This window comes from Panthera uncia, chromosome B1, assembly GCF_023721935.1.
Source record: "Panthera uncia isolate 11264 chromosome B1, Puncia_PCG_1.0, whole genome shotgun sequence".
NCBI classification, from domain to species: domain Eukaryota; kingdom Metazoa; phylum Chordata; class Mammalia; order Carnivora; family Felidae; genus Panthera; species Panthera uncia.
Genome location: NC_064811.1, coordinates 182,478,161 through 182,550,249, shown reverse-complemented (window position 1 = coordinate 182,550,249; position 72,089 = coordinate 182,478,161). Strand labels below are relative to the sequence as shown.

At 40.1% G+C, this 72,089-nt stretch overlaps 3 protein-coding genes across 4 annotated transcripts in view; 1 reads left to right on the top strand and 2 right to left on the bottom strand.

Annotated features, from left to right (window-relative positions):
* TRIML2 (tripartite motif family like 2) overlaps positions 1–12,802 on the bottom strand; it is a 15,116-nt gene extending 2,314 nt beyond the window's left edge. The window contains exons 1-6 of the mRNA XM_049631767.1: positions 12,305–12,802; positions 11,934–12,029; positions 9,148–9,336; positions 7,667–7,807; positions 5,249–5,271; positions 4,979–5,079 (exon numbers count right to left, since the gene is read on the bottom strand). Coding sequence (XP_049487724.1) covers positions 4,979–5,079; positions 5,249–5,271; positions 7,667–7,807; positions 9,148–9,336; positions 11,934–12,029; positions 12,305–12,493 — 739 coding nt within the window. The 5' untranslated portion in view covers positions 12,494–12,802. The remainder of the gene's footprint in view (positions 1–4,978; positions 5,080–5,248; positions 5,272–7,666; positions 7,808–9,147; positions 9,337–11,933; positions 12,030–12,304) is intronic.
* Positions 12,803–30,447: 17,645 nt separating this feature from the next.
* LOC125924023 (U6 snRNA-associated Sm-like protein LSm3) lies at positions 30,448–30,802 on the bottom strand. Its single transcript, XM_049632665.1, has one exon. It carries the CDS (start codon positions 30,772–30,774, stop codon positions 30,466–30,468), a length of 309 nt encoding a protein of 102 aa, XP_049488622.1. The 5' UTR covers positions 30,775–30,802; the 3' UTR covers positions 30,448–30,465.
* Positions 30,803–37,947: 7,145 nt separating this feature from the next.
* On the top strand, positions 37,948–45,050 carry TRIML1 (tripartite motif family like 1). Of its 2 annotated transcripts, none has more exons than XM_049631765.1 (6): positions 37,948–38,503; positions 38,744–38,839; positions 40,066–40,239; positions 41,500–41,522; positions 41,701–41,798; positions 43,568–45,050. In XM_049631765.1, exons 1-6 carry the CDS (start codon positions 38,078–38,080, stop codon positions 44,116–44,118), a joined length of 1,368 nt encoding a protein of 455 aa, XP_049487722.1. In that variant the 5' UTR covers positions 37,948–38,077; the 3' UTR covers positions 44,119–45,050. The 2 variants fall into 2 exon arrangements, with proteins under 2 accessions (XP_049487722.1, XP_049487721.1); XM_049631764.1 differs by having other exon boundaries at positions 40,009–40,239.
* The last annotated feature ends 27,039 nt before the right edge of the window (positions 45,051–72,089 follow it).

Below are 72,089 nucleotides of genomic sequence, written 5' to 3'. Positions count from 1 at the left end.
ACAAACCGTGAGATCATGATCTGAGCCAAAGTCGGACGCTTAACCAACTGAGCCACTCAGGCGCCCCAAGAAAGCACTATTGAGATTAGCAGAAATAAACCTGAATAACTTTAGATATTGGAATCACCAGGCACTGAACTAAAATAATTTTTGCTTACAAGTTTGAAGACAAAAGAAAAGCTTAAAAATATCTACAGGATATAGAAAAGCTAAAAAGCAAGACCAAATGGATTTGACAAAGAACAAAATAGATTATCTAGAAATGAAAATTAAAGTGTCTATGACTCCACCAAAAGTCTGCTAGAACTGATATATGAATTTAGCAAAGTCGCAGGGTACAAAATTAATGTACAGAAATTGGTTGCATTTTTATACACGAATAATGAAGCAACAGAAAGAGAAATAAAGAAACTGATCCCATTCACAATTGCACCAAGAACCATAAAATACCTGAGAATAAACCTAACCAAGGATGTAAAAGATCTGTATGCTGAAAACTATAGAAAGCTTATGAAGGAAATTGAAGAAGATACAAAGAAATGGAAAAACATTCCATGCTCATGGATTGGAAGAATAAATTTTGCTAAAATGTCAATACTACCCAAAGCAATCTACACATTCAATGCAATCCCAATCCAAACTGCACTAGCATTCTTCTCAAAGCTAGAACAAACAATCCTAAAATTTGTATGGAACCACAAAAGACCCCGAATAGCCAAAGTAATGTTGAAAAAGAAAACCAAAGTGGGAGGCATCACAGACTTTAGCCTCTACCACAAAGTTGTAATCATCAAGACAGTATGGTACTAGCACAAAAACAAACACATAGACCAATGGAATTGAATAGAGAACCCAGAATTGAACCCATAAATGTATGGCCAACTAATCTTTAACAAAGCAGGTAACAGTATCTGATGGAAAAAAGTCTCTTTAACAAATGGTGCTTGGAGAACTGGACAGCAACATGCAGAAGAATGAAACTAGACCACTTTCTTACACCATCCACAAAAATAAACTCAAAATGGATGAAGGGCCTAAATATGAGACAGGAAACCATCAAAACCCTAGAGGAGAAAGCAGGAAAAAAACCTCTCTGACCTCAGCCGCAATTTCTCACTTGACACGTCTCCAAAGGCAAGAGAATTAAAAGCAAATATGAACTATTGGGACGTCATCAAGATAAAAAACTTCTGCACTGCCAAGGAAACAATCAACAAAACTAAAAGCCAACCAACGGAATGGGAAAAGATATTTGCAAATGACATATTGGATAAAGGGCTAGTATCTAAAATCTATAAAGAACTCACCAAACTCCACATCCAAAAAACAAATAATCCAGTGAAGAAATGGGCAGAAGACATGAATAGACACTTCCCTAAAAAAGACATCCAGATGGCCAACAGGCACATGAAAAGATGCTCAATGTCACTCCTCATCAGGGAAATACAAATCAAAACCACACTGAAATACCACCTCACACCAGTCAGAGTGGCTAAAATGAACAAATCAGGAGACTATAGATGCTGGAGAGGATGTGGAGAAATGGGAACCCTCTTGCACTGTTGGTGGGAATGCAAACTGGTGCAGCCACTCTGGAAAACAGTGTGGAGGTTCCTCAAAACATTAAAAATAGATCTACCTTATGAGCCAGCAATAGCACTGCTAGGTATTTACCCAAGGGATACAGGAGTGCTGATACGTAGGGGCACTTGTACCCCAATGTTTATAGCAGCACTTTCAACAATAGCCAAATTATGGAAAGGGCCTAAATGTCCATCAACTGATGAATGGATAAAGAAGATGGGGTTTATATATCCAATGGAATACTACTTGGCAATGAGAAAGAATGAAATCTGGCCATTTGCAGCAACGTGGATGGAATTGGAGGGTATTATGCTAAGTGAAATAAATCAGTCAGAGAAAGCCAGATACCATACGTTTTCACTCATATGTGTATCTTGAGCAACTTAACAGAAGACCATGGGAGGGGAAGGAAGGGGAAAAAAAAGTTACAGAGAGGGAGGGAGGCAAACCATAAGAGACTCTTAAATACTGAGAAAAAACTGAGGGTTGATGGGGGGGTGGGGGAAAGGGGAAAGTGGGTGATGGGCACTGAGGAAGGCACTTGTTGGGATGAGCACTGGGTGTTGTATAAATAAACTGAAGCGTCTATGGACGATTATAAGAAAGCTATATATCAATATGCCTCATTAACCTATATACCAAAATTCTTTAAAGTATTAGTACATTGAATCCAGCAATATATAAAATGGATAAAACATCATAACCAGGTTTACTCCTGGAATGCAAGGCTGGGCCAACATATGAAAAAATATATTTACCATATTAATATATGAAGAAAAAATATGCATCTAATAAATTCAACATTTGTTCACGATACAAAGTTTTAGCAAACCAGGAATAGAGGGAGAACTTCCTTAACTTGATGAAAGGCAACTACAAAAACCTACAGCTAATGAAAAGTTCAAGGTGAAAGACTTAATGCTTTCTTTCACCCTAAGATCAAGAACAAGGCAAATGTTTCTCAGTGCTCCTATGTGATATTATATTTGAGGTCATAGCACCAGTACAACAAGGTGAGAAGAATACAGAAAGGATTACATATTGTAAAGAAATAAAACTGCCTGTATTAATAGAGCACCTGACTCTCTTTGCAGAAAATCCCAAAGAATCTATAAAAAAGCCACCAGCTCTGAATGAGTTTAGCATAGTCATAGATGCAATGTCAATATACACAAATTATTTTTATATATAAGCAATAAACTAGAAATGAATAAAATTTCAATTACAAGTGTGTACAAGAACTAAAAACTATAAAATACTTAGAGACCCATCTAATATGCATGATATTTGTTTGCTGAAAACTTCAAAACATTGATAGTGAAGCAAACCTAAAAAGAAATATGTCATCTTATCCCTAAATTAATCTATACGTTCAATATAACACCATTTAAAATCTCAGGGTTTTTTTTTGTAGAACCCAACAAGCTGATTTTAAAATTTATGTGAAAAAGCAAAGGATCTAGAGTAGGCAAAATTATTTTTATAAGAACAAATTTGGAAAACTCACATGCCAATTTTAAGACTTCCTATAAAGTACACATTCAAGACAGTGTTGTATTAGCAAAAGGAAAAACACAGTGATCAATGGACCTATTAGAGTCAATATAGACCTGCTTAAACGTGCCAGCTGATTTTCAACAAAGGTGCTAAGTAAATTTAATGAATAATATCTTCACCAAATAATGCTGGAACAACATGAACAAAAAAGGATACATACATGAACAAAAAAGGAGCGGGTGGGGAGTTATACCAGATCCTGAGTCATACACACATATGACTCCAAAAGAATAACAGACATAAATGTAAGAGCTAAAGCTTCAAGAAAAAAAAAATCTCTATTTGGATACTAAAATACTTCTTAGCACACAAATAGCACAAACCATAACAGAAAAAAAAGTTGGTAAGCTGAATTTCAAAATTATTTGCAATAATCAAGATATACAAGCCACCCAAGTGTGCACCAACAGATGAATGGGTAAAGAAGAAGTGGTAGATATACACAATGGAATATCAGTCAGCCACACAAAAGGATGAAATCTTGCTATTTGCAACAACATGGATGTAAATAAAGACTATAATGCTAAGTGAAATAAGCGAGTCAAAGAAATACAAATACCATGATTTCATTCATGTGGAATTTAAGAAACAGAACAAATGAACAAAAAGAAGACAAACTGAAAAACAGACTCTTAACTATGAGAACCAAACTGATGGTTACCAGAGGGACGCAGGTTGGGGAAGGGGTATAACAGGCAATGGGGAATAAGAATACACTTCTCATGATGAGCACTGAGTAATGTACAGGCTTGTTGGATCACTACTTGTGCACCTGAAACTAATAAAACACTGTGCACTAACATTGGAATTAAAATTAAAAATTTAATAAAAAAAGAAAATATAAATCACAGAGTGGAATAAATATTTGCAAAACGTGTCTGATAAAGAACTGGTAAATATTAATGAGAAAATATAAAGAAATCACAAAACTCAATAATATACAACAAAATTTTAAAAATAGGCAAAATGTTTATAGATACACTTCAAATAGATATAATAAAGTACAAATAAACATGAAAATATGCTCGACATCCCTAGTCATTTCAGAAATGCAAATCAAAATTTAAAGTGATATATAACTACGTATCTATTAGGTCAGCTTTAATTAAAGAAAAAAAAAGTGACACTACCAAATGCTTATGACGATGTAGAGCAACTGAATCTCATACATTAACAGCGGGAATGCAAAATGGCAGAGCCAATTTGGAAAACAAATGTTACAGTCCCTCTCCTAGATATGCAACCAAGAGAAATGAAGTCATGTCCACTTAAAACTCCCTAAGCAAATATTTATAGCATATATTTAGAAATAACTCAAGTGGCCATGGAACTGCAAGAGAATAAATTGTGGTCTATTCATACAACGGAGTACAACACAACAACAAAAAAGAATAAACTACTGATACACACAAACTTGGATATGCCTCTCATGCTTTACGCTAAGTGAAAAAAGCCAGACTCAAAAGACTACCTACCGTATGAATCCACCTGCAGGACATTCCAGAAAAGGCAGTGGGGCAGGAGATAGAAATCTTTCATTATACATGTTGACATTTTTTCCCCTAGAAGTTTAATTTTTTTTTTTTTTATTGAAATCTGCTTGCAATCATGTTTCAGGGTTGAAAACTGGGAAAGGATTTGCACAGGAGAGCCTTTCAACATAAGAGCATACAATTATTTTCTTGATAACTATCCAATGTGCATAGCATTATTAAACTCTCCAGTCTTTTTAAATCCTTAAGCTCTTTGGAATCTACTTGTATTTACGGTAGGATGTTCGCTGGATTTTCCAATACAAAGTCAAGTGCCCTGTAATCATGGAGGTGTGTCGACTTACTTTGCAGAACTTTGAGCATTCTGCTCATTCCTGTTACTTGGCATAAACTCAGGTCCGTGATTTGGGCTTGCTCCAGACACTGAAGCAGTAGTGACTCACTCCTATTAAAAAAAGGACAGCCTGTTACCTGTGCAGACGCCAGGCCCCCCACTATTCAGAGGATGGATCTTGTTACATGACCTCCCGATCCTTACCCCAACATCCCTACTCCTGGGTGCTCGTGTATCAGACCTTGACTCCCACCCCAATGTTTCCAAAATGAAAACTTACCTTTTCAAAGAAGATCCTGCATTCTGCAGGGTGAAAAAGAGATAAGGTTAGTATCTGAGCCACGCCTCTTGTGAGTTGTACCCCTGAAAATATCTTCTCATAATGAAACTCGATTTCTACATAATTTCCTCAGCTTCATGGTACTAATTATCAGATACCCAATTTTAACATTGAATGGTAGAAGTCAGAAAAAATACTTAAAATCACGGTTATATTCCCAAGGTAACTATTTGGGTTTTTTGTTTTAATATTCTTAGTTTTATTATTCAGGGACTATATAGTCATTTTACATGGAATTTAGAACCTGCTGAGTCAGATGATGTCTTGACAAGATTTATATTTAATCTGGATGTCTTTCTTTCCTTCTTTTAAAACTTTTTTTTAAGGTTTATTTATTTTGAAAGAGAGAGAGAGACAGAGACAGAGACAGAGGGAGAGAGAGAATTCCAAGCAGGCTCTGCACTGTCAGCGCAGAACCTGATGTGGGTCTTGAACCCACAAACCATGAGATCATGACCCGAGCCGAGATGGAGAGTCCAGATGCTTGGGGTGCCTGTCTGGTTAAGTGTCCGACTTTGGCTCAGGTCATGATGTAATGACTGCAAAATTTATCACATCATACAATTATAATACAATATTGTTTTATATATTCATTATACCACGCATTAGATCTCTATTGTTTATTACTATTCATTACAAGTTTGTGCCCTTAAACACCATCACTCTTATCAACGATCTGCCACCCTATTCCATTCTCCAGTAAGTACCCTTTTACTTTTGTTTTTTTAAATAGGTTTAACTTTTTTAGATTCCACATATAAGCAATATTGTACAATAGTTGTATTTCTGACTTATCTTGTTTAAGCACAATGTGTTCACAGTCTATCCATGTTATCACAGATGGGAGGATATTTTCCTTTCTCGTGGCTCAGTAATATTCCATCATTTATATGTACCACACCTTTTTCATTCATTTATCTGTTAATGGACATTTGGGTTATTTCCAAACATGAGTATGTGCATCCCTTTGAAATTCTGTTTTCATTTCCTTTGGGTATAGGCACACAAAGGGAATTGCTGGATCATATGGAAGATCTATTTCTCATTTTTTGAAATACTTCCACATTGTTTTCTACAGCGGTTGGACCAATTTACATTCCCACCAACAATGTTTAAGTACTCCCTTTTCACCACATCCTCACCAGCACCCATTGTCTTTTATTGATGATAGTCATTCTAACAGTTGAGAGGGTCTATCTCATTGTAGTTTTTTATTTAAATGTTTATTTTTGAGAGAGGAGAAAGGGAGGGAGGGAGAGGGAGACAGGGAGAGAGGGGGAGAGGGAGTGGGGGGAGAGAGAGAGAGAGAGAGAGGGAGAGAGGGAGAGAGAATCCCAAGCAGGCTCTGCACTGACAGCATGGCTCGATCCCATGAACCATGAGACCATGACCTGAGCTGAAATCAAGAGATGGACACTTAAATGACTGAGCCATCCAGGTGTCCCTCACCGTGGTTTTGATTTACCTTTCCCAAGGGACATATTTTCCATTCCTCACCTCAGTCATCTTATCCAGAATAGTCATCATTTCAAACTCTGCCCATCTACTTGCTTTCTATACTGTCAATGGCAAGAGTTGAGCAGGCGCAAGGGCTTGCTAAACTGGGGACGGTGGGGGAAGCTGGGTCAGAAGCTGAGCATAACTGAGCCACACCTACTTTAACTGTCTGGGACTGGGCTCTAGAATAGAACCCAAGAGTTTATCAGCAAGTGTTTTTCAAATAAGAGCACTCCCATTGCAAATATGAGTTCAGCAGCAGCAGGATATGGATAAAGTCTTCAAAAGATAATAATTTACTAGTTGAAAGGTGATGCATTTAAAATATACAATACTATGCAAATAAATCTCACCCTTGTTTCTCCAAGGTTACTGCTCAATGTTCAATCTCTGCATTTATTTTGCCAAAGTCAGTCCGTGAATGTTAATGAACATATGTCTATACATATATACGTATCCACAAAACCAAACAAAAAAGCAGTTCTGTATGTTTCCACTCCAATCAAATACCCTGAAAATACCTTTTACCACTATAGAGTTGCTTCATTCTTTTTTTCTGGTTGCAGAATATTCTACTGTATTGATGTGTCATTATTCGACTAACCAATTATTCACCCTAATAAGGGATATCTCAATTCAAACTAATTACTGATAGTCTTAAGGTGAGAATTCATACCATGAAGTAACTCTCCCCTGTACCAGGGTTTTAGATAATTCATAATGCTTTTGGTGACTGCCAAAAGCTACACAGCCTTCATGTATGTTTGCAAATCATAGAATATTCTAGAATTGACACTTAATGAGCACGGTCCACTTCTCATTTCTCAAATACTGCAATGAAGATAATTTCTGGAATCTTACCTGGAGCACCATTAGGGTGTATTTCCCACACTTCTTCTCCAGCTCTACAGTCATCTTTTGGAGGCTGCAGATGTGTCCCGAAAGCCGGCCTTCACTCTCCTTCAGTTTATTCATGTTCTCTTTCCCCAAATCGTTCAGTCTCTGCAGAATCATCTCCTTATTACTATTTTACAAGTGATAATCTCATTTATTCACTAATTCAACTACCTCTTCAATGTACTTTTCTTCCTGCCATCTCAGAAATACATATAAGTAGATATGGTCCGACAACTCCTCTGTGTCAAGGACACCTCAACAGAAGCTAGATTCTTTGACACAATATATTTGTGTTGATGTGGAAGGTATGCACATAGTCCACTTATACAGAAGACAACCTGACTCTAAAACAGATCATGTTATTTTGCTGTACAGTTTTGTCCAGAAAGTCTCCTGTTACCTTCATTAAATTAAATTTGAAATTAAAAATATAATCAATTAATAAGAAAGAATGAATCAAGCTACTGACATTTTTTATCCTTGCAAAGATGCTCTATCTAGGCATAAGAGCACATGCTCATGTTATTTTTTTTCTTAACACAAATGATGCATATTATACCCTACTTTAAAAAAAAAATTTTAATGTTTATTTTTGAGAGAGACAGAGAGTGAGCACGGGAGGGAAAAAGAGAGAGGGAGACAGAATCTGAAGCAGGCTCCAGACTCTGAGCTGTCAGCACAGAGCCCGAAGTGGGGCTCGAACCCACAAACTGTGAGATCATGACTTGAGCTGAAGTTGGTCGCTTAACCTACTGAGCCACCCAGGCGCCCCTACTTGTTTTTTATTAATAAATAATATGCTCTTGGAGAGCATTTCTTATCCATACACATACGGCTGTGTTATCTTTTCTAACTGCCCAAGAGCATTCCATTTTAAGTACATAATACAATCTATTTTGAGAGTCCTGGTTTGATGGATATAGGTTGTACTTAATCTCTTGCTATCATAAACATTACAGTTAATAATAATGCCTAATAGTCTCCACTGCATAATACGTACAAACACTATTTAAAGAGCTTTATGTAGATTATAACATTCAATCCTCACAATAGCATAAAAACTACAGGTATTTTCTCCACTTTATAGCTAAGGAAACTGAGTCTCAGGTTAAACAACATGTATAGGTTAGACTAGCCACTTAGAGACTAGTAAATAGCAGAAGCCAGGTAGGAATTTCACCAGTCTGGCTTCAAACATGACCTCTAAACCATGGCTCTATACTGGAATAATTTTACAGCATTCCCTTATCCTTGTATCTTTTTATATGCATGTAAGTATATCTGTAAGATAAGTGACCGGAAATAGAACGGCTGGCTGAATACATACATTCTTTCAATGTACATGTGGCTGTCACTGGATGTCTCATTCTAGAATTGGCATAATGTTCAGCTCCCCTTTCCCTCATTTCCCAAATACTGTGAGAGCGCCGTTTTCCACCTCTCACCTGTAGCGTTTCCTGGGACTGCCCCTTCAGCTCTGTGGCAAAAGCCAGCACTTGATTCAGATGGTCTTCCCTCAACTTTGGGTTGAATACGCAGTCTTGTAGGCTCCGGAAGTTCATCTCTTCAACCATCAACCGGAACCTTATTCTATATTCAGACTCAATCATCTCTTTAAAATACTGCTCTTCTCCCTTCATCACAGATATAGATAAGAGACTTCAAGTTAAACAGCAGAGATAAATATTCATGGTCACTTTCCATCTCTAACTCCAATACAAAGACAAGGGAATATCAAGTACAGGGGAAGAAACAAAATGCATACATACAGAGGGCAAAGAAAGTTTCAAGATCAACCAACATCAACATAATCTTAGAACATGCAATGCAGATGAACACATGTTAACTGACTTAGAAAACTGAGGAATCTACAATCACAGTGACAAAGAGGGGGAGGTGAGGAAAATTGGAAGGTGGGGCAAATGGATTTGGCTGATGCTTTGGATAGTGAGTATCAGGAAAGGGAAATGGTAGGGTGACACCAAAGTTGTTAGATAAAGCAACTGGAAGAAGGAAGTTGCCAAAACAGGAAAACAAGGGAGGGACAGATTGTAGAGGCAGGGAGTATATGAGCAGCTCAGTTTTTGGATATGCTGGTTTTGATTAGTCAATCAGTCAACCAAAAGAGATGTTGAATAGAAGTTGGATGTGAAAGCCTGTATCACTTGGAAGTCGGAGCTACCGACTGGCACTGGGAGTGGCCAGCTTAATGATATTTCATCTCATGAGACTCCGCAGTCAATACTTATCAAGAACCGAATCACTGCTCACCACCTCTACCACTAACCCCTGGTTCACCATCACCTGTCCCTGATAACTACAACAGTCCCCTGTCAAGTATCCCACCTCTGTTCTCACCCTCCTACAGTCTTGTCTGATCTCAGCAGTCAGTGTTTCTGTGAGAATGAAAGTTCAATCAAGCCACCCCTCTGTTCAAAACTTTCCTTGTTTCCCTATTTCATTTAAAATTTTTTTTTAAAGTTTATTTATTTATTTTGAGAGATTAAGACAGAGAGCAGGGGAAGGGCAGAGAGAGAGAGTGAGAGAGAGAATCCCAAGCAGGCTCTGCACTGCCAGCACAGATCCTGATGTGGGGCTGGAAACCAAGAACTTTGACATCATGACCTGAGCTGAAATGAAGTCAGATGCTTAACAGACTCAGCCACCAAGGCACCCTTCCCTATTTCATTTAAAGTCATCTACCCTAGGGGTGCCTGGGTGGCTCATTCGGTTAAGTGGACTTTAGCTCAGGTCATGATCTCTCAAGGTTAGGTTTGTGAGTTTGAGCCCCACTTCCTGCTCTGTGCCGACAACCCAGTCTGGAGCCTGCTTCAGATTTTGTGTCTTCCTCTCTCTCTGCCCCTCCCCTGTTGGCACTGTCTCTCTCCCCCTCAAAAATAAATAAACATAAAAAAAAAAAAGTCAGCTGCCCTATAGATTTGGCCCCTTTATCTTCTAATATCACCTATCGGCTTCCACTGCCTTTCCAGCCCCAACTAAGAACCTACCAGATTCTTCCCAAAACAGTATAACTCAATCCCTCAACAGCTTGAGTTTTCTCAAATGCCACTTTCTGAACAAGGTCCTGATCACTTTATTTCAAAGTATATCCCATCATGCTTCCCTCCGCCCACCCCTCCCTGAATGTATAGCATTTACCATGTAACATTCATTTTACTTATTTGGTTTACTTCCATGAGAATGTCAGTTGCACAAGGGCAATTTTTTTTCCCTCTCCTACTACTGAATCTCCAACACCTAGTATAGTCCCTGGCAAAGAGTGGGACCCCAATATTTTATTTTTGAATATATGGTGGTTAAGGCTGAAAAAAATGGGGATCAGTTGAAAAGTTCTTGCAGAGTCAGTCAATTCTTCTATCATCTTCAACTAGCCATTTATTGTCTTTAAAATTGAAAGAGAGAAGAGTCAGAATCTGGATATCTGGCACAGAATAGAGTTAAAGGCTTGAGTTAGAAGGTTTGAAATCAGAAGTGAAACATGGGCATAACAGACAGCAAGCCCTCATTCTGGACAGTAATTCTCAAACTGCCTTTTAAATGGTTTTAGGATTAAAATTAAAAAAAAGGGGGGGGGGCACCTGGGTAGCTCAGTCGGTTAAGCATCCGACTTTGGCTCAGGTCATGATCTCATGGTTTGTCAGTTTGAGCCCCACATCAGGCTCTGTGCTGACAGCTCAGAGCCTGGAGCCTACTTCAGATTCTGTCTCCCTCTCTCTCTGCCCCTCCCCCACTCACACTCTGTGTCTCTCTCCTTCAAAAATAAATAAACTTAAAAAAAAAATAATAAATGGTTTCAGGATTTACATGGCCACCAACACTACATGAGATGCTCACTCGCCCACGGCGCTGTTATAAACTGTTATCAATCATTAGTATCTTCCAATAAGGGTTACAAATGTCATTTCACAAATTTAAGAGTTAATTTGTATTCTTCTTACCATAAAAAAAGTTCAGGATCTTCTTATATATTCAAAAGGTAGTTGCATTTCCTTTTCTGCAAAATCTCATTTCTTTGATCATTTTTCTATTGAATTTCTAGTCTTCTGCTTATTGATGTTAGACAGTTCTTTATTCATAAAGAAATTAACACTTTTCCTACCAATGGATTTCAAATATTTTTCCTGGTTTGTCATTCATCTTTTGACTTTGTTTATGTTATTTGCTGTCCAACGTTATAGGTAATTCCCTAAGACTCGAGATAAGCACTGACCTGAATCATCACCATTCTTTCTTGCTCATCAGCCAATATGCTTTTAGCTACTTCAAGTTTCTCCTTCAATGTGTTCAATATCTCCTGGAATAACTTCTGCAGAGAAATAGATCACAAAACTCTAGGTAAAGTAATCGCTTTAGAATAGTTAGATTTTTCACCTTGGACAACTGAAAAAGGGCCAATACACCTATGTTTTCTTAGCCTTTAAGTTTAAGATCTAAATATAGTACCTGTCTAGAATTCTCTGATAAACACTGCCTAAGGGAAGTGACCTTGCGGGATCAGAATATCGCCTCCCCTCCCCCAAATAAGTGAGTAAGAGGAGGCGGCCAGTGTTAAGAGTGCTCTGGGATCTGCAGGAGGCTCACCCTATAAACGCCAGCAGCCTCTTGTACTCCACACACCAAGTGATTCTCGTGCTCCTGAGAGTGGAAGCACTGGCCACACAGCAGGATTTGGTCATCAACACAGAACAACTGCACTAGTTCCAGGTGTTTCTCACAGTAGACATCTTCCGGGAATTTTCGCTGTAACTGGGAGCTGAGCCTCCTGGACATCCTGGCAGGTGTCCCTAGGTGAACTTTCTGCCGTGGAATACCTCCCTGCACACTGAACCATAAAAGAGTGGCGGTGATTTGGGGGAGTCACACTTGCCAACCGCGGTGTCCACCCTCAGCCAAGCATCAGATCCCCTCAGCGCATCCGCGGCTCCTGGAACCCGCAGGCCTTCCGCAGCCAGCAGCCACGTGCTCGGGGGAGGACACACGGGACTCACACCCGTATCCTGAGATTGAGGGGGCTTCCAAGTTTTCTCAAAATTTAGCACTGGGCTGAAAATTAGTTACAAGCGAGGACACAGGACACCACTTCCCTGTAAGGCACTAGGAAAAAAAAAAAAAAAAAAAAGCAGCTGAAGAAGAAAGAAAAAAAGAAGAAAAGGCACTTACTAGAAGGCAGAGAGTATTAAAACGCTGGAGGAACATCCGGGACTAGAGTGCGGCAAAGACGGGCTTCAGGCATTTAAGGACGCTCTCCCTTTCCCAGGGCTTGCACAAGCCGGAAAATGCAGCCAGCTTCCCGGGCCTCCTTAAAGGGGAGTGGCACTTGGGTGCCAAATTTAAGGGAGAACCCGCTTTCTAAGTACGCATGCGCCTAAGTGTGAGGCACCTCAAGTTTTGTGGGCAAAGCCGAAGACACCTGTCGTCTAAGAGCTGGCCAATAAAGATATCGATTAAAAAAATAAAAAGGCACCCCCAAAAGAAAAAACAAAAATGCTAACGGGAAACTGCTTTTAAGGAAAGAGAGAAAGGGATCTATAATCTCCTCCATCCCCATTTCCAGACGATTCTGATTACCTTTGAGCAACAATTCTACTGATACTCGAGGAACATTTTAATTCTATTCCTAAAAGGGATTACCCACTGAATTTGGGTAGCTTTTCACCAACGAAGAATTGCCTTGCCTTACTTCTTTTCTAACTCCATCTCCAGCCATTCATACGGTGGTGACACTGTAACACCAAGTATTAATTTCTCAAAAAAAAAAAAAAAAAATCCTCTATCCTGTTTACATTTGTCCCCATTCCATCTTATTAACTAGCTCTTTCGACAAACTCTTGGAACAAATCTGACAGACCTCAGAAGTCCCAGACTTCCATTTGTGGACTTACTAGCTTCCCCGCCCGCCCGCCATGATGCTCTCACTGTCACCAAAACTCTGCCATCAACTAGACCTCCTGTCTTTTCATTCCTTCTTATTTTTTTTTAATTTTTTTAAATGTTTATTTATTTTTGAGACAGAGAGAGACAGAGCATGAACGGGGGAGGGTCAGAGAGAGAGGGAGACACAGAATCGGAAGCAGGCTCCAGGCTCTGAGCCATCAGCCCAGAGCCCGACGCGGGGCTCGAACTCACGGACGCGAGATCGTGACCTGAGCTGAAGTTGGACGCTCAACCGACTGAGCCACCCAGGCGCCCCCCTTCTTATTTTTAATTTAAGGCATGCAAAACACTTTTATAGTTCTGCAGTTGATTAATTGTGTATATATGATAACTTTGTATTTTGTGAGGATGAATATTAAAGCAGTTTTCAAAGTGTGGTTCCCAAGACTTGATTTGCCTTTTTTACTGTGCTAACATTTGTGCTGATAGTAGATAAAACTTCTGGCATCTTACCATTCATCAAGTAAGTAGCACCAAGTATGGTCATTTATTGTGTTTTTCAATCTCTTGCATACTCCCAGTTAATTTTTTTTTTTTTTTTTTTTACTTAAGAATAACCTTACTTTCTTGAAACATAATAAGTGAGCTATTAAGTACAGGATTTAATTAATATTTTGGGTGACAAAATGAAAACTTTGCATAGAGCATTTATGCTGCATTTGGGAATACAGGCGTTGTCTCAAGAAAAAAACACTTTCTATAACTGAGTTACAAGCCATACTAGCCATGTTTTTTCCAGCACATTTTTGTTGAAAGAACAAATGAGACAAATGTGGTCATTCAGATGTAGCACTTTGGAAAATATTTTCTCAAACACTAACAGAGTGACCCTGTCATTTCAAGAAAACCAAGTGGGTGTATTAGTTGTCAATGATAAAATTCTGGCTTTGGAGAACTTGTATCCACTGTTGTAAGCTTGACAGCTTCCCAAGACTTTGACAGCTTCTTTTCTGATAAAAATTGGTGGTGATATTAACAAATGTGACTTGGGTATTGTATAGTGAAATATGTCAACATTTGGAAAGTCTGAAAACTCAGTGAACTAATGTGTTCCAAAAGACCAATGCCTGATGTTAAGATTATGCAAGGATAGGGGCGCCTGGGTGGCGCAGTCGGTTAAGCGTCCGACTTCAGCCAGGTCACGATCTCGCGGTCCGTGAGTTCGAGCCCCGCGTCGGGCTCTGGGCTGATGGCTCAGAGCCTGGAGCCTGTTTCCGATTCTGTGTCTCCCTCTCTCTGCCCCTCCCCCGTTCATGCTCTGTCTGTCTCTCTCTGTCCCAAAAATAAAAATAAAAAACGTTGAAAAAAAAAATTAAAAAAAAAAGATTATGCAAGGATAAATGTAGATGCAAAGTATCAGACAGAACAATGGATTTTAATACAATAGAAAACATTCATTGGTAAATTCAGGAAGAAAAGTCCTAATTATCTGAAAAAAGCTATTAGAATGTGCTCTCCTTTCCCAACAATGTATTTGTATGAGGACAGATTTTCTTCATATATTTCAACTAAAATAGCACTGCAGTGGGTGGAACGTTGGAGCAGATATACTAGCTGTCTGATAAACCAGAAATTAAAGAGATTTGCAAAACTGTAAAACCATGCCACTTTTTTCAATTAATTGTTCAGAAGAGGATCCTCATAAAAATGTTATGTTTACTTTTAATAGTTTAATATATATATATATATATATATATTTAAACTCAGTTTTAATTTCTAAATCAGTGACTACAGATAGATATGACACACAAAAAGCGTTTTAAGGTCTTCACCAATAATTTGGGTACAAAGGAGTCCTGAGACGAAAGTTCTGAACCATGGTCTTAGAGGGCATATTCCTGAGAAATGGGATTCCTGATAAATACACCTACAATTTTGGTACATTTTGCTGGGATCCCAACCACAAAAGTTGCACAGTTTTGTGTTCCAAGCAACATATGAGAAAGGTGTCAAACTTTTTGCTTGCTTGATAGGTGAGAAATGGTATCTTTATATATTGTCAGTTTACATTTTATTTTCACATGCTAAAAAGCCATTTTCATTTCTTTTTCTATGAACCATTTGTTTAAGCCTTTACTCAAAAACATTTTTTTAAGTGTTTATTTATTTTTGAGAGAGAGAGAGACAGAGCATGAGTGGGGGCAGAGACAGAGGGAGACACAGAATCCAAAGCAGGCTCCAGGCTCTGAGCTGTCAGCATAGAGCCTTAAGCGGGGATCAAACCCACAAACATGAGATCACCTGAGCTGAAGTCTGAGGCTTACCCGACTGAGTTAAACAGGTGCCCCACCCTTTACTTTTTTTAAACCAGGCTTTTGGGGGCTTTTTCCTTAATTTTAAGAGATATTTATACATTGAAAAGATTGATCCCTTGTTACTACACAAACTGCAAATACTTCTCTCTACTTTGAGATTCTTCAACCTTCTTGTGGTTTCCCTTGTTTTGCTTCCCTGACGTCCTAGACCACTCAACTGAAAAGACTTATCAGTCACAAAATGAACACAAGTTTACAATTCAGCAGCCACTCCTGGCTTTATCTTACCTGACTTCTCAGCAGCAGTTACAGATGACCATGACCCTCCTCTCAGAACGTTTCCTTTTGCAATCAAGATATCTTAGATCTGACATCCCTCTACTTTCCTGGTCTGCTTCTCAGCATCCTTTTTTTGACCTTACATCCTCTTGAGATTCTAAGTTTTGGGGTGCTTCGAGGGTCAATTCTAGTCCCTTATTCTAGTTCCAGTGACTCCCTAGATAATCACATTTCCAAAACTTTAAGTACCTCTCTCCAATTTAATCTTCTACCTACACAGAACACTTCCAACTCATTGGCAATTAAATGCCTAATAAGCACCCCACATTAGCATATCTAAAGCACTATCCAGGATTTCAAACAATACCTTCCTTTCCCCAGCTCACTTTAAAACTGATTCATTTAGAAGCATAATTTAAACCGCCATCATCTCAACTACTTTGTGTTCAGCCCTGCCCCCACCCCCCATCCCCAACTCCTCAGCTCAACCAGAATACTTTTTTAAACCTAAATCAAGGTTTCTGACAACTTCCCTTTGCACTTAGGCTAAAATCCAAATGGCTAAGCAAGTTCTAGATGGTTTCCCTGCCTACATATAATCTCACCTTTATCTTCCCCCAGCCATTGTCCATTCCAGTTATGATAAATTCATCTGTGCCCTTTCTGCTTCCTCACTCGGCAATGCTTTTCTGTCATGTTTTTATACTTCTAGTTCCTTCTTTCTTCCCTTCAGTTCTCAGCTCAAATATCACTTCAGAGAGGCCCTTTTAGAACTATGCAATTGGAAATACCCTCCCACTATTTATATCCTTTCGTTTTCTTTGTTATCTAATTTTATGCATGAACAAATATATTTGTTGTTCACTCTCCATCCACAAGAAATTACAATTCTTTAGAGGCCCTATATCTGCACCTGACATACTAGATGCTCAATAAATATTTTGAAGAAATGTTTAAAATCAAACCAGCACAAAGTTAAAGGGAAACCGGAGAAAGACGGAGAGAATAGAGATTAAATATTTTTACAGGAAAAAGAGAAAGGAAAGTTGGAGAATACTTTGTTTTCCTAGAATGTTGACTATGTGCTAAACTGTTACCAACATTTATCTCATTTTTCCTAATTTCATCTTTCCCCCTCTGCCTTCGCTTTCTTATTTATTCTTTTATAAGGTTACATTTCGTATATACACTAAAACTTTCACAATATTAAGATCAAGTCTAGATATTTAAAGAAAAACATAAGGAAGGAAATGGTCTCCAGAAGAAAAATCTCACCTTTCTTTGTAATCCTGAGTATTTCCCTTCAGGGAAAAAGCCAGAATAGTGGTGACTGAAGGGCTTTTATCTGTTCAGCTGCTCCCAGGACCTCACCTCTCACCATCATGCAGGAAACCTGTGAAGTTTCAAATTCTATCCACATAATAAATCTAGGATAGTGGTTATCAAACTTCAGTGAGCATTAGAATCATAGGAGTTTATTAAACCAGATTTCTGGGCTCCACCCCCAGTCTGATTTGATAGATCTGGGTGGAGTCGTAATTCATATTTTAATGTGCCAGTGACCTTGGTCAGGAGGTTTAATCTCTTTGGGTGGGTCAGTATTTTGTTCTGTCTCCAAGGTCTGAAATGGTGATACTACATTAGTAGCCTCTTATTATTATTATTTTTTAAATTAGTGATATAGGTATATAGATACAGATACTTTCCACAGGAAGAAATCCTCCTAGAAGCCATTACCCTAGAATCTCATTGTGTTTATGCCTTAGCCATGCCATTTCATCTTAAATCATTAAGTATTTTCACTAAAGAATAATACCAGAGTTCGTTGTTAGTTTTCAGGATATTTACTAAAGAAGGTGATCATGGCATTAGTTGTGGATAGAAAAGTCAAGAGTAGAAATGACAGCTTGAGGAACGTGTCACAGGTGGGAAGTCAGGGGACAATCCAATAGTTCATAGTTGGTCTCAGGGGAGAGGAAGTCTGCACGACTTCGCAAGTTTTACAGTTCTACCTCTGGAAGATGTTCACTGCACCAGTCAATTCCTTGCTAACCATACTAGAGTGATTTATTTATTTTTTAAAATGCTGACAGGACAATGAGAAATTCTACTACTTGCTATCTGATTTTCCAAAACCTGGCTCCACCCTTTGGAATTTTAAGTACATCTTTTTCCTTATCTCAACACTCCCATCCACTCCCTCTTCTAAATCCACATTCCCCAGGTAGACCCCACTCGTTTTTGTGTGCCCCTCCCCTTCTCAACCAGAACAATCTCCTTCTCTATTCAATGTTTTTCTTGCCCCCTCCTCCTTTCTAAGCTTTGATGCAGCCAACTTCTGTGAAGATTTTATCAATTACTCTGTCATTTATTCTCATCATCCCAAGCTTCATAATTCATAAGATTTTATTCTTACAGGAAACCTTCACAATCTTTGTCTCGAAAGGTAAAACATCAAGCAAAATTCTCATGTCTTGCAGTCTCTTAAAACCTATTTTAGGTTTTAAGTAATTAGTAAATTATTAATCCTAGAAGATTACACATTTTAACTTAAGATAATACTAGTCATTGTGTTATATAGTGTGCTAAAGAATTTTTTATAGTGTGCTAAGGAAAGTTTATATATCCCACAGTCCTGTGAGGCAGGTGGTATCAGAATACATTTTACAGCTGATAAAGCTGATGATTTAGAGGTTAAGTAATTGACCCAAAGCAGTAACAGAAATTACAGATCTAGGGTTTGAGTCACAGCCTGTCTGATGGCAAATTTCATGATACTTCATTACCTCTATTAAGCATTAATCAAGTACCTTGCCAGTTTAAAAGAGAAAATGCCTCAAGTTTGCATTACAATTTACCACAAGATTCTTCTATAGGCCTGCAGTAACAACATTATAGAGAGCACAGATCATTTTAAAGTATTAAATTTTTACATAGGAATGCTCTTGATTAAAAAATAAAAGGTTCCTGGGATTGCCTGGGTGGCTCAGTTAAGTGTCCCACTTTGGCTCAGGTCATGATCTCACAGGTCATGGGTTCGAGCCCTGCATGGAGCTCTGTGCTGACATCTCAGAGCCTGCAGCTTGCTTCAGATTCTGTGTCTCCTTCTCTCTCTGCTCCTCCCCAACTTGCACTCCATCTCTCTCTCAAAAACAAAATAAAAACATTAAAAGAAAAAAGTTCCTGAAGAAATTTTTTTTTTTACTCTCTGTCTCTCCATTGTTAGAGAACAAAATGATCAAGTCATGGTCCTCACAGCTCATTTCATGAGTGGTCCTATCACATGCGTTAGCCACTGGTCCCCTCACCTCAGGCCCCAAGTATCACACTCTCAGCTTCTGGGGAGGGTGAAGATGCCTGGTGCCAATCAGGATGTTATTTGTTACTCCTGGGCTCATTTCTGCTACAGTAGACCCACTTTGCCCCATTTCAGAAAGGAGCGGGGATGTGGCTTAAGATCAGCCACCTTGTTATTCTTCAGGAAGGACGAGCTACTCTCCGGCTTCTCTTCCAAGGCTGTTCTATCAGAAGCAGGGGCTTAACTTGCATTGGCCTGCTCCCCACAACTCCCAAGAGGTTCAGAAGTCTATGCTCAACTGTTTCTTTATTATTTAGGAATAAACAATTGCTTCTCAGCCTTTTGGCTAAGATCAAGTGTAGGAATAAACATTCATGGCAGACTCCTGTGGTAGTACAGCTGCCTTTCTGTTGTAGATCAATGGTGATCTAAACCCAACCCATCAGTTTTTTACTCTTGGAAAGGAAGATAATCCTCCTAGATAAGATTAAGAGGTCACCTTTACCTCACCTAGTCCAACACAGGACAAGCAAGCCCTCTCTGTTTTGACAATAGAGTATCTTCAACAAAACAAATGGGCTGGCTACAGTTGGGATCAGTTAAGATTCTGAGCAAATGAAAGTCAGATTTTTGCCAGAGGCCACACATTAAGAAGACTGTCATATCTAACTGATGAAGTTAGACTAAAGTGGATTTTGATTCCAGCTCTGCCATTTAACTGCCATGGCCTTCAGCAAGCCCCTGAATACTGAACATCATCTGCAAAATAAGAATCATTATAACCATCTTTTGTGTACACATGAGCATATGAGAGGCTGTATGAAATGCAAGAACAAGGTGGTAACAAGAAATTTCTCTCTGTAGGAGTATCCTTTCCTTCTTCCGCGCATCCACAGTTGTGCTCCATGGGCAGAGTCAAGGCATCGCCTTCCTGAAGAAGGGAGTGTGCAACTGGTAGTGGTAGAGGAGATAGAGTGGTTACAGGGAAATGAGAAAGAGCATTTTTATGCCCCTTTAATTTCTTTCAATACACATTAGATTGGCAACTAATTTATATCGAGGCACACATATTCAGCCTTTAGAAACGGAATTATATTAATTTTTAACTTTTATTTAATTTGTTAATTTTATTAATTTTTTATTACTGAGATGCTTATTCTAGAACTTGAAGACCTCTTGTCTCTATCATGTCCCTACTCAGGAAGGAAATATTTTTTCAATAACATCTCCATCATCAAGATATTAAGACCTACTTGCTCACTATCACTAGAAGATATGCATCTTTGAGCCTTCACATGGAATGGGGACTCAAAAAGCCTGTTCTATACATTAAAGTCATACCTAAGACATCTTTCAGGACCAGGAAGTATACTTGTTAAAAGACTGGCATCGGGGTGCCTGGGTGGCTCAGTCGGTTAAGCGGCTGACTTCAGCTCAGGTCATGATCTCGCGGTCTGTGAGTTGGAGCCCCGCGTCGGGCTCTGTGCTGACAGCTCAGAGCCCGGAGCCTGTTTCGGATTCTGTGTCTCCCTCTCTCTGACCCTCCCCTGTTCATGCTCTGTCTCTCCCTGTCTCAAAAATAAATAAAACGTTAAAAAAGAAAAAAAAAAAGACTGTCATCAACTGCTATAAAGGATTGCCCAAACTATTGGCTTTGAGAAAAAGGCAACTTTATAAATAGCCGTGCCCAGAGCTATGTGAACGTAATCAGCTCCAGCAGCTGTCTTGAGTCAGATATTCTATAGGACAAAAGCTATACATGTCAGAGAAACAAAAAATAGGAGTCTAGGTCCCTGAACCCATTGTGCCTTCCAGATGTTAAATGAGTAAAAGAAGTTCTACCTTATTTAACCTGCCATTATTTTGTTTTTTTACTGTCACTCATGGCTGAAGCTAACTCCAATACATTGATTGTCCCAAAGTTAAGGTCTGGAAGGCCCAACATAAAGGGCTTGATATGGGATATCAAGTGGTGATATGGGATGATACAGTGATCATCCTGCTTGTTTTTGTTTTTGTCTTCTTTTTGGGGAAGTGCTGGGGGATGGGAGTTGAAGCTAGGAAGGAAAGACCTCTGTGGAATAACTACAAGAAATTATACATGAACTGGGAATGAAATCTGTCTTTTATGCCCAGCATTTCAGAGACCCAGATGAAGAATTATTTTCTTCTGCTTTGAAAGACTGTATCCTACAGTCAGGTCCAGGGGTATAACATTAGTATGTGTCCTCGCTAGGGACAGAAGCTAGGAAGGAGCTTAGGCAATGAAAGAGCGGACCTAGACTGGCCGACTCCATTTTGTTCTGTGTCCTCCATCTTGAGTGACTATGTCCCCGACATGGCCCCCTTTCCGGGAAAACCGCAGAAAGAAATTCCCGTTCAAACTTCCCTTTCAAACCACCCCCGGCAACCTGCACAACAGGACTCTGACCCTTCCCCAGCCAATCGGCTAAGGCCACGACCTTTACCCCGCCAACTGCCCCTAGATCCCTATAAAACCTTTGTGCTTTTGAAACTCGCTCTCTCTCTCTCTCCGGCATCTCACCTCTGCATCGGTGCAGGTAGGGGATTGAGCTCGAGCTATCTCGAATAAAGGCTCTTTGCTTTTGCATCGGACTTGGCTCCCTGGTGGTCTTTGGGGATCACGAATTCTGGGCATAACAGCAAGAAAAAGTGGTAAAGAATGCAGATTATCTGTGCGTTCTAAACTACTTGGCTTGGGGGACCTGAATGGCCCAGTCAGTTAGGCATCTGACTATTGATTTTGGCTCAGGTCATGATCTCATGGTTCATGAGATTGAGCCCTGCGTCAGGCTCTGTGCTGACAATGTGGAGACTGCTTGCGATTCTCTGTCTCCCTCTCTCTCTGTCTTTCTGTCTCTCTCTCTCATAAATAAATAAACATTAAGAAAAAGAAAATACTTGGATTTAAGAACAAAAAAGGACTGTAATATATTGGTAAGCTGCAAATCCAAACAATTCTCTCAAAACTGCCAGTACCTAGAAAGAGAGGGCAGTAAAAACACCACTATTTATATCTAGGCTCTATGTGTCAGGAATAGTTCCATTTGATCTTAGTCCTATTTGGATAAGCCTTGGTTTTTATTAATTGGTTCAAACCTGGAGAAGTAGGAAAATGACAGAACTACAGAGAATCCGGCCTACGTTCTTGTTAAGATAGCTCAATTTTACCATTGTTGGACCTCACCTGAAAATCCTTACCCATTCTAACTATCTTTGTGGTAAAGTCAAGACTGAAAGTCAACTTGGGAAGTTAATAATCTTAAAATGGTGTCTGTGAACAAAGATGGAGTTACAAAGATGTTTAGGCAATGCCAGGAAGTTATTTTTCCTAAGTACCTTCCCTCATTAGACTCCCTCACTAAGTCTTGCTTGAAATAAGATATAGAATGGATGGTGTGGTAGGCAGAACTCTGAAAAGGCTCCTAAAATCCTACCCCCCCCCCCATACATTCTCCTAGTTTTTCAAACACTAATCTGGATGCTGATGTGAAGGGATTTTGCACATATAATTGAGGTCCCAAATCAGCAGACCTTAGAAGTTTACCCTAAATGGGCCTGAGTTAATCAAGAGAGCCCTTAAACAGGGATGGGCTCTTTGTGGGGAGAAAGATTCTACATGAGGGATGGGTGGCTTAGGAGATGGATAGGGCATATATGGCATGGATCTAGGAATGGCTTCTAGGAACTGAGAGCCATCCTTCACTTGATAAGAAAATGGGGACCTCAGTCATACAACAGAAAGTAACCGAATTCTGCCCACAATCTAAATGCATTTGGAAGAAGATCTCAAACTTCAGGTGAGAGCACATCCCTGCCAACACCTTAATTCCAGCCTCATGACATCCTGAGCAGAGAACCTGGACATGACATGCTAGATTTCTGACCTACAGAATATTAAGCCCATAAATAGGTGTTTTCAAGCTGCTAAATTTGGGGCAATTTGCTACACAGCAGTGTAAGACTAATATAGACACCAGTGCACTGCTACTTGGTGCCTGGGAGGAGAAATAGGGTTAGAAATGAACTTTTCAGGCAATTTCTACATCTTAAGTTGGATATGGAAGACACATCAAGAATTCTGCTTTAACAAGGTTTTGTTAGACTGTTAGCAGTTAACTGTGAAATTCCAATCACAACCTACAGTAGAGTCACTAAATTTGGATCCTAAGTAGAGATCTAAATATATACAAAGAATTGTAATATTTAAGAACTTGAGGTTCTAACTTCCATGCTGGTTGAAGTTAGTGGCATGTCTCAATCTTATGATTAGTAACAAGTACATATTCTTAGCAATGATTTTCTACTTTAAGAAGTGAAATCCTTCAGGGTGCCCGGGTGGCTCAGTCGGTTGAGCATCTGACTTCAGCTCAGGCCATGATCTCACTGCTTGTGAGTTTGAGCCCCCTGCATCAGGCTCTGTGCTGACAGCTTGGAGCCTGGAGCCTGCTTCAGATTCCGTGTCTCCCTCTCTTTCTGCCCCTCCCCTGCTTGTGTGCACACGCGTGCATGCTCTCTCTCTCTGTCTAATATAAATAAACATTAAAATTTTTTTTTTAAGTATATAAAAAAAGAAGTGAAATCCTTCAAAGGGAGACTTACAAGGAATTATAACATACAGATAAAAGTTGAACTTCTCATCCACCCATTTTTCTTAAATCCAACTATTAAATTATCTGCTTCCAGACACATGGAGCTGTTACACTGCAATGGTTTAAGAAAACAAACATTTCTCATGGTCATGGGTTAGTTTTCTAGCCTGCAGGTTGCTATCTATCAGTTTACTGAATCATGACCACAATTAAAAAATAATGACTGAGTACCTTCTCCATGGAAAAGTTAATTTGGGACTCACAGCTTATGAAACATTTTCATCAAACTCTTTCTTCCAGTGTGTCAGGAACAAGAGTTTGAAAAAAAAAAAATGACATAAGGAGAGTAGAGTCTAATGCAAGAGACAATTTAAAAAATAAGCTGCAACATGAAGGAGAGGTACAAAGGACTAAGAGATGAGGAACTTGGTTATCCAAGGAGGTCAGGAAATCGTTCCCCAAGGAAGCTGAAGCTGTGAAGGTAGGAAGTAGGGGAGATGCAGGGAGAGCCAGGATGCCCTGTACCCCCTAAGGAATCTGTCATTCATCTCTTGGACTCATTTTCAAGGCACTGGTTGTTGGGCAAACAGTTAAACAAATGTTTGAATTCTTCTTTAAAGTGATCGGTGTTTGAAGGGAAAGCTATTATCAAGTAGAGAACAAACACATTCTTTGTGTTTCTCTTTCCCCCTATCATCTAGATGTGCTTGGTCTCAATCTTTCAAAACCTTTTATTAGTCTTTCACATGGTGTTGTCTATGGCTCCACAAGGCCTTCATGTATAACACAAGTTGGGGGTAGATTGTGCCTCAAGGGCACTTAGGGTATTTGGTTTTATAAATACAAAATCTCCAAACTCAAGAAGTTCTACTTTTTAGTTTAGTCTTGTTATATAATTCTAGCAAACTTTACCACACAAAGAGCCTTATGTTTGGTCCCACTTGTAGAGTTTCTATTTCATGGAAACAGGCTATAGTTATCAATTTCATCTAGTCAGTATCTTTGACTACTTCAATGGTTTGACTTAAAACCTCCCTAAGCATGAAATTCTTGTGGGAAGTTAAGCTTATTAAGAATAGTGAACCTAGGGGCACTTGGGTGGCTCAGTTGGTGGAGCAAACATCCGACTTCGGCTCAGGTTGTGATCTAGCTGTTTGTGAGTTCGAGCCCCATGTTGGACTCTGTGCTGTCAGCGCAGAGCCTGGAGTCTGCTTCAAATTCTGTGTCTCCCTCCCTCTCTACCCTCCCCCACTCGCACTCTCCCCAAAATTAATAAATAAAAAAAATAAATAAAATAAAAAATAATAAAAAAATAAAACTAGTGAACCTCAAGTTCTTAAATATTACAATTCTTTGTATATATTTAGATCCAAATTTAGTGACTCTCCTGTAGGTTGTGATTGGAATTACATGGAGACTACTCCAAGCCACATTCTCTTGCACAATTAATCTACACTGAGTAGATTTCCTATGTTCAATACAAAAATGCTAAAGTCTTCGGTTAAAAAGGTACAAACCCACTAGGAAATAATTAGTTTCTTGGTTAGGTGAAGTTACATTGGGCCAAGAACTTCAGTTGGGTATGAGTGTAGAGGCTGCAGGTATCCAGGGGCCTTCGTCAGGGCCACCCAGGAACCAGAGGTCATACCATGATTGATAAATCCCATTCTATGCATGTTTTTGGTTTATTTATTTTTTGCAGTTCCTTTGAAGCCTGCTTCAAATGGCAAAATAGCCAGATATGTACACCAAGATACTTGCTGAGATCTTGTCAGACACCCTGGTAGAACTCTAAAGTTTCCTACATTAGTGCCCTGGTAGCCCTTCCAGTTTTCTATTCCTGAAGACGAAGATGTACCTCCCTGCTCTTCACATACACCTATCGCTTGACAGATTTTTACACGACTTTTTCCCTTGATTCTTTAAGCGTCATTTTCATTGAAATCTAGCTTGATCTTGATGGAATGATGTATTTTCTATATACAGGCATTTGTTATGTGATGTGTTTTCCTAAAAAAACACACAACCCATCACTCTGCAAATCATACACTAATAGCACTTTTATAAGTGTTGGAGCAGGGCACTCAATCCCTATACAACTTGAACCAGATGTTTATAAAAATATTAACCATCCTTAAAAGAAAAAACTCATGGATGAACAGCCACAAAAAAATCTTAACAGCTTTTTTAAGGAGTAAAAATATCTGACAGGCTTGGGAAGGGTTGAGGCTGAGGAGGTAGGATGGCAAGGACAAAATGCACATAGAACCAAATAAACATCTGTAAGACAGTACCTGGTTGAACTGAGCCAGGAAGAATATAGGGTGAACTGTCATCATGGCAGTGGGTAGGTTATCTATCATATTGATGGCTTTTTCTGCATTTGTCTGTGTTAGTGTACTTAGCCTTCAACTGATTTTACTTGGAGTAAAACTTCAATGTGCTAGCAAGTCTTATTGGAACCAATGTGACTTTCATGTTACAACTCTCTAATTTTGCATTACAGAGCATGTGGTTTCTAGCCTGACAGTTGATGTCTAGTCGTCTTGTAATTCCAAGGATGCCTGATAGCTAGTTTAATTTTGAATTTTACCTATCTTCAGTAATCATTCCATTGAGGCAGAACTTTACCAGCCGTGAGTACAGTTCAGGTCCTGGCTTTTGAGCAAACTGTTGTTTGAATGCTCGGGTAAAGGTGGAGCTAGAGCCTGAAGATGTAAGTACAGCCTTAGACCCACTGAAGACCCCTCCTAGACTGGGTGTCCATTCTGATTCTGCAGACCCTAGGTATACCTACCTGCTCATTTCTCTCTTGCAAAGGATCTGCTCTCTTACCAGATTCTAAGGATATGCATAAAAGATTCAGGATTTCTTGGATCTCGTTCTGAAAAGAAAATATCAATTCACTCCTCTTAGAGGTTGCTATTAGAACTATGAAAATAGAAGTTATAGCAAACTTAGATAGGAGTTACACAGTGAAAATTACTCCTAGTCAAAAAGGATCTTTTGGGGATCTCAAACCTTCATGGTTGACAGCTCAGGGAGAGAAATAGAATTTAAGTGTTTATCACATTAAAGACCCAAAGTATTAAGATTAAGGATGAACCTCTAGGGTGTCTGGGTGGCTCAGTTGGATAAGCGTCTGACTTCAGCTCAGGTCATAATCTTACAACCTGTGAGGGTGAGCCCTGCATCCGGCTCTGTGCTGACAGCTCAGAGCCTGGAGCCTGCCTTGGATTCTGTGTCTCCCTCTCTCTCTGCCCCTCTCATGCTCCATCTCTGTCTCTCAAAAAGAATAAAATATTAAAAAAATATTTAAAAAGAATGAATCTCTGGAATTTTGAAAGATAAGATGATCCTACCTTGAAGATTCCTGTTGCCTTCTCCATGGTAAACACTGTGAGACTCATGTGCCCAAGAGAGAAAAATAAATCTCACAAAGGCGCATCTGATCTATCACATAGAACCTCTTCAGTTTCTCTTGGTTAGGATCACATATTATTAGTCTAAAAGTTCATGTCGTGAGGACTTTGCTATCTCAGCCATCATCTCTAGCTGCAAGTTACATCTCTCATCTCTCACCTCATAAATATCCTTGACCTTGAGGCAGGTTCAACGTGGGCTTTCCTTCCAATTTCTTAAGAGAACCTCATAGCAAGACTTGTAACCACCTTCAATTGCAGGTGGTTCAAGTAGCGTAAGGGGATGGAACAGCTCAGCTCTTCAGCAAGGTAGATAAGAGGCAGCTGTTGTCCTTTTCCATGAGGTAGAGAAAGCTTAAAACGGAAAAAACGATCACTCATTCCAACCTACTCTTTTGCAGGATCAGATCTGTCTTCACAATCAGCTCATGGTCACATTCTTTCATCTTCTTAGTAACTCATTCTTATTCCATTGAGAAGTTGTCTGGGGCTTTAAATCCCCTGCTCTAGACTTCTCTTAGATGCTATTCACCATCCATGTTCATACTGCGAACTCTTGTTTCTAACCCGGGGGTAGACAGATGGTTTTGATAAGAGGAAGAGTGGAAACATGACCGATTGGTCAGCCTTCAGCTGCCCTGGAACCCCATCTTTGCAGTGTAGTTTTATTAACGGTGTGGTTCTCAAACTTCATTGCATATCAGAATTATCTGGAGACCTGTAACCATCGTGACGCCTTCATCTGTGGCCTCCAAACTTTAGAATCCAAGCGTCAGAATCACCTGGAGCTCTTGTTAATGCACAGACTGCTGGGCCTCACTTCCAAAAACTCTGATTCAGTAGGACTGGGCTGGGCCCAGGAGTTGACATTTCCAACAAATTCTAGGTGGTGCTGAGTCCAAATACTCTATTCCAATTAGGACACTAACAATTCAATCAGAACCACTAGGAAAAGGCCATGGACTTCAGGTGTCTAACTCATCAGGTGATTCACATATGCAGCTAAGTTTGAGGACTACAACTCTAAGGCTGGCAGGATTTAAAGGAGGCATGAAGGTACACCTAGAAGGAAGCTTATGTAAAACCTAAATCCTAGCCCAGCCGGTGACCACAAAATAGGTTTTGTGTCCCCAGTTGCCCTGCCAGCAAAGACTTCAGTCTTTAGGGAGTGCATTACCCTAAAAGTCTTTATTTAGCTTTCCTTAGTTTTTTCAGTCATCACAGCAATGTTGCCTTCCTCTGCCCCCAACCATGTCAAAGCTCTTTAGAGGCATTTAGCTCAGTTCTTACACGTGCAGTAATTTTCCTTAATGACACTTACGCAGTGCCTGGTAAATGACATGAATTCCTACAGTTCAGGAGTGCCGATGGCTAGGACCCACATTCTTTCAAGTTCTCTCCAACTATTGGCACCCTAGCCTCACAGATACTTTTTAGGTTGGGCATCAAAGGCCAAGAAAGGCCTAGGGTGATGAAGGCATTACCAATTTTGTTTCTTAAGAGATTCCATTAGCTCTTTTCTATGTCCTAGTACAGCACAGGGAATAGAGTCAATTCGGTAATAACTTTCTACGGTGACAGATAAATAAAAAGCTGTGCCATAAACTTATACACCCCAAAGTAAGTGCTCTCATCTGACCCTAATCTGGGCCTGCAAACAATACATAGGCTTGTGAGAAGCGCCCCCTGGCAGTGTCTGGAGCCCGTTACCATTAGGTGGATGGGAGAAGGGGAGACTCAGCCCCGTCCACCTTCAGCTGGACTTGACTGGATCCTTGCACATTCAGCAAACCTGTTTTTGGTTGCAGTTATAAGTACCTTGAGTTTAATGTTTGTGGCTGATTCGATCACGTGGAAATGGCAGTCTTGCTCTGTGGGCACTAGCATGGACTCTGAAGTCAGGCCACCTCTGTGCATCTAGGGGAAGACTCATAGCCAGTGTGGTTTCTTATCTGTAAATGGTGCTAGAATACCCATGCCACAGGGCTGCTGGAGTATTAAATAAGTAAATACAGTAAGGTTTTGAGAATGGTGCCTGGCACAGAGCCAGAACACTCTACTTGTGTTAGCCAGCCTTGTGGTGTTTTTCCCCATAAAAATACTGGTTTATGATTAGAGATTAAGAGTCTTATGAATAAACGTTAAGATTTTCCTAAGAGAAAAGTAAATAAAAGGATGGGGATCAACATGTATATGCATAAGCATCAGTTTCCTACCTATAAAATACTAGTTTAATACGGAATGGTTGTTCATATTTATCTAATCCCCCGGGTGTATAGTATACCACCTGGAATGTGGAGAGATTTCCTAATTCCTGCAGAATTAAGTGACAGGCAGCTCGTAAAGGGTGTCCTATGATAGAAGTAGGACAAAAGCAAGTGACTTTTGCACTCTTAAGGTTTTTTATTTTTATTTATTTACTGTTGTTGTTGTTGTTGTTGTTGTTGTGTTTTGTCTTAAGGAGGCTCCGCACCCAGCATGGGGCTTGAACTCATGACCCTGAGATCGAGTCACATCCTCTACCAGGCTGAGCCAGCCAAGTGCCCCCTTAAGATTTTTTAAAAGATAAATCTAGCTTTATCCTTTACTGATAGTAATCCTATTCACATGGTAGCTCAAATTGTCTGTAATAATCTCAAGCCCCATAATCCTCATTAAAAAGGAGAAAGAAGTTAGACTCTCTTAACAGTCCATCCTCACTTTAATTTTTTTTTTTTTTCTTGGTGATCACATTTATTGAAAGGGTTGGAAAAAATAAAAATACTCTTTAGCTTAAGAATTTTTGAGTTATCTGCAAATCAACTCATTTCAGGAGTGCAAGAATCCTTGGTCATTTCTTAATGTCGAAATTAACGCAGGTTTCTCTTTTGAGTGTCTTCTACATTTAAAGAGGCAATCATACAAAGTCTCCTATATTCCATAACACGATAAATTCTTTGTTTCAGCCAACTCTTAATGGAGGGGCAACTAGAACAACACCATCTCCCCGGACAAAGAGCATCGGAATATTCCGTTTTGTTGATTTATATATCTCCTCATAGGTTTCCTCATCAATTTCTATGGTAGTCACAGTCTCTTCCACATCTCCCAATATCATATTTAAATGCTGATCATAAGCATGTAATCTGCCTCGAAGCTCTCTGTCATTCCTCATTTTCACATAAATTCGCTCGTCCAGGCTGAGCCTGATGAGATCCAGGGGCTCCTCTACGGTGTTGGTGGTTTGTTGCTGGTCCACGTCGTCCGCCATGCTTCAAACCCCCATCCTTACTTTAGACTATGTCTTTTAATTCTTATTTGCCAGGATTTGTTTGAACGGCTTTAAAAAAGTTTTCTGTTCATATCTCAACTCATACAATTTCTCTTTGGCTTCTCTTCTTATCTCTTGAAGAGACAAAGTACATAAAACACTCAGCATGAAGCCTGGAGCAAGTACATTTTCAACAATTAACTTTGTGTAAAACAAAGGGATGAACAATAAAAGGGTCTACTCTTGAGAAAAACAAACAACAAACATCACTTTAAATTCTTGTGTAAGTGGTCCGAGCTCTGGAAGCTGACTTCCTACGTGCATGAGTCAGCAGGCATGGCTGGGTTGTGGCTTTTAACTGAATCCAAGTAGTGACGACACCAGGCGCCTTCCAGCGGAGTGCTGGTCTCCAGGTGTTACTGGCAGGCCCAAAGTGCTACCTTTATATAAAGAATAAGAAAAGTGAATATTTCCAAGGTGAATTGTTTTTTTAAAAACTATTTGTGAGACGGGTTGCCTGGGTTGCTCCGTCGCCTAAGTGTCCAACTCTTGATTTCGGGTCAGGTCATGAGCTCATGGTCGTGAGATCGAGCCCCGCATCAGGCTCCCATCTGAGCATGGAGTCTGCTTGGGATTTGCTCTCTCCCTCTCTTTCTGCCCCTCCCCCACTCAGGTGTACACTCGCTCTCTCTCTCAAAACAAAAATAAATATTTTTTTAAAAGATTTAAAAATATTTCTGAGACAAAAATAATGTTACAGTCTAGGCTTTTTGTTATGGTAATATTTTGACCCACTGTCAGATCATGTATTTTATCTTCAAATTTTCCAAGAGTCCTTTGAAATGTACTTAAACCCTTAGTTTAAAGGTCTAGATCAAATGCCATTTCTCCCAAGTTTTCCCTGATTGTTCCAGCAAAAATGAAATCTTCCCTCCACTAAAATGCCAAAATTTTAATAAATTTAAATACTACCATGTGTGCTTAAAACACACGTCTTTTAATGCTTTGTACTTTCTTCTTTTTTGCACATATATCTCCTGCTCTCAAAGAAGAGAATTTTTGGTCGTATTTATATCACTTGCTGAGCACTGAGCTCATTGTCTATATATAATAGAGGTTCAATACCTATTAGTTACATAAAAGCTGTGTTGAAACCATAAAACCACTACAGACATTTTATTATATCACAGCTGAAACCAATCCTCTGAGATATTTTTATCCCTCAACCTGAAGAAAATCACCTCATTAATTGGTTTACGGCAAGTTACACCTCACATTGCTTTGCTCCGACCCCATTCCCCAATATTTCTTTACTGCCAAAATGTTGAAAACACATTAAGAAGTAAAAAAAAACAAAAACAAAAACAAAAACCAAAAAACCCCCAAAACTATACTTTTATACAAAAATTTATATAATAACAAAGTAAAAGTGATGCCTTCCAATTCTCCAATTCCACTACAGCAGTATGTACCCTTCCATACGTTTTCTTTCCTTTTAAATTTTATTTTATTGTGGTAAGAACTTGTAACATGAGATCCACCTTCTTTACAAAACTTGAAGTGTACCATACGCTATTGTTAACTATAGGCACAAAGTTGTGCAAGAGATCTCTAGAACTTCTTTACCTCGCATAACTGAGACTTTATGTCTCTTGATGAACAGCTCCCCATTTTTCTCCTCTCTTGGCCCCTGGCAACCACCCTTTTCCTTTCTGATTCTGAGTCTATTTCTTTGTAAAGATTTTTTGATTTTTTTTCAGTCATCTCTACACCCAATGTGGGGCTCAAACTTGCAACTCCAAGATCGGGAGTCACTTGCTCCACCGACTGAACCAGCCAGGTGTCCCTGAGTATATTTTAAAGTGAGATACTTCATGTGAGTGGAACATCCAGTATTATCTTTTTGTGACTGGCTTATTTCATGTAGTATGATGTCCTTGTGTTTCATCCAGTGCTGTCGCATATGACAGGATGTTCTTTTTTTCTTTTTTTTTTTAATTATTTATTTTGAGAGAAAGAGTGTGAGCAAGGGAGGGGCAGAGAGAGAGGAAGACATAGGATCCAAAGTGGGCTCTGTGAGCCCGATGCGGGGAGCTTGAACTACTCATGAACCATGAGATCATGACTTGAGCAGAAGTCTGAAGCTTAATTGACTGAGCCACCCAGGTGCCCCAGAATTTTCTGTTTTTCAAAGGTGGAAAAATATTTCCTGTGAATACATACCATAATATCCTTTATTTTGTCATATATAAATGGACATTTAGGTTGTTTTCACATGTTAGCTTTTGCAAATAAGGCTGCAATGAACATTGGAACATTAGTACCTCTTCAAGATCTTCATTTATTATTTTTTTGAAAATTCTTTTACAGTTTATTTATTTTGAGAGAGAGAGGGCATGAGTGAGTGGGGAGGGGCAGAGAGAGAGAGAGAGAGAGAGAAAACGAGAGACAGAGAGAGAGAGAGAGTCCTAAGCAGACTTCACACTGTCAGCATGGAGCCTGACAGAGGGCTTGACCTCATGACTGCAAGATCATGACCTGAGTTGAAACCAAGAGTCGGATGCTCAACCAATTGAGCCACCTGGGAGCCCTAATTATTTTTGATGAATACCCAGAAGTGGGATTGTTGGATCATATGGTATTTCCATTGTTAATTTCTAAGAAATTTCCATATTATTTTCCGTGGAAGCCTTACCATTTTGTGTTCCCACCAACAGTGTACAATAGTACCAATTTTTCCACATCCTTACCAATACTTGCCTTTTTTTTTTCTTTATATATAGTGGCCATCCTGACAGGTGTGAGGTGATATGTCATTGTGGTTTTGATTTATGCTTCCCTGATGATGAGTGACATTGAGCATCTTTCCATATACCTGTAGTTCTTTTGTGTATCTTTTTCAGAGAAATGTCTATTCAAGTCTTTATTTTTTGGGCAATTCGGTTTTGTTTTGTTTTTGTTTTTGTTTTTTTGCTATTGATTTATAAGACTTCCTTATGTATTCTGGAAATTAACCCATTCTGATACATGGTTTGTAAATATTTTCTCCTATTCCAATGGTTGCCTTTCACTCTGTTGTTTGCTATGTAGTGCGGAAGCTTTTTAGTTTGATGTAGTCCCATTTATCTACTGTTGGTCTTGTGGCCCATACTTTTGGTGTCATATCCATGAAATTCCATACTCTCTCTATGCCTTCATGTACACACATACATTATCAACATCTTATAGCATGACCTTATTTTTATAGGAAAAAAATACACTTAGAACCTAATTTTTATTATTTATACTTAAATTATTTGTGGGAGCAAAAATGTATTTCCCCTTAATATCATATAATGGCTATCATATCATGTCAGTGTGTATATATTGATCTGTTATTTTTAAAATGGTTATATAGTATTAATAAAAGTGATTATTTTTTTGGAAGAGCTGTTATTTGAAAAAAAAATTTTAAGCTCTTTTATTTTGAGAGAGACACAGACAGGGTCAGCAGGGGAGGGGCAGAGAGAGAGAGAGAGAGAGAGAGAGAGAGAGAATTCCAAGCAGGCTCTGCACTGTCAGTGCAGAGCCCAATGTGAGGCTGGATCCCAGGAACTCTGAGATTGACCTAAGCCAAAACCAAGAGTTGGATGCTTAACTGACTGAGCCACCCAGGTGCCCCCTATTTTAATGTTTATTTATTTTTAGGAGAGACAGAGCATGAGCTGGTGAGGGGCAGAGAGAGAGGGAGACATAGAATCTGAAACAGGCTCCAGGCTCTGAACTGTCAGCACAGAGCCTGACGTGGGGCTTGAACCCATGAACCTTGAGATCATGCCCTGAGCCAAAATCAGATACTTAACCAGCTAAGCCACCCTGGCACCCTGAAGAGCTATTATTTTTAAGTATATATTTATGTAAGTCCTCTTTGTAATTTATGATTAGGTATTTGATGCATGTGTTCCAAATTCTCTTTCCCAGATTGTCATTAAAAAAAAATTATTTTAACCTGAAACCAATTTTACCATATATATTAATAAACTAGAATTTAAATAAAAACTTGAAATAAAAGTTATTTTATTTACTTTGCTGTATAAAAGTATTTACTTTTTATTTAAATTTATTAATCTTTTCTTTTAGGGGTGTCTAAGCTCTGAAGCATGCTTTAAAAAGCCTTTTCTAAGTAGTCTATTTTAAATTTCTATGTTACCAATTATTTCCTTTTATGATGTGCTTCATTTTTTTGGACACAATAATTGACCACATATTTAACAAATATGCTCCTTACTTGCTAAATAGATGTGGGGTGATCTAGAACACAAACACATTCAAAAATAAAATAATATAAATAAATGAAGTAAAAAAAGCAATACAAAGGGAAATAATAGGAGTATAAATTCATGACTAGAGTGGGGAAAATACACACACACACACACACACACACACACACACACATCTGGAACACACATTGTTATAACTTACTAGGTAGAGATCCAACTTTGTCTTTTTCTTCTTTTTTTCCCAGACGGCTACCCTCACTTGTCCCAAACCAGTTGTTGAATAATCTATCTTTTCCACACTGATATGAAATGACAGACATATTTCTAAAATCAGGCTTTCAAGCAGTATGTTTTTCCAATAAGTCCCCATCTAGTCTACTGCCTTCATCAATAAGTAAGCTCTAACCACATCTTTAAACTTTCTCTTTTTCTGTGTGCTCTAACCCTAATAGCATGTGGATAACAGTTGTGACTGTGGAGACCTTAGGGTGTATCCCTACTGTCACCTGCACAGTAGGAAACAGGTCAAAGAAGAAGCTATTTGAGCTGTTGATCTCAGAAATCATGTCTGACAGTGCAGTGCCCCAAGGGTAGGTGTAATGTATTTTGGGGTGGCTGGCCGACTCTTTGTCTACGAGTTATCTCTGAATTTCTTCATCTATGAACTAAGCTCAGTCAAATGTGTTGTGAGCAATGGTAAAGAAGTCTGCATCCCCAATAATGAGTGTAGCCAGTGATTTCAGATACCTGTCACAACATCACACCATAATAACAGCTGTCCAATTTCCTTCTGAAATATTCTACCAATACTCACTGTATTGAGATAACTGGAAAATTTCATCCACTCACAAGTCAACAAGTGAGATGCAGTGTAGCGTATGAACAACAGAATGACTCAGAGGTCAGAGGCCCGGTTTCCCAGTCCCAACCGGACTCATGTAGTAAGCAAGTAGTCAGGGGATCAACTCAATTTATTTGTCTCAATTTTCTTCACCATCTATACATGGTAGTTGGACTACATAATTACTTGGTTTCCAGCGAGATAAAAGACTGTGGTTGTATAACAATATAGTTCCTCTGTTTTTTCATTTACAACTTACAAATAAGTTGAGCCCTTGCTATATGCAAATAATTCTTCTAGTCACTGATGAATAAGATATGGTTATTGTATTAAGGAGTTTACTAAAGGAGTTTGCTTAGAAGAGGGACGTGGGATGGAACAGATCAGTGTGACTTTAACTTAGAACATGTTGGTTTCCCCATTCCAAATTGGAATACAGGATCTGTGATGTACCATATATCTATTGAAAGGCTTATTCTAACGGTCCTGGTCAATGTTAAAGGCTCCTTCTGGGTTTGTGTGGGAATAACACACTGAATGTAGGTGGTAGTTCATAAATCCTTTTTCCAGTAAAGGCAGTTAATGTTATTATAGATTTTTTTTTGCAAGACCCTTACTACTAACTCCTAAAAAATACTGTGAAGCTGTACCTCAGTTACTAGGCTAGAAGTAATCTTAAGTAGTACAGAGAAGTTTCGTGACCCCAAATTGATGCTTCCTCTCTTTCTATTTAAATTATTATAACTTGCTGTGTTACTTGTTGTTGTTGTTGTTGTATGTTTTTGTAAATTCTCATTTCAGTAATTCACAAATGTTACACAAAGGACATACAATGAAAACATTTGGATTAATAACTTCAAAAGGATGAGTGTTGACTAGGAGGAAGGAAAATGGAGGAAACTTCCAGAAAACTTCTTTTTACAAAAGTTCAAGATAGGAAAACACCCAGCATCTGTTGGAGGTAAGTGGGGAAGAAGAATCAGTGGCAACCGCAAAAATCAGAAAGCAATTAATGAAATAGCATAGGTAATAGAGACACATGGATAGTTGTCAACGCTGGCACAAGACAGGATAAGAACAAAAATAAGGTATGATGAACTCAATGGGAGGGAGAAACTGGTTAGATTCTAAGGAAAAACTTCTAAGTTTGCACTTTTTGGCAGTCAGTGAGCGGGTCGTGGGCCATGACAAGTGCTGCCTCATGAGCATATGGCAATACAGATTTATAGAGTAAGGCACTAATAATCTCAATGGTCACTGGACACCATTTCCATACTAGACATTTAGTTTCACATAGGTCTAAAACGATTTGCACATTGGATACCTGCTCAGTAAGAACTGATACGGGGTTGAAGAAGACCTAGTGAAAATAAGTGAATAAAATTATATTTATTCTGAAGTACAGTTTTTTCGCCCCCATTCAGTCCATAGTGTTATGGTCTCTTGAGGCAACTTCCAACAATAATGAGGTTTTGCATGCTTTCAATGGTGGTGGAGAGGTATCATGGTCTGCAGGGCAGAGAACTAAATAGAACTCTGGTAATCCATTATACGTTTAAAGTCAGGGAATATTTCAATGGACTTGCTCTCATTTTGTTGGGATGAATAAGATTAAATAAAAGTACACAGTACCTGATTAAGGAGAAAAATATTTTAGGCTTTGGTCAAGCACATAAAAGGGCCTATCAAGAGAAGGGATCAGTATTACGATTTTCTGCCTTCGGTTTCTTAACTAGATTCCATTAGTGGAGTTTTCCAAAATGGGCCATATTTCCAATTCGGATATTATTAGAGGTCATTATAACTTAAATCTCTGTAATGGCTCACACCAAATTACCTAACCTTTCAGCTTAAGATCAAGGTACTTCATTGTTTTTCTGGTGCTATTTACATACAATAGCCTACTCTTGAAGAAAGTCTGTTAGAAACAAGTACCCTCAGTACCCAGTATGTTGTTTGCACAGTGAGACATTCCTTAAAAGTCTGGGGTTGATGATGAACCCAGTGTACAAGGGTTCCACGTTAAGTCATAATTGGCCTTTTGTTGGGAGAGTATGTGTCAACTGGTGAAATCAGGCACAGAGGAGAGTTAAGAGTTTTTCGTATTAACAACATAGAAACTGATCACCCACCTGTTACTCAAAACAATAGAACCTCAGGGAGGACTTTTCTAATCCCGGAATAGAGGCAGCACCTTGCCTTGATGTCTTTCTTTGTAAAAATGTCTACAGCAGATTTGATGGAGAATCTCAGGGAAGAACTGACCTGTTTCATCTGCTTGGACTATTTCACCAGCCCGGTGACCACTGAGTGTGGGCACAGCTTTTGTCTGGTGTGTCTCCTGAGGAGCTGGGAGGAACACAGTACTCCTTTATCTTGTCCTGAGTGCTGGAGGGCCTTGGAGAGTCCACACTTCCAGCCCAATGAGCGTCTGGGGAGGCTGGCTGGCATCGGCAAACAGCTCCGATCCCAGGTGCTGCAGAGCGAGGGCGGACAAGGCAGCTCTGGGAGAATGCTGGCAGTCGCTAAGGCTTTTTCTGATGAGCAGCAGGGTGTAAACGCTTTCTCAACCCAGTGTCATGGAATAAACAGATTGTATCCCTCCAGTGAGGCTGAGGAGCGTCACAAAGTAAGATTGGCTGCTCAATATAAATCTCAGAACACAAATCACGTTCCATCACTTATGCCCATAATCTTCTCTATTGGTGACAATCACGGGTCCTGGTCTCCAGGCACCAGACCCCAAACTTGGCGTGGATCCTGCTTCACTCCTTGTGTTAGGTCCCGCTCATCATATTTTTATTGGTCCTCAAGTCTTCACAACCCGGTGCTCTGCTCATTTGCCACAGAGAATTTGTTTCTATTGCAGGAGAAACTCCAGGAAATCTTAAATCTTTTGCGTAAAAAGAAAAAGGAAACTCAGGTTGTATTATCCCATGAGAAGGAGAGAGTAACACTGTGCAAGGTCAGTATCTGTCTTACTTTTGGATCTCGTATATGTTCTATGAGGGAGACTAAAGGGATACCTAGTGAAATACCAGGCGAAAAAGACCAAATTTTCCAATCCCTGTCCTACAATATGCAGTGCCTTTACTTTGGGCTGTGTACCTCTGCTTGTCCACCTGGGAATCCCAAGAGTCACTTCAAACAATTTCCCCATCCCCAGGCCTGCTTATTTTCTTTTCTTCTGGATACACCTATACAACTTGGTGGCTACCTCTATTATGGCTCTGATGATAATTATTTAAAATTACAAGTTACAGACAATAGAGGATCAAAAATCAATAAAAAGGAATAGCTCAAATGCTTTGGGGTAAAAAGAAAGTGAAAAAAAAAAAAAGATAAAATAAAAGCCAAATAATAGTTTGGTTTAGTACGCCTAAACAAAAGCTTGAGTTAGTCACAGAATTGAACGTGAGCTGTCTTGCAAAGACCTAAATGTTGAGTCAGATATTTAAAAATGTATCTGATTCTCCCAATAAATGGAGTTCTCAAAGCGGAGTATTTGTGATGTGTATCTCTATCTCTAGGATGTGATCCTATATCTGCTTTCATTGGATATTTATTAAATAAATGAATATACAGTTTTTTTTCATATTTTTGCCCTTGCTTTATAAATTTTTTTTTAACATTTATTCATTTTTTGAGAGAGTGTGAGGGGGGAGGAGCAGAGGCAGAGGGAGACACAGAATCCAAAGCAAGCTCCAGGCTCTGAACGACAGCACAGAGCCCAACATGGGGCTCGAACTCACAGATGGCGAGATCATGACCTGAGCTGAAGTCAGATGCTTAACTGACTGAGCCACCCGGGTGCCCCAATTTTGCTTTTTTTTTTTTTTTAAAGTGTGGTATGGATCACCACCTATCATAGTTGTTGTTTATATTTTTTCCCCCACTAGAATGACAGTCTCCTGGGAATAGACATTTTGGTTTTGTTTGCTACTGTATCTATAGCACACATACCCCCTAAAATATCACACTAGCCCCCCAACTACTTAATAGAATATGGGTTATGTGTCACAGTGGAACTCTAGGCCTTTGCTAGGACTAAAAGTCTGCACAGGCATTTCTGTCACTAACTTTATTATATTGCTCCCGTGTGTGTGTGCATGCATGCGTGTGTGTGGATGGCAGGAAGAGACAAAGGCCTGTAAGCAGGTTGTTGTGTCAGAATATGTAAAAATGCGCCAGTTTTTGAAGGAGGAGGAACAACTACAGCTCCAGTTACTGGAAAAGGAGGAAAGGGAGAACATGAAGAAGTTGAGGGACAATGAGATCAAGCTGACCCAGCAAATAAGAAGCCTAAGCAAGATGATTGAGCAGATAGAGTCCACCTGTCAGCGCTCCACTTTAGAATCTTTTGAGGTAAGACTACTGGGAAAATCAATGCCACAATAACAACAACAACAACAACAACATGTCGTAGCCCATAATATTTCAAGCCATGCAAAAATAAGTGTTTATTTACCCAAAAAACTAAGTTCTAGCCCCAACATAGTTTTCCTAAAGAATTAATGTTCGAGGGGTGCCTGGGTGGCTTAGTCCGTTGAGTATCCGACTTTGGCTCAAGTCATGATCTCATGGTTCATGGGTTGGAGCCCCACGTTGGGCTCTGTGTTGACAGCTTGCGGCCTGGAGACTGCTTCTGATTCTGTCTCTCCCTCTCTCTCTGCCCCTCCCCTGCTTGTGCTCTCTCTTTGTCTCTCAAAAACAAATAAACATTTAAAAAAAAGAATTAATGTTCCATAGTATAAAGACAGTCCTGAAGAGGCAGAGAAAAACAAAACCCAGTAGAACAGCTATCCAAACCAAGCCTGAGGATGACTCCATTTTCTGCTGTGCCCGCCTGTCTGCAACTTCAGCTTCGTTATTTTGTTTAATGAGCATTTACTAGGTGCTGCTGGCACACTACATTTCATCTTCACAGAGACCTGATGAAGTTAAATACTGTTTTATGTACTCTTGGTGATTGTAATCTACCCTGTGGGTTTACAGTAGCTCTTACTTAATAATTCAGGCCTCTGGCAGTTAGGTAATTTGCCTATCAAACAGCTAATATGTAGTCGAAACGCAGTATTCTGTACTGAGCCCATATTGTTCACTGCCTTTGCTCTGTTGCCTCCCGGAGCTACTACTGCATTCTCTGGGGCCTTTGTAAACGCGGGCTGTGTGAGCCAGCTGCTGCTTCACCTCTGCCTCCCGGATGCCCCCACAGAATGCTATTTAACTTAGTGATTTTCCAGCAAAGCACGCACTCCAACTGCGCACAGGCTTACTCCAGCTCTCCCACTTCCCTTTTGCTGATCTTTGACTCCCTGAGGCATCGGATAACAAGATCGATGGTTTGGCTCTTTTGTCAGCATCATGTTCTCTTGACCAAGTGTTGATATGAGGAACGGACAAGAGAGTCCCGCCATTAGGAGAACCCTCTCCTGTGCACAGGAACCCACCCTTGGAGGAAGTTGGGGATTTTTTCCCCCTACCCCCTGCTCTCCCACGCAAGGTGTCCTACAGCCATGGAAAGTGGATTCTGTGAAGTTAGAAAGGACTAGATCCCAAATGGATTCTGTCTTTGTTAGAGATCAAAGGGCACAGATACTAACCCTCTTTCTTTTCTCCCCTCAGGATGTGAAAGGAACACTGGAAAGGTGGGTTTCCAGTCTGTGTTCAGTTATGTGAGACACAGGGGTGTGCTGCTGCTACGTTTGTCAGGGTGGGGAGGAGAGTGTCCATGCTGTTGGGGAACATCAAGCTGGACCCTCAGCTTGCAACAGGTCCTGCGGGCTGTGCAGGGCAGACAGAGTGACTGTCTCTGCCCTCTTGTAGGAGTGAGCCACTCTTGCTCCAGTGTCCAGAGGCGGCCGCCACGGAACTGAGTCTGTGCCGCATCACTGGAATGAGGGAGATGCTAAAAAAATTCAGCAGTAAGTCAGCCTCGTTTGTCAAACCTCCAGGGATTTGCAGACTGAACTTCAGTGTGTACGAGGGTATACAAGATTGAGCTTTTTGGCAGCGTCCTCTGACAGAATACTCACCATCTGGGTGCCAGGCTTCTAGTGAAGGCGCCGTGAGTCTGTGCGAACCCTCAGGGTGGGCTGAGGCCACAGACCGTCTGGGTTCTGGAGCCGACAGAAGCACACTTGATTGAGGGTTCGCTTACCTGTGTTTTCTAAGGATTCCTGGCACTTCCTTTGTTTGTTTGTACTGTCCCATTTTGTCCATTTCATCGCCTTGCGCGCGCGCGCACACACACATACACACACGCACACCTCCTCAGGGGTTTCTGCATTTCTACCTCTGTTCTTGTGAGGGTAAAAACTACTTAAATTCTTAATCTCAATGAGGCAACATTCAAGCTATCCTTTTAGAATGCTCTAGATATTTAGGCTAGCTATCGTGAAGAGAATTCAGCCTTCATTTTTAACTTTTATCTTGTTGACAATCTGACCTTCAGAGGAAGGTCTAACGGGCTTTGGATTCAGTAGATACTTGATAAGTGCCAACTATGTACCTGGTGCTATGCTATTAAACTCTCAGCTTTCTTATAGTGATAAATAAGACAGGCCTGCCTTTGCTTTTACAGAACTTTCAGTGGAACTGAGGAGACAGACATTAATCTCAAATAATTAGTGATGATTAGAATTTTATCTATAAATAAAAGTATGAAATTACATGGTAGGGGCACTTAATCTTGTCTGAGAGGCCATTGAAAGTTGGAAGCCTCTTCTGTGACCTCCTCTCAGAAGATGGGAAGGAGGGGTCTCTCACTGGTTCACAGTGTACTTATCAACTGGTCACAGGTGGTTTCACTAATCTCACAGGAGGCTGCATTTCAGCATGACATAATGAAAAATGCTGACTGGGAATTGCTATTCCAACACTCAGTAACTTTGTAATCTTGGACAAGTTTCCAAACCTCTGTGAACCTCAGTTTCCACTTTTGTAAAACTGGGAAAGGACGCGTGGGTAGCTCAGTTGGTCAAGCGACTGACTTCGGCTCAGTTCATGATCTTGCAGTTTGTGAGTTCGAGCCCTGGGTCAAGCCCCGTGTCGGGCTCTGTGCTGACAGCTCAGAGCCTGGAACCTGCTTTGGATTCTGTGTCTCCCTCTCTCTCTGCTCCTCCTCCGCTCATACTCTGTCTCTCTTTCTCAAAAATAAACATTAAATAAATAAATAAATACAATGTGGGGGAAATGCCACGATTAAATGAGATATTGTACAGAAAATGGTTGGCACCTAAGGAGAAGTCCAGAAAGGATAGCTGCCTCTATTTCTCTCCCACCCAAACTGAAGAATCAGAAGGAGCCTTGGCTCAACTGAATACAAATGACAGAGTATGCCCCGTGTGGATAAATAGCTCTGAGTTTTAAAGCTATGCTGTAAACAGAAACCTGCTATTCTATTCCATTCCATTATATCAGCGATTCCTCTCTCTCTCCTCTCAGGCAGGCTAAATATCACTGTCCACATGACTCTCTTCTGTTTCTTTTCAGAGATTTGCTCTCAGTGTTTGTGAAACAGTGAGAGAAGGGCTCAGAGATTCTGTTCTCAGCAAAACAAAACTCCTCACCACACTCACCTAAATCATATTTTTAAAAATAGGACTGGAAACTAAGAATTTAATTAAAATTCCACATATGTAAAAGGGTTTTCAAGAATGCGAGAGGGGTTCATTCTTTTCTCCTCTTGCAGCGGACATAACTCTGGATCCAGCTACAGCCAATGCCTATCTTGTCTTGTCTGAGGATCTGAAAAGCGTGAGACATGGAGGAATCCGACAGCACTTACCCGACAACCCAGAACGATTTGACCAGTCTGCAACTGTGCTGGGCGCTCAGATCTTCACCTGTGGGAGACACTACTGGGAGGTGGAGGTGGGCAACAAGACCGAGTGGGAAGTGGGCATTTGCAAGGACTCCGTGAGCCGAAAGGGCAATCTCCCGAAGCCACCTGGGGACCTCTTCTCACTTATAGGCTTAAAAATTGGAGAAGATTATAGTCTTTGGGTCTCATCACCTTTAAAAGGTCAACACGTCCGAGAGCCTGTGCATAAGGTTGGCGTTTTCTTAGACTACGAGTCTGGACACATAGCGTTCTACAACGTGACAGATGAGTCCCTCATCTACAGCTTCCCTCCAGCCTCTTTCCAAGAGGCTCTCAGGCCGATCTTCTCCCCTTGCCTCCCGAATGAAGGGACGAACACGGGCCCTCTTACCATCTGCTCACTGAACAGTTATGTCTGAGGGACATGCCCCCGAGCCTTCACCAAGGATGAGGTCTAAGACCAACAGATGATTATTAATTAAGATGATTTATGCATTGACACTATCAATATTGGGTGATCTTAAAGGAAAGCCCCTGAAAAGGCTTTCTGTTAACTTGAGCCACAATCAACGGCCAAGTTGGACAATCAACTTTCAACACCATAGAAGGCTGATCAAATCTTGTCTTTGACCAAATTCGTTATCTAGACTGTCCCGCATACATGCTGGTCACTGAAAATGTAGAGAAAGAATTAGCCCCTATTATCCCTGATCCCATTGTCATAGGCCAGTTTTATAAATGTATGTCATGTTTTTGAGTGTATTTATTTATTTGACTCTAAAGAACTCTATTTTTTATATTTTTAATATTTTTAATGTTTATTTTTGAGAGAGAGAGAAAGAGCGAAAGACAGAGCACGAGTGGGGGAGGGGCCGAGAGAGAGGGAGACACAGAATCGGAAGCAGGCTCCAGGCTCTGAGCTGTCAGCACAGAGACTGATGGGGGGCTCGAACTCATAGACAGTGAGATCATGACCTGAGCCAAAGTTGGACACTTAACTCACTGAGCTACCCAGCACCCTAAGAACTCTGCTGTTTGAATGTCTTTGTTCTATGTGCAGAGCTCTGCATGCTGGGACAAGACTGACTCCTCTGGGTGGGAGCAAGTGCATGGGTTCTCCTTTCCAGGGTTGGTGAGAGGGACTCATGACTCAGCCTCCACTGAAAAGTTGCTTTTCTTTCCATTCCATGGGGCCTGGAGTATCTGTACTCGGGAAGGCTTATATGTTCAGAATACTGCAAATTTAGTTGTCAATATCATCATTATCCTTATTGTTTACCACAACCACAAGAGGCTGGAACCTTCTGTGAATATGTTTAAAGATCACAGAACAAAGTCTCTATTCAATAAATGTATCAATGCTATAGGTGCCAAATGACTTTACTGAATTTTTTATAAGGTTATTTTATGTGTTTTTGCTACTTGCTATAAGCAAAAGGCTTTAATCACTGGAAGATGAAATCAAGTTTACTTATTCCATCCCAACACGTGAGGATTTGGGAGAAAGTTCTGTGAACCGACCTTCTCTTGGCTGCCCATTCTTAGTGCTCTGTCCCTGCAGGTTTTTTGTTTGTTTGAATCCTTCCTTGCTTGCATTGCAGAATGGCACCAATCACAGAGGGTACCCCTTCCTGCCTCTTCCCACTCACAGAAGTCACTGCCCATGTTTTCAATCGCAGACAAGAAAACTGATAGGATTTAACCCTTACACAACTGCATGATTATTAAGGAACATGTTTAACACAGATTTTTGTCTTTAAATTAGAGACTCAGTTGGGCGAAAAATTGATAATTGAATCTGTTAATTAGCATAGACAACCAGAGGGAGGGAGCTAAGTAGGGAGAGAGGATAGGTAACTAGGTTTACTGTAAGGTTGGCATCCACCTTTCTCACTCATCTAGATCTGCCTTCTCTTTCAAACCTATGCATTTTTATCTTGTGCCCTCACAGGCATCGGAGCAGATCTGAACTAGACTTTGGGTCCCGAATCGTGCCCTCTTCTGTTCTCTGTGTTCGCTCTTTGCATTTTCACCCTGACACCACATACACTTAGAGTCCAAGAACTCTAGTGATGGAGAACCAATCACACTCTCTTTGAACAATTTGTTCTGTTCCCCATTTTTTATTTTATTAAATTTTGTTTCTTGATTTATCACCTCAAAAAGCTAAGGAACAAATTATGAATAGCAAACACCAAATATATTTGGTCTACAGCTTTCTCAATTACAAAAAAAACCCCACATTGATTTTTTATAAATGAATATAAAGGTCGTATATTTTAACTTAGTACGCATTACATTAAATTGTGGTGTAAGGTAATAGCTCCTTTTCTTTCCCTTTGTCCCAAAGGGGCTGGTATTATCAAGGAAAACAGCCTACTTTTTCTCCTCTGGCAAAGTCATCCCATGTGGATCATTGTCTGCCCTGGGCCTGCCACTGGTCACCTGTGTGGGGAAGATTGAATCTATACTATTCTTACTCTGCTGACTTTGCATAAACAACCATGAAAAAGTTGCAAAAGCATTTTCACCCAACGCTTCTGGATATAAACTCCACACCAAACAGATGTGGTGATGGGGATGGGAGGGAGAGTGGGTGGAATGAGCAACTGAGAGGTGCACTCCCTTGCTTGGCAAACTCATCCCCTTGTATGAGACCAGGGTCTGGTCTCTTCTGTGCCTCAGCCTTTGAACATCTGTCAGACATTTTCTTAAATGTGAATGGTGTCCCACATGGGACCGATACTCAAGCTATCCTGTTGTCTCTTCTATTGACTCTTTCTCTCCTTCCCAGATCTCTTTCTTCTACGTTCTTGAGTGGAAAATTTCCCCAGGGGGCTAGCAAGTCACAAGTAGCCTCTTGTCGTGCACATTGCCAAAATGGAATCCAGAAACATGACCATTTCCCTCTCTAGACATGAGGTAGAGGAGAAGGGGTATGTCAAGTTGTGAGGGCAGAGGACATCAAGAATGATCTTCCATACAAGGTTGCAATTTGATTTCTTCATTTTTAAAAAATTGTCTTGACTTGTCCTAGAGTACCTTAAAAATAAAATATTATACATCTTTTGCCCTGAGATCTAATTTACCAGTAAAACTCCTTTAGCTCTTCAGATGAGGTCTTTATATACCCTCCTGCCCTAATTACCCCTCCCCCCAACAATGTAACTTTGACCTATTATGCTCCCAGTACCTACTTGGGCACCTTATTTTACTTTGGATTGCTTTACTAGGCCCTTTTACTGACTTAAGTCAGCGATGTGCCCAATCAACCTTTCTCTACTCTTGAATTTCTCCCTGTGCATATACCTTAAAGGTGTGGGAACAGAATAATAGTAGGCCCTGGTAGGAAAATTGAAGAATGATAAAATGTACAAAGGCTAAAATTTTAAAAATTGCATAGGATCTCACTATACAGAGATTACCAATGCTTATATTATGGTGTGTGTCTTTCTAGTCTTTGTTTTTTTTCTATGCATATATATTTTAAGCAACATGAAAATTAATTATCTTAATATTCTATTGTGAGCTTCTTTCTTATATTTCTTAAGAATAAGACTTTTTCATCCCTAAATATATAAGCATGTATTTTCTAAGAATTAGCATATTTTGTTAAATTACATCTATCATACAAACATTTAATAAACGATATTATTTGGTAAGTAGTCCATATTAAAAGTTTCCTAATTAGCCTTGTAGTGTTCGTTATAGCTGTCTTCCAGTATCCAGGAATAATAAAGGATCATGCATTAAATGCAATTGTCTTGGAAACTATGATTTTTAATGGCAGTAAGATTTCATTATATGAATGTCCCTAATTTATTTAATCATTCCCCCACTGGGACATTTGGATTGTTCTCCACTGGTAGCTATTATAAACGACACCACGATGAATGCGCATGTACATAAACCTCTGGGTGTATCTCTAATTATTCACCAATGTCTCCTGCAGGCAGGAGAGCCGCCTGTGGATCCTGTGGGCATGTTTGCAGGTTATACACTCCCCTACAGAAGTTTTATGTGCACGGCAGGTAGTCTGGAAGGTTTTACTCACTGGCATTTCCACACTGAAGATGCAGACACACCGTTTTGAGACAAGTGAGAGAACATGTTTCCCCCTGCCCTATGGTCTTGCCAGAAGCACTGCATTTATTTAAAAAACAAAACAAAAACAAAAACCTACCCTGGGAGAAACTGGGCGGTAGTGCTTGGGCTTTGAAATACACAGCCCTTAGCTGGAACATTCAACTTTACCTTAAGGTAACTGTTTCCCACTTTGACAAATTCTTTTAACTCTCTGAGCCTTTGTTTTCTCAAAGATATGAAAAATAGCTATGTGTTATGATGATTATGTCAGAACACAGAAAAACAATTAATCCATGGTGTATGATGAATTTTTGTTAGTCTCCCCCCACCTTCCTTTTCCTCAATTCACACAATATGTCAATTAAAAATTTTTTTAATGTTTATTTATTTTTGAGAGAGAGAGAGAGAGAGAGAGAGAGAGAGAGTGTGTGTGTGTATGTATGTGAGAGAGAGAGAGCCGGGGAGGAGCAGAGACAGAGGGAGACACAGAATCCAAAGCAGGCTCCAGGCTCTGAGCTTTCAGGACAGAGCCCAACGTGAAGTTCGAACCCATGAGCTATGAGATCATGACCTGAGCCAAAGTCGGACTTCCAACCGACTGAGCCATCCAGGCACCCCACAATATGTCAATTTTGCAATTTGTAATAAAGGGGACAGAAGAGCCACAGAAAACTTGTGTGGAATATGGAAAACATTGGCACCAAAATCTTTGAAATATTTTTAAGGTAGGTGTCACTATTTTAGGGGAAAAGTGTTAACATAAAATTCAATTGAAGAAAAAGAAAACCTAGATCTATGGATTGTTTTTTTATCTTTCATGAAAGTCCTTTTGACCTTCACACTTGTGAATATATATTACCTAATTTTAACAGTAAATTATATTTTGTGTATTGTTTTGAGAGAGAGAGAGGGAGGGAGGGGTGAAGTACAAAGAGGGAGAGGGAGAATCCTAAGCAGGCTCCATACTCAGCACAGAGCTGGACGCTCGGAGCTCAATCCCACCACCCTGGCTGAGGTCATGACCTGAGCCGAAATCAAGAGTGGGACACTTAATCGAATGAACCACCAAGGTATCCCTAAAAGTAAATTAATATTAAAATTATAAAAATAGAACTACCCTATGATCCAGCAATCACACTACCAGGTATTTACCCAAAGAATAAAAGAACACTAATTCAAAGATACATGCACTCCAACCTTCATAAAAGCATTGTTTATAAGAGCCAAATTATGGAAGCAGCTCAAGTACACACACACACACACACACACACACACACACACACACACAATGGAATATTATTCAGTCTTAAAAAACAACGAGATCTTGCCATTTGCAACAACCTGAATGGAGCTAGAGAGTATAATGTTAAGCAAAGTAGGTCAGCAGAGAAAGACAAATACCATATGATTTCACTCATATGGGGAATTTAAGAAACAAATGAACAAAGAGGAAAAAAGAAACAAATCAGGAAACAGACTCTTAATTATAGAGAACAAACTGATGGTTACCAAAGGGGAGGTAGGTGGGAAGTCAGGTTAAATAGATGATGGAGATGAAGGAGTCTTGCCGAGATGAGCACTGGGTGGTGTATGGAATTGTAGAATCACTATATTGTACACCTGAAACTAATTTAACACTGTTAATTACCTGGAATTAAAATAAAAACTTACAAAATAAATGCATATAATATGAATAGGAACTTAATAAAAACAAAAACTAAAGTGGTAATCTCACATTCATTCCTTGGGAACCTCACACCTTTACTCTGGGCTCTGAGGCCCTGGTAAGAACTTGGCTAATCATTAGCTCTGCCAGCACTCGGAGCACTGCACCCAGAAGGACGGCGATGCTCAATGTTCTTCCAATAGATTACAGGTGTTCTAGACACAGCCTGGTATGTTAGCCTTTGGGCGAGGCTTGGAGTAGTCACCACCAGCTGTGAATATCTTCTTCCTTTTAAAACATGTTAGATGTGTTTTTAAAAAATCATAAAAACATGTTATAAACATAGAAAGCCTTATAAAAACATGTTAGATGTGTGTCACAACATGGAGAAGTTTGGGAAGCATTGCCCCTCCCCCACTGTAGGCATCTATAAATAACCTGACTGTGATAAATGACTCACTTACCTGGAATTTCCTGTTAACAGCTTTCCTATTGACAGCTGGCAGGAAGGAACCCGCTTTTGCAAGGCCTGAAGCTTATACAGATGAGGGGAGTGATCTTTAAGACAAAATGATAAAAAGTTACAAAGTCTAGGGGCACCTGGGTGGCGCAGTCGGTTAAGCGTCCGACTTCAGCCAGGTCACGATCTCGCGGTCTGTGAGTTCGAGCCCCGCGTCAGGCTCTGGGCTGATGGCTCGGAGCCTGGAGCCTGCTTCCGATTCTGTGTCTCCCTCTCTCTCTGCCCCTCCCCCGTTCATGCTCTGTCTCTCTCTGTCTCAAAAAAATAAATAAACGTAAAAAAAAAAAAAAAAGTTACAAAGTCTAACATTAGGTCCGGGGGTCTTAGAGGGTCTCTGACAATAAGCTGCAGTTTACCTATTTTCATGGTGTGTCTGCCTCTGGGTTAGCAGGATGCAAGTACAAAAGACAGGGGCAATAAAGCCAGGCCTCCTACGTTCGCATATTGGCTACACCACTTCCTAACTGTACGGCCCTGGGCAGGGTGCGTACTACCCCGGGCCTCACTGTCCTCGTCGGCAACATGGGGCTGGCAGCCTACCTGCCTCACGGGACTGTTGCAGCAAATGGCAGAACACGTGTGTTTAGAACACCGCCTAATTCAAGGGATAACCGCGCAATAGATGCTAATCATGAATAGGTCCTTCCTAAGCTCTGGCATCTCCGTTAGCCAGACTCTGGACTTTTGAATACTGCCTTCTGCGGCTCCATTTCCTACAGTTCTGACCATGGGCTTAGAATATCTGAGTTCAGAAGACTGCCTTTTCCTACTTGCCTTCTTGCCCTTGAGGTCCTAATCTTGATGGAAACTCTACCTCAAAGCATATTGCTGGTCCTTTGCATTCCTAATTCCAGATCTCACTCCTTATCCCTTAGGAAGTTTTCCTAAAAATTCTTGAGCATTTCAAATATTGCCTCCTATTTAACTCACTGACTCTTCCAGTTGATGATTCAAATTCTAAACTCTTGTGAATTGTAAGTCACAGCATTCCGAGCCGGTATTGTCTTTCTGGGTCGTGCTTTTAGACAATGATGGTGGATGCACAGGTTCTTCAAAAGGAAGTTCTTCCTCCCCCAGTATTGTTTGACTTCATTTTGGTGAGGGGCAGCCTCTCTTCACAGAGTGCCTGAGTCTTCTGGCACCATCCAGATGGGAAACAAACGTCCAGGGTGCTCAGAAGAGACAGATTTCCCACTGTGTGAGGAGTGTGAATGTGTGTGTGGGGGTGTGGTATGTTGTATGTGGTATGTTAGGTAGGTATGTATGTGTATGGGGGCGTGAGCTGTGTATGTGTGTGATGTGTGTGTTGTGTGCTGTGTGTGTGTGTGTGTGTATATGGTATGCAGCGTATGTGGTGTGTGACGTGTGGTACGTGTGGTGAGGGGGGGGGGTGTAGGGAGAGTCCTGGGGAAAGCTGAGTTTCTCCTCAGAGTCTCTTCTCTGCCCCCCTTCTTGACTTCAAAGTGTGCCCTCCCCTTCAAGTTATCACTCTGTCTTCCTCGGTGCTCATCTTCCAATTCTCCGGTTTCTTGGAAATGAAGAATGGGCTCTGTAAACCTGCTTCGGGAAGAGAATCTCATCAGGGGTTTCTTGGACTCTGTTTCTGCAGTTGGGGGGCGGGCGTAAAAGATGAGAAGAGCTGCTGAATGCACAGAGCAGGGCCAGACTGATGTTTGGTGATTTTGCCCCAACACACATCTGCTTTCCTGCAGAAGAAGTCAGAGAGCTCTCAAGGCTCATCAGGAGGGATTCACGCTGCTTCTACATACATCCTATTTATTGTATAACTAGCCCTTTTATATTAATGGGCATCAGTCAAAAGTCAGTTTTAAGTAATATAAATATTGAGAACAATATGATACTGCGTACAACACTCTAAGCTTTGCATTTAAAGTCTAAATCTCTTTTTTGTTTATGGTCTGCGCACTATCTTAGGAAATAATGTAAGGTTTTTCCTTTCTTCTCTTTGCATGCATCTGAAAAACTGTTACACTCAGTTAAAATTTTATTAGACATTTTAAAGAGTAACTGTGAAACTGTTGTCTCTTTTGAGGTGCTGGAAATGTTCTGTGCTTATTTGATTACATCTTGAGTTCCGTTTGTGAAAATACATTGAACGGGAAATTTATATGTCTAATTTCTGTATGTAAATTGTACTTCAGTAAAAACTTTCAAATAAGTGGCTGCCTTTTATTGCAGATTGGGTCCTCGTCTGCAGGAGCAGATGCTGAGTAGGAGTTTTGCATGAGGGTTCCTTATTTTTTTAGGACATGCAGTGGAGATGAAGACTCTTCCTTTCCTTCTTCCTTCCTTCCCTTCTTCCTTCCCTACTTCCTTCCCCTTTTCTCTCTCCCTTCCTTCCTTCCTTCCTTCCTTCCTTCCTTCCTTCCTTCCTTCCTTCTCTTTCTTCCAGTATTAAAACCATGAATTTTATTTTCCAAGTGGTGAAATTACATGTTTCCATGAGTTCTCTTGTAAAATACCCCTATTTCCCTGTTTGTTTCTTTCTTTCCTTTTTTCCTTTTATTTTTGTTATGGTAAGAACACAACAAGAGACTTTTCAGTGTCCAATACACTGTTGTTAAGCATAGGCATGATGTTGCACAGCAGACCCCTAGAACTTATCCATCTTATATAGCTGAAGCTTTATACTTGCTGATTAGCAACTCCTCTTTTCCCCCTCTCTCAGGCCATGCAACCAGCATTCTGCTCTCTGCTTCTCTGAATCTTATTAAGGCATTTTCAATGGAGGGGAAGGAAGCAGAAATATGCAAAGGAGGAAGTCTAGGTGAATGCAAGCCCAGTGTCAGGCTGCCTTGGCCATGCACAGGAGGAATGCTGGAGCTAAAATGGCCTTTTAGACTAGAGTCATCTGGAGTCAGACTGAGTTGGCTCAGGCTTTATGCACTGCCATTGATGTGATGTGTCACTGCATAGGAGTGCCCTTGAGCTAGGTGGCTTTCTGCTGCTGAGCCATTTCTTGAAGATGGCCGTAGCCTATCTGTCCATGATACTCCCAGCAATAAGGACAGTGAGATTTTTCTGTGCTGAGGGATCTACGAGATGCATCAAAATGTCCATCACAACAAAGCTGGAGACTAGGACCTGAATAGGAAAGGGGAAGAACAGGATTCTGTTCGACTTTCATTTTAAAGCTTTCTATTTTCTAATTAACAAAAATTCATGTGGGTTCATTTCTTCAACTCAATAAATTAAAGTAGTATTTGACAAGTCCACACAGTAGAATCATTACTTTAATATCATACACAGCACACAATTCTTCTGCCTGTATACGTTTAAATGCGGGCTTGTTATTCCAAATGGAAATGTAAGTGTTCATGAGTGTGTTGCTTTATTTCAATATGAGTCTTCCGCAAAATGCTCTTTCCCTGGATTTTACCTTTGTCTTATTTTATTCAGTATTTGGTTTATGTACTACTCTTTACTTTCACTTCCATTTATGATTTATCATCTTATTTTGGACAACAGCTTTTTAAAAAATTGATGGACTGACTTCTTCTACATGCTTTTGGTCAATTTTATCAAATTCATTGTTCCCATGGTTAGCCTTTATTAGGTAAGAGCATTCATACAGAAACAAGTTTCAGTGGGAGAAAGAAGTCTGCAAGGGATGGCGTCCATGAGAATGTACCCTGAAGACCGCCGATCATAGGGTGTGTAATTGACCAAGGGCCTTGTTGCTGAGCTTTGAAATCCATCACACCATCTGCATGAGCCAGGCCTCTGATGGCCAATTTCTCTGATGGCCGATTCTGGCTGGCCAAAGCCAACATCCCAACTTCTATCCAACCCTCTTTCCCTCTCTCCTTCACTTTGAGGTGCAGCCTTAGCATGAGTCCCTCCCTGTTTCCCTTACAAAGAGGTGTGCTGGATCCCACTTGGCTGGGACTGGCTCAAGAGGATCAAGTGCATCTCTTCTCAACTTGGGGTTCAGGGACACCATGTTGATAGTGTGAAACGGGCTAAAGTGGGAGTGATTACATCAAGTAATACACAAACATTACAAATCAGGTCTTTTTCTCATAGAGACCTAGTTGATGAATAATTATCTGCATACTATTGGCCTCATCAGCATTCCTCATAAAATTCCTGCACATTTAATTATCTTTGGCGTCTGCTTCCTGGAGTACCCATATTAACAAAAAAGGGGTGAGGAGAAAAGATAAAACCAGTTTTGGACATACTGATACAGTGGATAGGAATCTTGAGACTCACCAAGACCATCAAAATAAGATTTCTTTCTCCAGTAGGAACATTATCATCAGCTAAGGCTAAGTTGTTCCCTCAGGAACTAAAGCTTAGGATATTGGGTTTTAGCAAAAATAACTCTAAAGGTTGAGGTAGTGCACCTTTTCTGGCTTTGTGGCCTCTAAAACCTTCTAAATCTGACCTAGCTTCCAGGTTTTCTGTTCTAAAAATTCTTCACTGGGATGGATATTATTTTTTCCTTAAATATATATATATATATATATATATATATATATATATATTTTTTTTTTTTTACATTTACATTTTTACATTTTTACATTTATATACATATATATATATATTTTTACTTTTCTCACTTCATTTATCATGATAAGCCAAACTTTTCTCAATTGTCCCTCTAGTTCCAAATTTTTACCATCTCTCTTTGCTTGAAAATCGCCAGAATCTTTTCTTCTTCTTCTTTTTTTTTTTTAAAGCTAACCTATTACAAGGCAACTCATGAGATTTGCCTTCCTTTTTCTCAGGTGGTCTAGCTCCAAGTCTGCAATTTTTAACCATTATCTTTTGTTGCAGAAGAAAAATATCCTTCATATACTGAATTTACAAAGCTATGATTATTAACTCTTCAAGAGTTGGACAAATAATTTGATTTAGTTTTTCCTATTAGCTCCTACAGGGAAGAGGCTAAGAATAACTCTTTAAAAAGAGCAAGCTGTGGAAGACACATAATCTACTTAGTAGGGCCTTAGCATCGTGCTGCTGGAAATCAGATTCTACTCTATGTACCTCTTCTAATCTTTACCACCTGTACCTTTCACTTTATGGACACTATCTTGGTTCTGTGTTTGGGTTTAGATCCTTACCCTTTCCCTGGAAGCTTGGCCCGTTGAGGATTATACCCTGGCTTTCTACCCAAATGGCTAATCATCCCAGCTTAGGGCTTAGATAAACAAGTCCACCAAGATATGCTGAGCCATTGCTAAACACACTTTTTTAGTGTGTTTATGAGATCAAGACAAAACTAATACTTGTGAGATATTTTCTATGCATATGTATTTTATCTATAAGATATTCTCTTAGATAATGTATCCCAGATGAAAATAATTTCTCACACTTATTAAACACCTATTATAGGCCAACTACTGTGCAAAATATTTCCACTGCTTATAGAGGTTGAAGAAGTTGCCCAATGCCCCACATCTGTCAAGAGGAAGAACTAGATGTCTAACTGGGTCTATTAACTCCAGAGCCTATTTTTTAACCATTGGGTTGTATTATTCTTCCATAGAAGTTTGCCAGGTGAAGGAGCCAGTTTATTTAACCGAGCACTGGAGTGCAAAGAAGAATGTGGTACACGGATATGAAAAGAACAGTGAATCTTTTGAGGTTTATGGGGAGAAATCAGTTTTGCTACCAGATTGAGGCTTACAAAGGATTTTTACAGTGATCGTCATACACATAATAACTACTGTCATATATACAATTTGCACCTGAAGTTGTAAGACAGCATCACTTAATTCTAGCAAAGGCTGAAGATCAAGAACATAGGGTCAAGTGTTGAGCTTTAGAAGAAATTCACCGGTTAGCTTAAAGAAGCGGCAGACCAGGAAGGTGGAATAATGTCAAGTTAGGATCTGTTGCAACAGCATCGGAAGCAACACAGTGGTCACTGGAATACCGGTTACTACGGTACTATTTTAATGTAAATAATTCATGTGGAAATAATCTCTAAGAGAAAAAAAATAAAAGTGGGAAGGGATAACATGTTATAATTGACTCTTTTTTTCCTTCTCAAGTCTGAATTTCCTTCCTCTCCTTCTCCATTCTGCATTTGGTTAACCAGCACAGGTGAAAAATATGTATTTATTTTGGGGGGGCACAAAATATAAGATGCTAAAATGACTACAAAGTTTTGTCATAAAACTGAGAATCATTATAGTAAAATCTCATGTTCTTGGCTATTACGTAATCAGAAGATACCAACAATATTTCAAACCTAGTATCAGTACTTTGGATCCTGAAACAACCAATAGTTTTCTCAATATGGCTGAGGATTTTCAGATTGGCAGATGGAGATGTCCATCAGTATGTTCCTGAAACTCTGGTACAATTGGATACATTGTCAACATCTCGGGTTGTATACATTTACCTTTAGAATATTAATAGGTGCTGGATCAAGACCACCCTAAGTAGGACCTGATGGGAAATCATAAGAAATCAATCAATAGAAAAAATAATCCCCAGAATTTATAAGAATGGATTTTATACATGCTTATTATTTTATGAAAATAAAATAAAAGGCCTTTAAAAAGGTCTTTTAAAGAAGACTCAAGATTATTTTTGTGTTTTCCTTCCTTTTTTTAATTTAAAAAAAATTCTTTGTATGTTTAATTATTTTGAGAAAGTATGGGACTCAGATCCATGAACTGTTACATCACAGACTGAGCCAGAGTCAGGTGCTTAACCGACTGAGTCACCCAGGCACCCCTTGCCTTTTCCTTCTATTGAGATCTACACAGGGACAGCTTCAAGGACTTCGAATTCCTGTACTTTACCTGACAGCAACAAACAAACAAACAAACAAAACCTCCCCAAAACAAAAACTGTTGGAGAAAGTTGGTAATTAAGAAATTTACTGTTAGGTGACTGAAAACAGAGGCAAGGAAAACAATTTTGTCAATTTGGGTCATGGCTGACCAGCTGGTTGTTTTGCATGCTAATGAAGATTCAATGAGAGAGGGTAAAAAAAAAAAAAAATCAATGAGCTGAAAGGCCATCTTATTTAAATTAAGAAACCCACTCAAAAGTTTGTGGACAAATTCCCTTTTTCTAATAGAAGTAATGAAATCTCGTTAAATCAACAGACGCTAATTTTGAGTCAGTGATCGCATGAGCCGAGGCTGTGATAGCAGCTCGAAGAAAGGCCAAGTGTTTAACGAAGACACCTCAAAATACGATGGATTACAGAGTAGAGAATTTTACCTTTCTCTCAGGCAACAGCCCTTAGTTAACAAAGTGATCTCTGCTCCAGAGAGTCACGCAGGGATCGAGGTCACTGGTGCAGGACTGAGGCTGCCACCCTCAGCCCGTGGCTTCCAGGTTAGTTTCAGCCACGAGCGTTTCAAGCCAGTGGGAGCCTGGGGTCACGGGAAAGTTGCAGTTCAGAGCAAGAGATGGACCTTGCATCATGTGACATGGCAGCTTCACATCCATCCTCGGGTCAGAATTCCCTACACATTGGTCCCGCCTGTCTGCAGGGGATGCGGGAAGTTCTGTGTAGCCACGTGCTCAGAGAGAACACATCTGGGGGCGACCAGCGGTTTCTCCAGCACCTGTACTAAAACTTAACCTCAGTGTTCCTGGCTGATAATTGGAAAATCATACAGGTTTTCAATTCCCAATCACCTCTGGGCTAAATATGTTTCAGAAGTCAAGATTTTTGCTTTGTAGATAAGCAATTAGTTACACACACTCTGAGTTGGGAAGCACCCCAGTGGGGTTTGAGACAGTACCTCTTTAAGCAAATCAATGAATATTTCTGTGGTGTAATGCAAGATTATTCATGCTAAGTGAGATGAATATGATGAAAAATAACCTCCTGGCAGTGCATGCCAGGTTTTGCCTTCATGTAGGTTTGCATCAAGCTTAGGGAAAATACTTTTAGCTTTGAACTTTGAAATTGTGGATAAGGATTTGTGGACCTGAGTTAATAGAAAGATCATGCAATTTAAGCAGGATTGAAGTAATTTGAAAGCCAAAATTTTAAAGCAGTGATAATGGCAAGAGGTCAAAAAATTCTTATTTAAGTTCTGTCCTTTACTTTTTTTAACTGATTTATTTATTTTGAGAGAGAGAGAGTGCAAGCGAGGGAGGGGCAGAGAGAGGGGACAGAGGATCCACAGCAGGCTCTGTGCTGAGAGCAGAGAGCCTGACGTGGGGCTCAAACACTCAAACCGAACCATGAGATCACGACCTGAGCCAAAGTTGGAAAGTTAACCAACTGAGCCATTTAGACGCCCCTTAAGTTCTGTCCTTTAAAGTTATGGTTCCTCATATCTACATCTATTTTTGTGGCAACTACACCTAAAAAAAAATGACAGGATGACTTAGAAGTTTAGGAATGAGTAATTGAAACAGGTGCCAGGCCCAGAGCAATAAGGCTAAGGATGTTGGATATGATGACAGGGAAGGAGGAAGGGTGGGGGACCAGAAAGGGGGAATCTCTGCTCTCTGGGAAAAATGTCTAAAGTGGCTCCTTTAAAAAAGTAAGGGAATATGTTGGCATTGTGGTTGTTAAGATAAGGAGCAGAACACAGAGAAAGCAGCGTGAGTGCCAGAGAAGGCAGTCAATAAATGTCACTAAAAATATCATTTCTCTCTCATCCAGGATGGACTCTCTCCTCAGCTTGACCCCAGTATGTCTCCCTATTAGGTTAGAACCACTAGACCTTGCCTTCAAGTGCTGCCCTGCACTTTCCTTCTTCCCTCCACTTCCCCCCTTTTTTTGGCAAAAGAAACCCACACTGGACACACTATCACTTGGGCTTGCTAACTGTCCCTTAGTGCACACTGGCACTGGGGTGCTCATTTGCTTCTCTGCAGACACTACCACTTCTTATTTATTCTCAAGAAAAAATGGTTCAGGCACAGGAGTCTTCTGTAACAGATGTTTGTGCATGATCAATGCTAGAAGCACACATTTGTTACCTCTCTTCTGGATGCTCTCAACTTTTCTCAGGGCGCCATGACTGAGAAGTGAGAGTTGGAAAATCACTAGGCAATGAATAGCATCACTTGAGGGAGTCTTAAGGATTTTCTAAGGAGAACTAGTAGTTGGGTTGAGCTTGTCCTGCACACATATCTGTAATGTCTACACTGAAGCTCTTATCAAAGAAGGGAATTTAAAAAGTAGACGTGAGGCTCACAGCAAAATTGAATGGAAAGTACAGACATCTCTGTCTGTATATATCCTTTGCTGCCCACACAGGTACAAATTCCCCCATTATCAACATCCCCTACCACAGTGGTGTATTTCCTACCGTTGATGAACCTACCTTGTTGACAATGTTATCATCAGCCAAAGTTCATAATTTACATTAGGGTTCACTCTTGGTGTTATATAATCTATGGGTTGGAACAAATAAGTAATGATATGTACCCACTAATGTAGTGTCATAAAGAATCGTTTCACTGCCCTAAAACCCCTCTGTGCTCTGCTAATTCACCCCTCCCTCCCTAAACACTAGTGACCACTGATCTTTTTTCTGGGTCCCTAGTTTTGCCAATTCCAGAATGTTAGACATTTGGAATCATGTACTAATTTTATTTACAATCATATGGTATGCCGCTGGAATTTTTTGGACCAAGAATTCAGGGGAACTTTCCTTTACCTACATTTTCTCCTGTGTCTCTGTGAGACATCTTTACAATCTCTTCTTGATTTTGCCTTAAAATAAGGGAATGAATCCTAGTTCTCACCATCTGTCTAGCAATACCCAAAGATGCCAGACAACTGAAAACAACTTCTGTTTAATAGCTTGATAAGCTCCTATCCTTTGGCGTGTCTCCCCCAGGAGGATCTGATCAGAACACTTGCATAAAAATACAGTCAGTTGTGCTATAATGCTTGTTCTGAAAATGTAAATTTATCCTGGCACAATTGATGTATCAAAGGATAATTTGAGCATCACGGGAATCTCATGTTTGCTTACACATGATTTCATCCATGAGAAACACTAGATGAGCACAGAAAACTGCATTCAGCAGAACCTAGCAGCCCAGGAATACGTAAAGCCTGTGCGTGTGCACGCACATGCTCACACACACACACACACACACACCACCCCTCAACCATCTGCCAGCTACCTCAGTTCACAGCATCCCTCCCGATGAACCTCCCTTCTTTCAACGCTTCATGGTAACTCAGGACTTGCCTTCCTTCTGATGCTTATGTCCCCAAGCTGACTGCACATCTTTTTCAAGGCCAAGTGTCATATTTATTGTAGTATTTATTCCTTAACCATTTAACAACTATAAAACCACGTTGCTATGTTTATTAGGCTTATATATACACACATATATATTTTTTGTAATGTGTCACTGAGAAAGTTTTTAAGTGTTATGCCCACAAACCCGTAACCCCTGTGGTTTTTATTGCTCACTTTTGCATATCGCGGTGATTCAGGAGCGCATATGTAGCATTCTCACAGCACTGACTGTACGTGACGGGACGTTAAAATGGAACTCCTTTCCTTTAGGGTTCCACTGAGGATCAAGATCACCTGTGTGCCAACTCCTCAGTTTTTCCCATGTTAAACGTGCAAAACCGTTGGGAAAAAAGTCTCTTTTTCATTTTCTCTTGCTTTACGTGGGCCAGTGTCAGAGTTGAAGCAGCTGGGTGTTTATTTGGAAATTGGAAGCTTTCTTTGGAGACAGTGACCGTGCCCTCAGCACGTCTGTGGGAGGACACTGCTTACATCCCCCACCTCTCATGCCTGGTAAGAGGGACTTTAAGCCACTGAGACAGCTTCCTGTGATGATGATGATTCTTCTTCTTCTTTTTAAATTTAAATTGAAGTTAGTTAACATTTCAGGAGTAGAACCCAGTGATTCATCTCTTACCTATGATACCCAGTGCTCATCCTGAAAAGTGCCCTCCTTAATGCCTATCACCCATTTAATCCATCCCCGCCCCCACCCCCTCCAGCAGCTCTCAGTTTGTTCTGTGTATTTAAGAGTCTCTTCTGGTTGCATTTGCCTCATGCCTGAAGAAAAACCTACAATCTGGCTGACATGGTCACAAATACACTGATCAGCACTCAGTTTCGCATATCCTGCTACAAATGCTTGAAATAACCATTCAGTCGTGTGTCACTGGGCAGGAGAAGAAATGGAGGTGATGGCCTGAGAGAGGTGTGGACAAGGTGTGCGAATGCAAGCAGAGGTCAGAGGAAGAAAAGATGCTAGTCTCCTAGCTCTGAGGATGGAGGAAGGGGCTATGAGCCAAGGAAGGCAGGTGTCCTCTCAAGGCTGAAAAAGGCGAAAAAACGGATTTCCCCCTAGATCTTCCAGAAGGAACCCGGGACCTCCTATACCTTGATTTTCACCTGAGAAAAAACAATTTTAGGCTTCTGATCTCCAGAACTGCAAGATAAATTTGTTTTGCTTTAAATCACTAAGTTCGAGGTCATATGAGAGGAATAGTTTTGGCCAATAATTTGGCCCCGAATAGAAAACAAACACGTATTAAGGGTAGAGGCAGAGGGGAAGAAGCAGAAGGGAAAGACTTACTCGATAGGGTGGGTTACAATCACATGTGTCCACTAAGTGCCAACGTAGCTCCAGGGACTGAGGGGGACTTCGCTTGGTACCAGGATGAAGACACTTCCAAGTGCTGACACCATCTGGCAATGCCACAGCCAGTGGCACAGGGGACAGCCTAGGCAGACACACCCCACCTACTGGCCCTACTGATGATGTATTTGGTTTGCTATTGGCAAAATTACTTTCTACCTCTTCACCTTTGTTTTGCTCTTTAACTCTTTACAAGACACCATATATGCAAGTCAGGTGAAGTGGGGCTGGGCCCCAGGTCCTTCACTTTCTAGCCGGGTGACCAGGCCCGGGGTCTGCTGGGCACATACCAAATGTAAAACAGATGCTGCTTTTCATCAGGTCCTTCTTTCATGCCATGGTGATGGGTGTGCCTCAGAAGTCCGGAATACGGTCTCAGAAAATCATGCCGTATGTCCAAGCCAAGAAGATATATGGACAATTAGTCCTACAGTGTGAACTCTCAGCTCTATTCAGTTAGGAAAATAGAATACTATCACTGCACACTGGCTGTGTCCTAGGTACTGATTAAAGGGCAGGGTGCTGGTGAACCTTTCACTTCTTTACCATGTTTGTATTTATACTGTGTGGCCGGTTCACTTGTCAGACAGCACCTGGTGTAATTTAGGGGCTTAATATATGTTAGGAAGGTAGACTCAGAATGGGGTTTGGATCTTTACTTTGTTTCTTAGAAAGTTTTTGACCCCAAACAATTTTCTTAACCTTTTCAAGGCTCATTTATTCAACTGACCTTTTATCGAGTATCTACGTTGGGTTCACCACTGAGCTGTCCCGGAGGGATAGTCGATAAAAGACAGAGTCCCTGCCCTGCAGAGAAAACCATTAGCCTCTAGCTTCCTCAAGTGTCGAAATTTGGATAATAGTACCCATCTTGCAGCATGTTGCAAGGATTAAATGAGATAAATTTTTATGAGAGTGCTTCACATTTAGAAGAAACTCAATAAATGTTAATTTCTTTCTTTCCCTAGTGGCAGCCTAGTGGGAAGGAAATTTTTCAGCTGGGAAATCTTTATTTGTGCTTCTCAAGTAATACTAACAGTGCCTTGGGGACGACTGGCTTAGAATAACAACTATGAAAACAATATTGGAATGAAGGTAACTCCCTAGATTGGTGAAAATTATAATGAGCTTTTGGTCAGTCTCCAACACTTGAAAATACTCCTCTTTATAAGAATGACTTGATTATATGAACTTATTATGTGGTCAGATGCACTGGAAGATACCCCCTTCTCCACTTTTAGGGACAAATGGAAAATAATTGAGATTTTAAAAATCAAATTAACAGAAGTACATTTTTTTTTTTTTTTAAGTAGGCTTCATGTCCAGCATGGAGCCCAAGACCGGTCTTTAACTCATGACCTTGAGATCAAGACCTGAGCTGAGATCAAGAGTCGGCCACTTAACTGACTGAGCCACCCAAGTGCCCCTAACAGAAGTACATATTAATTAATGCTCTTGGATTTCTCAGGAAGCCTGTTATAGCCAACGTAGTAGCCACTATAAGACATGCCAAAAAAAAAAAAAAAAAAAAAAGAGTTAAATCTCTCTTAATATAGTAATAGTGTGATTGTTGATTCACCAAGGGGAAAATCAAAGTTCTATTAACAGGAAGAATATCATCTTCTCATGTGAAACTCGTCTGTTTTCTCCAAGAAAAGATAAGCTCACCCGAGAGGCACATTTGCTCCTTGGGTGAATTGTGACTAGGCTCCCACAGCCTTCAGAAAAGCGAGAGCCTGGACGGCATGAGTGCTTCCACCCAAAGGCCACCCAGACCGCCTTCTGCCAACAAGGGGGGGGTATCGGTTGGCGGCAAGAAGACCACACTGTGGGGAGCCACGGGGCATCTCGGGAAGAGAGTGTTAAAGGGGGTTGTTGTGGATTTCGGGTTTACATTTGTTGTTTTGGGGTGAGGAATCAATGAGACATGGTTTTTCTCTGGCATTGTCAGAAAACAGTGGAGATCCTGTGACAAAATTTCTTAATTTTTATCAAGGAGGCAGGAGGAATGGAGCAGACCTCTGGAGCTGGAGTTGGTAAAGCAGCAGACATTCCGGTTAGCCGGATGAAGGAGATGCTTAAGCATTATTGCAGTTTGCCCTGTGTTTTTCATCTGTGTGCTCAGACATGTTTATGATGCGGTCTTGTTTTGTCTCCCTTCATCACAGTCACTGAGTGACCTTGTCTGACGTTGGTGTTGTGTGTAATCATTTATGTTCCACGGAACACCAGGCCTAGCCGTGAGCTGTGGGCTAACGGCTGTCAGGAACAGCTTTTTCCTTTCTCGCCTGCCTACTCTCACCGTGTGCACTCTTCCCTCCCCGTGCAGCAGGAACGGGCAGTGACAGACCCAACAGAAGGAGCCATTAGCTGTTGGCATCTGGAGCAGGCTTAAGATTTGTATGTTTGCAAGATACTAGAAGGAGGTTAGTCTGTTAATAGGGGGAAGAGTGGGGAGGCAGGGACTAAAATAGGGCAATCACAGAAGGAGAGGATCTGGAGAGAGAGAGAGAGAGAGAGCGCGCAAGGAGAAGGGGAGGGCTCTTGGAGACACTTTCCCTTCCTAGTCTGTAGGATTCCTTGCCTTGTTTGATGCAAGAAAATGTAGGTTACATAGGACTTATGCATAGAATGCTCTTTGAAATCCACCAAATTTATTAGCAAACAGCTTTGAACACCTCCCTTGGAGTTTGGTTTGTTTTGCCTTGGCAAAGCAGGGGGCGCTCTGAGAAGGGGCTCTTTCATGAATTACATTTGAGTCAGCCCTGTATCGACACCAGTCCCTCACCCCTATTGCCCTAAATCTTCCATTAACAGCCATGCGGTTACCCAGGCATAGACTTAAAGAAATCGAGGGAGAGGTGAACGTTATTCCAGGAGCAGGAGTATATACTCCCTCTATGTTGGAAAAGAAAACAAAACTCCAATACAAATGAATGAAGTAGAGGCAGCCAAGACTGAAAAGTCAGCATTTTCATGATGGGCTTATATCCTGTGGTACTGTATTATTTCCTTAGAGAGAGATAATGAAGTTTCCGATAGAGGGCTTTGAAATAGAAAAATTGTTTTTGTGAAGAAAAATATATTTATGAATGATGAACTATCTAATTAACATATTTAAACTTTAAATAGTGTCTGTGTCTTAATTCAGTCCAAAAATTGGGTTTAGAGCAATGTGGGGGGGGGGGGACACTGCTCTTGGGGAGCATAGAACATGCGTGTGGTGGAACCAAAGCACGGCACCCACACAGCTCTGCATTGAGGCGGCAGTTCCACACAGGACATGATTTTCAGCCAAAGGACCTTACGTGCCCCCTCTCCAACCCCTGTCACTGCTACAAATCTACAAGGAGTAGTGATAACACAGAGAGAAAAGAAGACCGAGTGACCCCTGCAGACTAGACACTTCAGATGAAAAAAGGCAAGGGAAGTAACAGCTTTACCAGGGGCTCACGGCACAGTGGAAGGAAACAGCCTTCCCAGAAATGACTGGATGATAATGAACGGCAGACCAGGTTTTGAACAAGTAGATAAGGAAACATTAAAATTCACAGGGATTAGGAACTTCTCTGAAGGAAGAGGTGGACAATTCTGGCAGGCAACGTGGGAGAAGAGAGGTGTGGGGCACATAGCTAGGTGCAGGCCAGCCAGAACTGACATTGTCCCTGTAATCATACACTTGGAGAAAAATGTGTAGTGAAACTTCCCATATTCCCATGTAGGCAAGAATTTCTTTATGTAAATAAGTTTGCAAAATAAACAATATTTTTTTTCACTATAGATTAATAATGACTTTAGTTATTCTCTAGAAATCTTTTGCCAACATCAAAAACTCTCTAGATTCTGCTTTCTAGTATGATAGACCGTGGTAAGGGGCCTCACCCTCTATCTCTTCAGGAAATGCAATCTTGAAGAGTTAGTCTGTTTAGATGAATTAGATATAAAACCTTCTTTTTTTTTTTTTTGGAGTTGAGATGAGAACTTTTTTTTTTTTTTTTTTTTTGCATTTAAGCTGTAAGACCAAGCTGAAGACAAAGACAATATACCTAAATATATTTTAAAATTATTATTATTAAATCTAGGACCAAGATTTTTGGTTAAATTATAACTCAAGCATTCATGACCTTACAAATATTTATTTTGAATTTTATTTGAATATATTTATTTGTACTATATAATGCAGACGAATGGTTAAAATTCAAGTACAAGAAGATATGTGACAAGTAAATATTCCAGACTCCTCTTTTTTTTTTTTTTTAATGTTTTTTTGTGTGTGTGTGTGTGTGTGTGTGTGAGAGAGAGAGAGAGAGAGAGAGAGCAGGGGAAGGGCAGAGAGAGAGGGAGACTCAGAATCTGAAGCAGGCTCCAGGCTCTGAGCTGTCAGCACAGAGCCTGATGTGGGGCTCGAACCCACAAGCTGTGGGATCATGACTTGAGCTGAAGTCAGATGCTTAACTGACTAAGCTATCCAGGTGCCCCACCAGACTCCTCTTTTTAGTACTATGAAGAGCCAATGGTCCTGAAACCTTCTGGCTACAAAACTGGGAGATCAAATACGGTCAGTAACAAAGACAGTTTGAGTCCAGGTAGCACCTGAAGCACCAGGTATATTGGGACAGACCTTTGCTTTCTTGAAGGGGAAGGCAGTGTCTGCTCCTTACAGGATAAGAAGTTGAGCTGGAAATCTATGAATAGAGCTGGAGGAAGACAGAAGAAACGTGTTCTATTTCTACATTGGTTTGGATGGAACTTAAAAAAAAGTCCTCCCACCAGCTCTCACCTGGGTTGGAGAGTCTGAATTTCTACTGCTTAGATGGCGTGAAAATTTTAATTTTCAGCAAGCAGGTAATTTTAATTTAAAGTGCACAGAGTCTATAGTACTCCTAGGTAATTAAGAGAAGGAAATGTCAAAACTCCTCGGAGGAAAAAAGTCTCAATCCAGGCCTCAGAACTGCCTCACAGAGAGATTGGCAGAAACTCTGAACTAATAAAAAGAAGTCATAAAACACATCAGAGGGAGTCTTCGTGGGCAATTACCAAAAGAAACAGACCTGCGAAGACATTGGATATTGGAATTGCTGAATAGGAATATAAAATGGGTTTGGTTAATGTGTTTAAATGAATAAAAGCAGAAATGAAAAATATGAATAAGGATGAAGAAATTACCAAATATTACCAGACGGTTTTGGAGCAAAAAATAGAAATAAAACCCACAATAACTGAAGTAGAACAGCCAAATCAATAGAAGGATTACAGCAGTAGATTTGGTACATGAGGAAGTGTTTAGAGCAGTGGAGCTATTCTGTGTGACACTGTAAGGGTGGATACAGTTTATCAGACATTCATCAAACCCCATAGAAGGGCAACACAATAAGTGAGCCCTAATGCAAACTAGGGGCTTCAGTTTGTAATAATGTTTCATCATTAGCTCAATTGTTACAAAAGTATATCACACTAATGCAAGATACTAATAATAAAGGAAAGTGTGATTGGTAGTGGTGATGGTGAGGAGTATGTGGGCATTTATTTCCTGTACTTTCTCTCAGTTTTTCTATAAACCCAAAACAGCTCTAAAAAATAAAGTCTAATAGTAGTAGTAATAATGATAATAATAATAATAATAAATCATGAAAGCAGCCAGTTAAAAAGATTACACACTAAGGAATAACAATCAGACTCTTAGCTGGCATCAATAATGACAAGGGAGATGGTCAACAGTAGAATTATATTTTCAAAGTGTCTAGAGAACACAACTATAAATTTAAAATTGTGTATATTGTGGAGGTACCTGGGTTTCTCAGTGGGTTGAGCATCCGACTCTTGATTTCAGCTCAGGTCATGATCTCAGGGTTGTGAGTTCAAGCCCCACTTCTGGCATGGAGCCTGCTTGGGATTCTCTTTCTCTTCCTCTGTCCCTCTCTCCTGCTCATGTGCGCGCTCTCTCTCTCTCTCAAAAAAAAAAATGTGTATATTATGAAACTCTCAAGAACAAACATGAAAAAAGGCATTTTTCAAACATACAAAAATGTGTTTACTGCAAAAAATAAAACCCTTCACTAAAGTATTGTCTGAAGGACACATTTAAGGATAAAATAAAGAGAATCCTGAAATGAAATCTGAGATTCAAGAAAAAATAAAAAGTAAAAGTAATTAAAAAATGTGGATAAAATAATAATAAAAGTGTCTAAAACATAGAAAAAGCTAAAATATAGGGCAAAAAGAGTTTGTGAGCCAGGAGGGGGCTGAGAGCATTAGATCATTTTAAGGTTCTTTCACTGTCAAGGGTTAGAGTGTGGGCTTGGCTGCTATCGAGCATAGTTCTTGGAGCCGTGTGGCAGCGTGACCCTGAGTGAGGCATAAAGTTTTCACGTTCAGAATTGCAGGAGTAACCTGCACTTATCTTCTAAACCAGTAGAAGGGAAAAGATAGAATGAGAAAAATCTTATTTCAATAAAAAGATAAGAAGGAAGAAAGAAAACTTAAAGAAAACATAAGATAAATAGAAAATGAAAATGTGGTATAAATGGGTAAAAATATATCAATGCTAATAATTAATGTTGCTCAATTTCACTCTCTCAATAAAGAATCAAGTTGTCACGAAGTCAGTAATGAAACATTTCCAACTCTGTAGAAGACACATTTCAAACATAAGGACAATGAAAGGATGAAAACAAAGAACATATAAGATACATTGCACAGATACTAAGCAAGAGAAATATGTCCAGTTATAATAATAGCAACAAAATGTGTTTTATGAAAAAAAGTATTACAGGAGGAAAAAGAGAGTCAGTCACTCTCTTTTAAAGCAAGTAAAAAAATCAGTAAAAGTATAGGAACTTTGAAGAAAACCCCCAATATTTATGTAATAGGTATGCATAGGTCCCTATAGTAATAATTAAGTATACTGACTTTTTTCTTTGGCCATAAAAGCAAGTGTCCATACATTAAAAAATAGAAGTATCACAGATACCACATTTCTTCCTAAAGTGCAATTCAATTAGAAGTTAGTAACAAAGCGGTATATAAAATTTTTCCATGCAGGTGGGTTTTTAAAAAAACCACACTTCTAAGTCATTAATGCATCTACTTACAATTACATTGCAATATATTAGAAGATGCTTAGAACCAAAAGAAAAATGTGGCACAACATTAAAATCTGAAGGCTTTTGCTAAAATGACATTTAGAGGAAACTTTATAATTTTGAAGCCATATGTTAGAAAAGAAGGAGATCTGAAAATCATTGATATCAGCATCCAAAGTCAAGCCTGCCAGAGGATCACCATGCGTGCCATGAGATGTCCTGCCCATGCAGACATCTGCTTAGACTTCCTGGCTGGCCACGGGGGTGTTTCTCCGCTCAGAAACATCAAGGAAGGGCTCAGCAAAGTGTCCCCTCCTTCCAGTCACGCATAATTCTCTTTCAGTTCTTGTTTTCTCACAAGGTAGGCGATAATTTATGTTCCGCCTGCCACCCTGCTCCCTCTCCATCTTAAGTGTTCTAACAATCAAGCCTTGATGACTTCACAGGAACATTATTTGCTGGTTCTCTTTGTTTCTCTTCTACTGTTTGGATTTTATATTTTATATCCAACAGAAATTGCTGCATTTTGTTACAAAGCAAATAAATTTCATCATGTAACTGGGATGTTGCCATTGCCTTGGATTCCTTGCCTCAATAAAATCACTCACAAACAAATGGCCTGGGTAATATGAACAGCACATTCTTGCCAGATTTAATTAACTGAAATTGTCCAAGACTTGTGGTGCCTTTGGGAAGACTAAATCTTACATTTAGAGATCTCTTCAATGTTGATCCGAGAAGAGAACTCTTCTAATACAGGCAGTCTTGTAGAGCCATCTTCCCAAAACTGAACACCAGATTCCCACCCAATTAAGACAAATCTGAAGGCTTCTAAAGAAAGCTTAGAAAAGGAAAATCAATATTCTCTGAACACTTGCAGCTTCTCACACCAAAGCAAGTGTCACATGCTGGAATTCATTCTTAATATTCCAGAGAAATATTTGAAATAACAAAAAATTAAAAAAAAAAACAGCGGCAACACAGATTAGAAAAAATGTTATAAATAAGTACAACTGAACAGAGATTAAAATTTTTTTTTTTTATTTTTGACAGACAGAGAGAGAGAGAGAGAGTGCATGTGAGAGCTGGGGGAGGGGCAGAGAGAGAGAGAAAGAGACAGAGAATCCAAAGCATGCTCTGTGCTGACAGCAGAGAGCCCCATGTGGGGCTCAAACTCACGAACCGTGAGATCATGACCTGAGCCAAAATTAACAGTCAAATGATTAACCAACTGAGCCAGGGGCCCCTGAACAGAAATTTAAAAAGAGCAAAGGGTAAGATAAATTCCTGCAAATAAATTTTAAAAGACTAAATGAACTAAACAATATATACTTTTTATTTTTTATTTTTTTTAAAGTTTTTTTATGTTTATTTATTTTTGAGAGAGAGAGAGAGAGTGAATGGGGGAAGAGGAGAGAGAGAGAGGGAGACACAGAATCTGAAGCAGGCTTCAGGCTCTGAGCTGTCAGCACAGTGCTCGATGTGAGGCTCAAACACACAAACTGAGTTTATGACCTGAGCCGAAGCTGGCTGCTCAACCGACTGAGTCACTTGGGCACCCCGATACTTTTTAAAGCTGTCTTAAAAAGAAGCTGACTTAACAGAGAAAGACAAATATCGTATGACTTCACTCATACGAGGACTTTACGACACAGAACAGATGAACACAAGGGAAGGGAACCAAAAATAACATAAAAACAGGGAGGAGACAAAGCATAAGAGACTCTTTTTTTAAAAATTTTATTTATTTATTTATTTTTAATTTACATCCAAATTAGCATATAGTGCAACAATGATTTCAGGAGTAGATTCCTTAATGCCCCTTACCCATTTAGCCCATCCCCCCTCCCACACCCCTTCTTGTAACCCTCTGTTTGTTCTCCATATTTATGAGTCTCTTCTGTCTTGTCCCCCTCCCTGTTTTTATATTATTTTTGTTTCCCTTCCCTTATGTTCATCTGTTTTGTCTCTTAAAGTCCTCATATGAGTGAAGTCATATGATTTTTGTCTTTCTCTGACTATTTCACTTAGCATAATACCCTCCAGTTCCATCCATGTAGTTGCAAATGGCAAGATTTCGTTCTTTTTGATTGCCAAGTAATACTCCATTGTATATATATATACCACATTTTCTTTATCCATTCATCCCTCGATGGACATTTGGGCTCTTTCCATACTTTGGCTATTGTTGATAGTGCTGTTGTAAACATGGGGGTGCACGTGTCCCTTCAAAACAGCACACATGTATCCCTTGGATAAATACCTAGTAGTGCAATTGCTGAGTCATAGGATAGTTCTATTTTTAGTTTTTTGAGGAACCTCCATACTATTTTCCAGAGTGGCTGCACCAGCTTGCATTCCCACATAAGAGACTCTTAAATACGGAGAACAAACAGAGCATTCCTGGAGGGATTGTGGGAGGGAGGATGGGCTTGGGTAAGGGGCATTAAGGAATCTACCCTGGAAATCACTGTTGCACTATATGCTAACTAACTTGGATTTAAATTAAAAAAGAAAAAAAAAAACCTGACTTAAAAGGAAATATGAAACTTGAGTTGTCTTACAATCATTGAAGACATTTAATCAGGAATATAAAGGGGAACCTGGGTGGCTCAATCAGCTGAGGGTCTGACTCTTGATTTTGGCTCAGGTCCGTGGGATCCAGCCCCACACTAGGCTGTGCACTGGCAGCACTGGGGGCGCTGCGGAGTGGGGGAGGGAGAAGGGAGTAGGGACCTCCCTCTCTCAAAATAAATAAATAATCTTAAAAAAAAAGGAGTAAAAGTGTTCTCCACAAAGAAAGCATGAGGACCAGAATCCCAATTTCTGTCTCACAGAAAATCATCCAGAGACTAGAAAGAGGAAAATTTCCCCAATAAATTCTAAATACCAAAATCAAAGAAGGGTAATCTTGTTCATGAACAAATATGTGAATATTCTAAACACAATATTAGAAAACCCAGCAGAATATAACACAAGCTCATTTATTGTGACCATTTGGGGTTTAATGCAATAATGCAATGGTGTTTCAATACTAGAATATTGATTAATACAATCAATCACATTCTGAAAGTTAAAAAAAAGCATATGATCATCTCAGCAGAAACAGAAAAAAGTATTTGGTAAAATTCATAATAATTGAGGGCTCCTGGGTGGCTCAGTTGGTTAAGCATCCAACTTTGGCTCAGGTCATTATCTCATGGCTCTTGGGTTCAAACCCCACGTTGACCTGTGTGCTGACAGCTCGGAGCCTGGGGTCCACTTCAAATTCTATGTCTCCCCCTCTCTCTACTCCTCCTCTGCTCACGCTCTGTATCTCTCTGTCTCTCAATAATAAATAAACGTTAAAAAAAAAAAACTAAAGCAAACATCATTCTCCATGGTCAAATTCTATAGAACAGTTCTCTCTAAATCACAGCAAGACAAGATTTCTTGCTAGCATGGTTTCTAATT

Bases quoted from the DNA above. Each gene is read 5' to 3' on its own strand.
- LOC125924023 (XM_049632665.1), bottom strand. From the start codon at position 30,774: ATGGCGGACGACGTGGACCAGCAACAAACCACCAACACCGTAGAGGAG.
- TRIML1 (XM_049631764.1), top strand. From the start codon at position 38,078: ATGTCTTTCTTTGTAAAAATGTCTACAGCAGATTTGATGGAGAATCTC. The intron at 38,840-40,008 runs GTCAGTATCTGT...TGTGGATGGCAG, and splicing joins AGAGAGTAACACTGTGCAAG to GAAGAGACAAAGGCCTGTAA. The intron at 41,799-43,567 runs GTAAGTCAGCCT...CTCCTCTTGCAG, and splicing joins GATGCTAAAAAAATTCAGCA to CGGACATAACTCTGGATCCA.